Below are 72089 nucleotides of genomic sequence, written 5' to 3'. Positions count from 1 at the left end.
CTGGGGCCATAGAGGGGGTAGCTGGGCTGAGGCGCGCTGACGCTGAGGCTCGCCTGCTGAAATCTGTGCGATTTCATGCCCATGCAGGCGAGCGCGATCAGGAGGCGGGGGGAGACTGAGATAGGCAGGGCAGTGACGTCTATGGGCCAATCGCCCGCGACGCACCGACATCAACGTCACGGCGCTGACGTCACGGCGCCGTGACGTTGACGCTGCTCCGCGCTGATTGGATGTTTTCAGCCGACAGCGTTCTGAAAAACAGTTTGGCTGTCAGCTGAAAAATCCAGCGCCTCAGCACGCCTGCGGACGCTCGCGTGAGCCCCCTCTAAAGACATCCTCATGGAGGATGCAGGGGCTCAGCGCGGAGCGTCCGCACGGCTCAGAACGGACGTGCCTTCTATGGACTCAGCCTAATACTTAATGTATGTAATACCTGTATTAGTTTCTCATTGGTTTGAAAAAGGCTTAGGCTGCGCTTTCAGTGCCGGCGACAGCGACGCAACGTCGCGGCAAAACAAATGCATTGACGCCGTCACGTCGCTGTCTCCGTCGCCGGGACTATAAGCGCGGCCTTACTGTGTGTGGCAGCATTAGGTGTAAATGAGGCGCTGCATTTTCTCGAAATACAAAGAAGCCAGAAGCAGAGTCTTCAGAGTTCTGTGGCCACCATGGGAACCCTACTTAGGCTTCCAGGACTCTACTCAAAGCAGCATTTCAGGATACAGGTCTGATACCTGTACAGTACGTACCAATGATTGTCAATGGCACCTTTTAGGGCTATCCCAAATGTCCTAAATGTAGCAGGACTTTCCTGACTTTTGACTGAATGTCTCATAACCAAAGCTGGCCAGGACAGCGAAATAACCTGGATTTGGGGTCAGCTTGTCTTTCTCAGACCTGCCCACCCTGACTGATTTGAAGTCAGACTCACTTATTGTTAGTATCAGCATATCATAGACTTCAGATGACTCTCATTGATAAAATTCAGTACTTTACAATTAAAATGCAATTTTAGCCCAAAATCTCACAGATTTGTTTTTTTTTAAAGTTGACACTAATGCAAAATGGCCCCCGTGTCTTAATCCATCAGTCGTCTCATAAGGGAATATTTCGTTACATGTGATAGTTAATATCACTAGTCAATCTATACTTAATTTGTATTATTTACTTCACATTTTCTGTGTTTACACTGTAATTCAGCTATTGATAATTTGCCTTTTTTTAAGATTTTGGTCGGGGAGAAGGGGGCAATGGCTATTTTTAGTTAAAAAGTTGAATTTGAAGTATATTTTTTATTGTTCTTATTTAAAACTATATACTATGTTTTGTAAAGACACAGGACACATTATTTTAATTGTAAGATTCAGTGAACAAACTCAATATATATATATATATATATATATATATATATATATATATATCCCCCGTTCCCTATGCCTATGGGAAACCGCAGGCGATAACTCGTGCTGCTGGTACCTGTATGCTCACAGGAGGCCTGAGCCTCCGCTTCTGGGAGCCTGGGGTGAGCTCTCTCTCTCTCTCTCGGTGCAGCGCCTTCACCTATGAGGATCCCAGCGTAAGCGGAATTAACTCCTCATTGGAAACAATACGACCATAACAATACAACCAATGTGTATATAACACACTTTACTAACACAGTAATAACGCAATAATACAATTACACACACTTCATAATAATAATAAAGACATCACACAGTGATGGTTCCCCCAACGTACTGAAGGTGCCCTGGGCACCTGAAACCCTGATGTCTGCAGAACAATTCCCACCCCAAAGTGTGCGAAGGTAGCGCTACCCTCCCTGCTGTGTAGTGGTGCACGGTGGTTACCTTCCTGGCTACGACCAGGGAATTAGAGGAATCCTCTGTTAGCAGAGCCGCATCCATGGTCCCACGAAGCGGGGTCTGCAAAATTGCCCTCACGCCTTATAGTTGGTGGTCACGTGCGGTCTCGTCCGAAGGCCGCAGCTTGGGCATCCGTCCGACGGCTCGATGATGCGGGTTGTGGGTCTATAAGGGGGAAGAGTCCCTGCCTAGGGCCTTCCCTACAATACTGGGATTAAACAGTGACCGAGCCTAACTGGGGCCTTGGGGCAAAGTTCTGGCCTAGTCCAGGGGCTTACCAGCTCCCTGGACGCATCCATCCTCTTTGCTGCCTCTCTGATGACTAACTGTCACCTCAGAATTCCGCAGAGCAGTTCTCTCTTCAAAAACAGTCGCTTGCGCCCTTTGCCGCACAGCCTTCTGGGACTTGTAGTCTTTTTACCCTCTCCTGAGATGGCCGATGCTCTGGGCGCAACTGCGCATGCGCGCCAAACCAAAATGGCCACGCCGCTCCTGCTCGATCGCGCGAAGCAATTCCCCGCTCTAGAGGCAGGGTAGGGGGGACCGTAGGGGGGCCTCCGCTACATATATATATATTTATGTCAAAAGGAGTGCTAATGAGCATGGCCAAATGTATACAACAAAAGACAGAAAAGCCCAAATACATCCAATTTGACAAAATATATAGTAATTAGTATATAGTTAAATAGAATATTATTATTAAAGTATTTAACTATATACTTATGTAGCCCCTCCCCGACCCTAAGTGAGATTAGGTTTGCTACCCCATATTTGCTGTGGTGTGGTGCGTACCTGTGAGGTAACAGGAGGGCTGAGCACTTCCGCGGTTATGTATGTATGTCTTTATTTATATAGCGCCATTAGTGTACATAGCGTTTCACAGTAGTAATACACGTGACAATCATATAAATAACAAATAATACAAATAACAGATCATGGGAATAAGTGCTTCAGACATAAAAGTAACATTTCGGAAGAGGAGTCCCTGCTCCGGGGAGTTTACAATCTAATTGGTAGGTAGGGAGAACGTACAGAGACAGTAGGAGGGCGTTCTGGTAAGTGCGTCTGCAGGGGGCCAAGCTTTATGTATCATGTATACTATTAGCCACGGTGTTACTCATATGCTTCTTTAAGCAAATGTGTCTTAAGGTGGGTCTTAAAGGTGGATAGAGAGGGTGCTAGTCGGCTAGGCGGGTTCCACTCTTCGTCAGGCTTCCTGACGAAGCCACGCACCGATTGGCGAAACGCATAGAGTGGAACCCGCCTACAGGAAGAGAGTAGCAGGGACGAAGATTGCAGACCCACAACTGGAAGGGACGTATCGCGACCAAACCGGAAGTGACATATCGGAGTCCACCGGAGGGGACAGGACGGCACGCGTCAGAGGGAGCTCCAGGGACATACCAGACCGACGTCCAACATAAGAACCGGAGCGGACGACACCCGAACACCCTAGAGGGAGCTGAGAAGTTGGAGCGTCCAGCGTAGCAGCGTCCCACGCAGTGCATTCACACCGGAGGTGGTGGGTGAGCCAAAAGTCCACAGCCAACTCTCTTTCATCACATTATTGTGATTCATGCTTGATTTGATTCTTTTTATTGTAAGTGTTCATTTTTAAATTCCATAAAAGTTATGTTTTTATAAGATTGGTCTGCACTATGGATACTCTTTCTCCCACATATTAACTGCTGTCCTGCTGAGATTGGGGGTCCACACCATATCAAGAATCAAGAGGTCCTTCCTGCAAAGACCACTGTGATACATTGCCCGTATTTTATCTACATCTTGTGAGTAGGCTACACATACGAGCCAAGACACTTCACTTTATTGACCCATATAGTACCATACGGTCTACACTTAGAATATATTTTGTTTTATCTCCCTTCCATGCTCCCCCGGGATTTCAAACGAATCTGCACGAATTGAGGGACCAGTGGAACCAGTCCCTACCAGCTGGGTTTGAGCAGGGGGGTTTTGATTCATTTATTCACGTCATTTATCACGTGTGCACTATAGTATGTTTTTTGTATCATTAGATTTTGATTTATTCACTATTCACTGTTAGTGATCACTAGTAGAGTTAGCGCCTTTTCTTCACTGTAACACAGCACATAATTTTTTTAATAACATTGTACATACACACACACACACACACACTTATACTTTCAGCTGCGGTAGCGGCGCAAATTCATTCTTTTTCTCATCTTCCCCCTGTCGGCTGGTTCCACTCTCACTGCCACACGCACCATTATAGAATGGCTGACTAGCCTCAGCCAACTAAAAGTGCCGCGCGTGCACGGCGTAGCGAGCGCCCGCACTATACAACCAGCCTAAGGCTGCAAAAGTACACAAGGCCTTTCTGAAGGAATTAACTCATCCACTGCCTGCACCTAACAATACTTACACTGGAAAATATATTTTTCGTCAAATTGGATGTAGCATTGGGCTTTTCTGCCTTTTGTTGTAAGATTCAGTAAACTGCAGGTTCTGAATATTAACCAAGAAGAGCAGCAGACACTGGCAGATGTGGGTACCTCTGCTTCAGCTAGTTCAATTACTACAGGATACAGAAAACCCAAATGTTTAATTGTCACACATACCCTTCAATGAGACATGATAAGCAGCCTTCCTAAGATGTACTGATTTACTTACAGACTCGTATATCCTGCTTGACCGACCTACTAAAGTGTACTTATTATCATGTGACAATATTAGAAGGTCTGAAAGATAAAAACAAGAGAGAAGCGCACACCTCATAGTACAGTATGTTTTCCTTTACTTGGCACAAAAGATAAAAATGCACTTACTACACGTGTGTGCAACAAGAGCAGTAAACAGAAGAACTGTTGTGGTCTCCGTAGTCCAGGGACTATAGGCAGGGATCCTCTCACTCTGTCTGACACGTCCGCCAGGTTGGTCTGAAAGATGTACTGTATGTGGGAGCTTGCTGGTCCAATAAAAGGTAACATAACACCTACTGCCTCTCCCTCCTTTGTTACTACTGTGGGAAAAGTAAACACCATTTACCAGCAAATGTTAGGAAACTAATTGGTGAGGCGGTGCAGCTGCCTTAGGAAAAGATGCAGACCGGGACTCTTCTAAGGCCGAGTCCACGGTCCCTGCTGGCGTGCTGAGGCGCGCTGAGGCGCAGGGAAAGCGGGTGCTTTCCCTGGCCTTGCGGTTGCTTACCGCAAGCGCTCTCAGCAGCCGTCAGGGGGCGGTCCGGGGGCGGGCGCGTCACTGGCCGGGGGCGGGCCAGTGACGTCACGGAGCTGGTTCGCCCTCATTGGGCGAACCGCTCACGTGACCGGCCTGTCTCGCCGGCAAGCGGGGGAATTTTAAATTCCCCTAAGACCTGCGCTTCCGCAAGCGCGCGGAAGCGCAGGTGAGCCCCTACTAAAGCCGCTCTAATTGCGGCTGTAGGGGCTCAGTGCTGAGCGGGAGCGCGCCTCAGCGCGCTTCCGCCAGCAAGCAAGTAACATGGCCGAGGCCTAAGTCAGTAAAAAAAACTTTAATGGCACATCCCAGCGAAAGAATCCACTCTTACGCGTTTCGCGCGAGGACCCGCGCTTTATCAAAGAGTACACATAATAAAAAACACACCGCATTAAAATACCCGTCATGCCCCTGTAGTATGGCCAATAGAAACTTGGTATACACATACCACCTGAGTTCCCGATTACGTCCTCTCTTCACTGACATGAGGGGTGGGGGGGAAAAGAGACACTGCAGGGACCGGGAAACATTTAATTTAACATTCAATGAAACTAATCTGGTAGTAAAGGATAAATAACTATGTTACTAAACAATAAAAAGGAAAAGCAATCTCATAACTATATATAACAAAGTTACTAATATGCAAAATATCCCTTGGCCAGTATGACCAATAAAAACATAAACAAATAACCACCTTAAAAAAGGATCATTGCTGTGTTAGATCCTGAACATTTATAAATAATATAATAGTTTTAATTTTTGATCAGCATTTTGGAAAATGAACAAAATTTGAATAAATCTAGACCCAACATATATAACATAAGGTTACTATAAAATACACACATTTAATTGGAAATTGTTTGTATGTGCTTTGGAGATGCATATCTCTTCTTTAAATGCAAGAAAATGATTGTATGCGCATTTTATATCGGTGACAATAAATACAGAATGTCCATACCATGCAGTCTCCCTTTTCTCTATCTACCAATAACACAACCAGTGGGTGCTGCATTTGCACCCACCCAGAATTGTGCTGTGGGGCGGTGCTGCGCTATGCATCGCGGATACAGAGGCCCCGCGCTCTTCCCCCGCTGCAAAGAACCGGATTGCAGAGGGAGAGAGCGGGGGCCTCTAGAAGAGAGCAGCCCTCCTTCATTGCCGTCGCGGCATCATGTGACGCTGCTTCGTCATGGCGACGCACCATCACGTGGCGCCCTGACGTCATGAAGTCACGACGTTTGCATCCCCCAATATCCATTTCTAGTTACGCCCCTGTTATCAACAACTCGCTTACAGTACGTGAGAGTGTCGTGGTTTGTCAATGAGAGCAGCAATCCTCTACAGAAGCCTACATGAGTTTAAGGCTGCGGCCATACTTAGTGCGACGGTGTGCGGCGCGAACAAAAGTCCGCCATACAAAAGCAAGCATAGAGCACGCGACCACGCGCACAATGGAGCGCAACAAAGTTTTTCATTTTGTCGTGTGACGGCCGGGTCACGTGCGCGGTTCAACGAACCGCTCCCGTGATGTCACAGGCACGTCTCCCCATCGCGTCTCCTCCTCCAGATCCCCAGGCCATGGATCGCCTCTGCAGTAGCACGCGCGCTGCTTTATCTGATGCCTAAAGGAGCAATCCAAGCAGGCAATTCTGTTTTGCGGGGGATTGAAGCAGGGGGTCTCCAGAGCTTTACCAATTATCATCCGCTCTGGAGACCCCCCGCTTCCAAATAACGACCTCCAAAAGAGGTGCCAGTATCTCACCAAAGTTTAAAGCTCCAGCGTCACGCAGGCCAATAGGAAGCTGAACGTGATGATATCACAGCTCCCTATTGGCCCGCAGGGCCCGGAAGCCTTGAAACTCTGCCATTATGCCGTGCACCCCAAAACTGGAACAATCTACCGGAGACTCTCGCAGTCGCCACCAGTCTAAGTTCTTTCAAATCTAAGGCTGTCTCACATTTTAATCTGGTCTGTAACTGTTACATACGCCTAACAATAAAAGATAGTAGAGTGGCGCCAATCTTATTGACAAAGTGCAATAGTTACTTTAAGTCCCGCAGCTGGTGTCCCAGGAGGTTATTCAAACTCCTCCTTATGTGTAGTATTGTAGAAAATAAAGTTGTCCTCCAGCGCGTGGTCTTATTGCTCTTTTTCTTCCGTATATGAAAAAACAACACAAAAACACACCACATACAAGTGGTATAATAGGCGTCGACAATAAATATTCTTATCTATAGAGAAGTAGAGAACGTAACACTTGCCTGTGTGTTTGTTCCCGTGGTGTATACTCCTCTATGTTCTTTCTGTTTTTACCTTAAAAAGTGGAGAGAGGCATAGTATAATACTATTTTATTGGAACAAATTAAAAGATATGGTAAAATACACTTACAAACAACCAACCACATGAATTGTGGTGGTTTCTGTTGCTGCAAATGTCCTTTAATTGTAGCTCTTTATGGAGGTGCTTTGCAGTCACCCGTTTTCCAACTCTTGACAGTCAGTTTGTGTCCACGGTAATGAGGGGCTTCCCCAGACTTGTGCACAGTCTGTTGTGCCTCTCCTCATCCGTTTCTGCGCACCGCGCATGCGCTGACCTGTCTGCTGGCTGTCAATGCTGATTGGGTGATCCGCAGTCTCCAAAAGTATGGTGGCTCCAAGAGATCAGAAAGGTATCCACATCAAACGCGTTTCGCCCGGTTTGGCTTCCTCAGTGATGTCATAGTGGGTGTTACATACACCTATAATATATATTATCTCTAACTGTGAACGCAATGTCTTGTATATAATGTATAACTCTGTTCACTTATGTAACTATATATTTGTAAACGTATTATTTGTCATTATAACTCTGTGCCCAGGACATACTTGAAAACGAGCGGTAACTCAATGTATTACTTCCCGGTAAAACATGTTATAAATAAATAAATAAATTACGTGAACCCTGCCAGCCGAGCTGAGCGGCTTTTACTATGGAGGTAAGTATCTCGGGAAGCAGGGGGGCCCCGGAGCCAAAATTAATGGGGTTTAGCACCGGAGACCCCCGGCTTCAAACCTATGTTTAATATATTTGTAAAAATTTATCTGCCCGCTTGGATTGCCGCTTTTACTCCTATAACGTTGGTATCTCGCCCCGTGAGCATACGCCCCTCTGACACTCAAAGGGTTAATCTCACAAATCCTTTACATATGTGCGCCACAGACAACATCCAAACTCTGCCTGCTGCGGAGACGCATGGGACGTCACTGTGCCGAGCTGCTTTAGGCCTGGGACATAGTAAGTTTAAGCTCGCTGAGGCGGGCTGAGCCGCGCTGAGCAGATGCAAAAAGCCCCTGCATCTGTCATCAGCGCGGCTATAGTTTCCCCCTCCGCATGCGCGCTGATGCGTGCAGAGGCTGAGAAACTTGGAACAGACAGGGAAGTTTGAAATTTGCCGCTCGGGGAAGCGGAGGAGCGGTCACGTTGGATGGGAGCGGGGGACTAGCCCCGCCTCCCGCTCCTGACACGCCTCCGCCCCGCGAGCGCGCTCACTGCCTCGCCTGCAAGGACAGAAAAAAGCCCCATTTTCAGCAGGCGAGGCAGAGCAGGAGCGCGGCTCAGCGAGCTTACAATTACTATGTCCTAGGCCTTATGTGACGTCCGCCCTTGTGACACATCTGAATCATTAGGGGAGGTGGTTACTGGGGATTTAAGGAATTATGCAACACCTACTATAATAAGGGAAGTCAAATCCTCATTCTATGGAGTCTATACACCAACGCACAGAAAAACATTTTCCAGCTACAAATATGGGCGTCTCCCTCACCAAGTGTTTGCTAGCATTTCATTACCCAGAATCCTTGGCTGCAGTGGAAGCAGAGTAGGCAAGGCTGCGTCCATAGTGCGAGCGATGGTGCGTGTGACTGCGCACGCAGCGTGAACAAAATATAACAGCTCTATCCGGCCGGCCATAGTGCGCACGACCGCGCACGCCAGGAAGCGCGACGACACGGCAGATTTTTGAAAAGACAAATTATTTTGTGTTTTTCGCACAACGGCCGCGTCACCTGAGCGGTTCAGCCAATGAGATCGAACCAGCCTCATGACGTCATGGCTATGACCCTGCCATACCTCCGTCACGTCTCTCTATCGCGAGCGATCAGAGTCCACAGATCGCTCCGTGAAGCGGGCGTCTTCATTATTTCCGAGGCCTAAGAGATCATGGGGAAAGGCAGTGTTGTAGACATCTCTTAAAAGTGAGAACGTGCTCACAGGTGGGAGTTTAATTTGCTGCACACTGTATGGAGGAGTGTTTTAGTCACTTTTTTTTACCATAACTTATTTTATAATGTGTTCGTATAAATATAAACTCAACTACAGCATCAGCATTTTTACATACATCGCATAAATGAGTCAGGATTCCACTAAGCCCCCATTCATTTGAAGGGTTCCACTATCACCAAACACGCTGACATTTGTGCATTTAATTATGTTTTTATTCTGTCTCTATTGAATCTAATCTTAAAGCAGCAAAACATGTGAAATCTTATGTTTTTGTTTATGTTTTTTTTTTAAATAAAGCATTTTAGTGCGTTTTAAAGCGTCCTTTGATTTCTATAGCAGGTTTTAACCCACTAACCGTGAGCACCGGCGGTTGATATTTTCTTTATCTACAGATGAGACGTGTGCCAGATATCTGCTTTATATGACTTTAACCTCAACTCCCGAGCAGTGCAAGATCTTTGCAACACTTCCCTTTTTGTTATCATTTGTTGCCAATATTCCCAGCAGTTTGAGCTGCAAACTGTAACGATAGTTAATGTTACCTTGGTAACATAAGAATACATGTTAGCTACTGAGTTACACTAGCTGAAGGATTGATTGAAACTGGAAGGCGGCCATTATGTTAGGCACACAATCAGGATTTTGACAGATTTACAACAGGAGCACCAAAACGAATGCCAGCTTAGGTAAGAAGGTAGAATTATAGATTGTCACAGGTTTTACATATAAGAAGAAATAAACAGGGGTAAAGTAGCATTGCTAATCGAATAACACACATATTAAATATTGTGTGTATTATATGATTAACAATGATGTATTATTTTTCTCTTATAACATAATAACAGTTTTACACAATGATAGCAACTGCTACTTGTGGTAACCAACTGCTCCCCGCCCCACAGTGCCCTGGTGACACTGGTTACATGGTGACACCGGTGACAATGGTTACATGGTGACACTGGTTACATGGTGGCACTGGTTACATAGATACATGGTGACACTGGTTACATGGTGACACTGGTTACATGGTGGCACTGGTTACATAGATACATGGTGACACTGGTTACATGGTGGCACTGGTTACATAGATACATGGTGACACTGGTTACATAGATACATGGCGACACTGGTTACATGGTGGCACTGGTTACATAGATACATGGTGACACTGGTTACATGGTAACACTGGTTACATGGTGACACTGGTTACATGGTGACACTGGTTACATAGATACATGGTGACACTGGTTACATGGTGGCACTGGTTACATAGATACATGGTGACACTGGGTACATGGTGACACTGGTTACATGGTGACACTAGTACATGGTGGCACTGGTTACATGGTGACACTGGTTACATAGATACATGGTGACACTGGTTACATGGTGACACTGGTTGGTTTCACTGGTTATATGGTGACACTAGTACATGGTGGCACTGGTTACATGGTGACACTGGTTACATGGTGACACTGGTTACATGGTGGCACTGGTTACATAGATACATGGTGACACTGGTTACATGGTGACACTGGTTGGTTTCACTGGTTATATGGTGACACTAGTACATGGTGGCACTGGTTACATGGTGACACTGGTTACATAGATACATGGTGACACTGGTCACATGGTGACACTGGTTGGTTTCACTGGTTATATGGTGACACTAGTTCATGGTGGCACTGGTTACATGGTGACACTGGTTACATGGTGACACTGGTTACATGGTGGCACTAGTCACATGGTGGCACTGGTTACATGTGACACTAGTCACATGGTGGCACTGGTTACATGGTGGCACTGGTTACATGGTGACACTGGTTACATAGATACATGGTGACACTGGTTACATGGTGACACTGGTTGGTTTCACTGGTTATATGGTGACACTAGTACATGGTGGCACTGGTTACATGGTGGCACTGGTTACATGGTGACACTGGTTACATGGTGACACTGGTTACATGGTGGCACTAGTCACATGGTGGCACTGGTTACATGGTGACACTGGTTACATGTGACACTAGTCACATGGTGGCACTGGTTACATGGTGGCACTGGTTACATGGTGACACTGGTTACATAGTGACACTGGTTACATGGTGACACTGGTTACATAGATACATGGTGGCACTGGTTACATAGATACATGGTGACACTGGTTACATGGTGACACTGGTTACATGGTGACACTGGTTGGTTTCACTGGTTATATGGTGACACTAGTACATGGTGGCACTGGTTACATGGTGGCACTGGTTACATGGTGGCACTGGTTACATAGATACATGGTGACACTGGTTACATGGTGACACTGGTTGGTTTCACTGGTTATATGGTGACACTAGTACATGGTGGCACTGGTTACATAGATACATGGTGACACTGGTTACATGGTGGCACTGGTTGCATAGATACATGGTGACACTGGTTGGTTTCATTGGTTATATGGTGACACTGGTTACATGGTGACACTGGTTACATAGATACATGGTGACACTGGTTACATGGTGGCACTGGTTGCATAGATACATGGTGACACTGGTTGGTTTCATTGGTTATATGGTGACACTAGTACATGGTGGCACTGGTTACATGGTGACACTGGTTACATAGATACATGGTGACACTGGTTACATGGTGGCACTGGTTGCATAGATACATGGTGACACTGGTTGGTTTCATTGGTTATATGGTGACACTAGTACATGGTGGCACTGGTTACATGGTGACACTGGTTACATAGATACATGGTGACACTGGTTACATGGTGGCACTGGTTGCATAGATACATGGTGACACTGGTTGGTTTCATTGGTTATATGGTGACACTAGTACATGGTGGCACTGGTTACATGGTGACACTGGTTACATAGATACATGGTGACACTGGTTGGTTTCATTGGTTATATGGTGACACTAGTACATGGTGGCACTGGTTACATGGTGACACTGGTTACATAGATACATGGTGACACTGGTTACATGGTGGCACTGGTTACATAGATACATGGTGACACTGGTTACATGGTGACACTGGTTATATGGTGACACTGGTTACATGGTGACACTGGTTACATGGTGGCACTGGTTACATAGATACATGGTGGCACTGGTTACATGGTGACACTGGTTACATGGTGACACTGGTTGGTTTCACTGGTTATATGGTGACACTGTCAGTCCCTCTCTCCGTCTCGTCAAATCTCCCAGCTCCATGCGAGTCATGTGATGCTCCAGCCCGGGCTCTGACGTCACGTCCTGCACAGCCCCCGCACAGCCAATGGGAAGCTGTGTTTACGTCGGGGGCCCTGCTGCATATTCATGAGAAGTCACGCGGTGGCGGCGCGCGGGCACGCAGCGTACAGCGCCTGGGAGACAGTGAGGGGCCGGGCTGTTGCGGACCTCCTCCCCTGTACCCGCCGCGGCTCCCCGTGTATGTGCATATATACCGAGCCGCCCACTCCCGCAGCGCGCAGGGGGGATTCCAAGCAGCGCTGCAGCCATTAGAGGGTCAGCCAGCACTGCAGGCCTGCACCCTGCCCTGAGCTCCCTGCACCCTGCCCTGAGCTCCCTGCACCCTGCCCTGAGCTCCCTGCACCCTGCCCTGAGACTCCTGCCCTCTCTTATTTGTTACTCCCCCCTATTATTATTGTGTATATATATATATATATATATATATATATATATATATAGTGTATTGCATTTTTTTTTTTTGCATCGACCAGAACAGACTTCAACAAACAGAAAAAACCTAAAAGGGGCGTTGGGGAGGAGGTATTGTGTTGCAGGGAAGGGAAAAGGTTAACCCCAGGAGTTTACTTTGCAAGGGAGGTGAGAGGAGAGACACCCCCACCCTGAGGACCCTGCCTGGCTGTTTCCCCCCCCACCCTCCTCCTGGCTGCAGGGGACAAGAATGAGAGAGGATGAGCCAGAGAGACACATTGGTGCATCTGTTTGCTGGAGGGTATGTACCTCGCTCCCTAAACACATTCCTTTTCCTCTTTGGGTAGATACTCTGGGGGAGTTGGTGCAAAGGTCACCCTGACCTTTGTCCTTGTGTCTTTATATTCATGGGGCAGAGTAGCAAACATGAAATTAAAATCTGTCATGTCTTTTTGTTTAGTTACCCCACATATCCATTTCTCTGCCTCTATCTCCACCACTCCTTCTTGTCTCCCCCCCTTCCCCCACACACTTTTTTTTTTTTCTTTTTTACATTTCTCTTTTTACACACTTGTTTTGTTACCAGGGTGTATTCACATTATGGAGTTTAGGGTGTAGGATGTGTCACCGGTTTGTCATTTGAAGACACCACACAATCACATTACTATCGCAGCAAAAGTATGTTTGACTCTAATATTTTACATTCTTGCAAAGCACTGTGCGTATGTGCTTGGCACGAAGTTAGAATAAAGCTCTTTTTTGCAGCTGAAAGCTGCTTAGTGAAGCTATGGTGCCAGGGGGACTTTCAGTATACAAAGTGTAATTGGGAGAGCTGCAGTTCTGGTGATAGTTCTGCTTCATGCACTGTAGATTAAGATGAGTTTTTTACAAGTCTTACAAGTCCCAAACCACTGGTCCTTGCAAGGCTGACAGCGTTCTACTTGTATACATCACCTTTTCAATCTCTGCCCTGCTAAGGTTCTTTTGCAGCGACCAGACATTGCTCTGATCACCACAGGTACAGCGGTGCAGAGCATTGTGGGTTCACATAGAAAAATGAGGCCATGTCAGAAATATTTATTAAGCGGTTCTTCTCCATAACACGGCTGTGTTACAGTGCTGGAAAACACCTTATAGCCCATTAACCTGGATAGATCTCAAGGTAGATCTTATTTCTAGCACCGTAAGTTGCCAGGTGCTGGCAACAAATCTGTAGGAGTTTGTTGTAAATCAATTATTCTAACCGCTTAGCTCCATTCTTTGATATCGCACCACTGTAAATGGTCTCTGGTAACCCACCGTAATAACCAATTATCGGTAAATAAAGCGGGGCTGTATCTCGGTGTCTTCAAGCAAACTATGAGCAGACACGATAAAAAGGCAAAGCCTGAAATATGTTTCAGTTTTTATTAACCACGGAAGTAGATGCTAAAGAAATGGCAAGCTCAAAAATAGTAGTTATTGGAGATGGGCAATGACTATTTATTTTTTTAAGGAAAGAACCTCTATGTTGTCGTTAATATTTATATACATGCAACTTTTTCTTTTGCTTTACCCCCACCCCCACCCCCACTACCCACCCGAAACCCCCATTCACACATATTATGGTATACCTGGGTGCAGACATTTGGAAATAACTTTCTGTGAGTAGTGGACATGGGGGGAGGTGAATGCAGGTCAGAGAGAGCTGGGGAGGGGTAATTTAGTGAGGTGGGGTTGGCAAGAGACATGCAGAATTACTAGAAAATATGACACAAATGGATGACCGTCCCTAGAAAGAGAGGGCAAACCGTGCAGTTGACCAATTTAATATGTTTGCTGAGTAAACACGAAACGCAGGCTGCAAAAACTTTTTTATTTGATTTCTAGGATTCTTGTAGTTAATAATTTGTAGCAGTAGATGTTTTATATGGAAGGACATCCCTTACCTGTAACTCCAGGGAGCTCTCTGTGGCCGATATGCACTAAAAGGTGCTGCACTTAAACACGGCCTAACTCCCATTCAAATCAATGGCAGTTCAGACCATGCTGAAGCGTGGCATCCTTTAGTCCGGGGAAACTCCAGCCCTCATGGGCAACCAACAGGTCAGGTTTTCCAGATATCCCTGCGTCAGCACAGGTGACTCAATCAGTGGCTCAGTCTTCGATTGAGCCACCTGTGCATCAGAAGGGATATCTGGAAAACCTGACCTGTTGGTGGCCCTTGAGGGCTGGAGTTGGCCCCGCTTGCTTTAGTGCATGTGGGCCCACCTGTATATTACTTCTCACTTTCACCCAACAAAACGCTGCCTCTCCGTCTAAAAGTAGTTCACAAACATGCCTCTCTAGGGTGTGGCTCGTTAATTATAAATGATGTCTTCTAACACGCTGCAATAACCAAATGTCAGTCCATAAAATAGAGCATTTGGCGGTGGCCAAATGAGTGGACACGATAAAATGCAGTAATAGTCATTCACGCATTGCATCCCGTATCGGATGCTGTGTAATGCAGGTCTAAACACTAAGCATTTACATGCGTGCAGGTGAAACCAGTGCTTCTATAATGTGGACCATTATGAGTGTTTTTTATTTATCTAGAAGAGTACTTTTTCCTATATAAAGTGTGTTGCTTTTTGTTTTGTAAGTCTCCCGGGTGATGCTGACTACTTGCATCTTTTTACCCATGTTTATTGTTTTGAGGACCGGTGTAAGTGTTGGCAGTGGATATTATTTCACTGCAGCGAAGGAATCCATCAAGATGAGACTCTGTGCTGGCCCTTGAAGACAGAATGTTCACTTTTTGAGTCTGTATAGCTCAGGGCTGGCCAACGCCAGTCCTCAAAGGCCACCAACAGGTCAGGTTTTTGACTGAGCTACCTGTGCTGAAGCAGGGATATCAGGAAACCTGACCTGATGATGACCCTTGAGGGCTTGCGTTGGCCAGCCCTGCTATAGCTGGAAGTTATACTGTCACGTTTTGGATTTTCGTGGTATTTATGCACCTTTTTCAGCCTCTTTCAAATTGAAAAGGGTTTGAGACCACTAACATTATACTTGGGGGGGCGGGGGGGGAGGGGAGGTAGAGGATAAAGTAATTTACACCCTCTTCTTTAAAAAAAAAAAAAAAAAAAAAAAAACACACTTGCTCATTCTGTCACATCATATGTGAATAATAATAATAATAATGTCTGATTTATTCTCTCTATTATGTCTAACCTGGCATGAAAGCTGCAGCGGTCCAAGCTAATCGGCTTTTTTTGGCGGGGCGGGCATTATTATAAGTGTGTGAAATATGCTGTGTCGGGGAGATTTAAAATGAAGCTCTCCCCAGAGCCCAGTGCAGTGTAAAGGTTACCATGACAACACCAACAGCTGGAGATTGTTAAAATCGTGTTTTAAAAAAACACATTTATAATGAGCAGGACATATATTCCTTATAGGAGTTAAAAGCATATAGGCTCCTGGGGGCGGAAGTGGGACTCTAACCCCACTGGTGCCAGTAATGCATTGCCCTGCGAAAGAGAAAAATAATATCCATGTAGGAGGACAGTGGAGTGTGAAACTGGGTAATTTGAGTTCATGTTGGCAGCCGCACAGACAACCAGGGGCAGTGTCCTCCCAAGTGTTGTAATAACTGTGAATCTTGCCATGTTTTTGCCAAGTTCTGTTGTAGCTCTGGTCGTTTGCCAACCGGAGTGGAAATGGTGAACAATGGAAACGTGCTGCGCTGTACAGTGGGACGGAGTGTCTCTTTACAGATGCTAAACCTGCACCCGGGTGCCTTGATAGGGCAGCGATGCTGGGTGTGTGGGGCCTGTACACCACTGCGCCCTGCCCGAAAAGTCCTCAAGCAGCACAGCCTGTTGCAGTAATAGTTTCAGCAGCTGTAATCATGAAGGCTTTCTTAATATTGCCCATTGTCTTAGTGTGTGTGTGTGTATCTATATATGTCACAGTAAAGAAAGAGAACTAACGCATGCCCTTATAGACAAGAAAGCAGAAAAATATACCAAACTTGGCTTCAGTAGATTTGGGTGCAGGTTGGACGATCCGTGTCCACCAAAACCAGACCAGGCAATAACATACATGGAAAAAGTACTCCGCGGTTATAAGAAATAGAAAATATTTAGTGCATGCATCAAAGCAAGTACAAAAATGATCAGCGACGTTTCAGATCACACGGGGTCATTTCTCGAGCTAGAGTTGACCGGTGTATAAAACGCTGGTAATTTTGCTCACGAGGCCGGGAGTGCCTGCTACTATTCTCCTGTTCCCACTGCTTTTGAAGTTCATGCAGCCAGGCAGGACATCTATTTCAGTGAAGTGCCACTGTTTCATATATACTTACGCACACTTTTTGTTATACCATGTTGTCTTCCCTCCCCCATTGTACTGCGCTGTGGAATATGTGGGCGCCATCCAAATACAAGATCAATTATGCATATTTTTTCAATTCATACCAGTACAGAAACACGTTGATTAAAGAAGCTGGACTGGCTGGGGGGGGGGGGGGGAGGGTGTTTGAAGAAATGATATTCCAAACAAATATAGTATATATTCATAGCTTTTTAGATATAGTTTGAACCCATATATTTGAGTAATAATATTTTGCTACTTTAGTGCAGGGGTGAGCAATCTTTCCTCCCCTGCCGGCTGTCCCCCCTCCTCGCACCCCCCTCCTTACCTTGTCTTCGGCGTTCTGACGTCACGTGACCCGTGGTGTCATTTCACGCCGTCTCAGCCAACGTTAAGTGAAGTGACACTTTTTTAATGCTCTCTACAATGTATTATTGGCATATTTGCAACTTTCTGAAAACCTGTGTATTCTCAGGTTTTCGCCAGTAAACTAGGACAGGGGTGCTCAACTCCAGTCCAAGCGGCCCTTCCCACCCCAACAGGACAGGTTTTCAGGATATTCCAGCGTCAGCACAGGGGGCTCAGTCAAAGACTGAGCCACCTATGCTGGAGCTGGGACTGATTGAGCCACCTGTGCAGAAGAGCTCTCCTTTAAAACCTGACCTGTTGGGGGGAGGGGGCACCTGTTGGTGGGGTCTCGAGGGCTGGAGTTGAGCACCTGTGATCTATGACATTTGCTAGCATTCTGATTGTGGGTGTCGGGCCTAGTGAAGCAGAACTGGAAATGGTGTGTTTCAGCTCTGTGGGCACTTAAAAAATAAATAAATAAGTTTATCATTTTTTTTTATATATATAAAAGATCATACAAGGGGAGCTGCTTTTTGTGAAGGGACTTTTTTTTTTTACATTTATTTAAAGCATATGACCATGTATAATTCTACATTCTTTACTAAGCTGGCAATTGTTTGGTGCTTCTGTTACGTATCTTCTCAGAATCCTGGTTGTGTGCCTAACAAAATGGCCGTCTTTTAGTTTCATTGAGTCCTTTAGTCAGTTTAACTCGGCAGCTACAATGTATCCTTGTATTGCTAAGGTAACATTTATTTATTGTTACAGTTTGCAGCTCAAACTGCTGGGCACATTGGCAACAAATTATCCCAAACAGGAAAGTGTTGCAAAGACCTGTTTGGGAGGTGGTCTTAAACCTGCTAGAAATCGATGGATAAGTATATTAAACTCATTAAAATTGCACGGAGTTGAATATAAAAAAACAACACGGTCACTTATCAAATACTACAGAACTGGTTTATTTAAAAAAAAAAACATATTTCACATGTTTTGCTGTATTATAAAGTACACACAGGGTTAAGAAATGTAAAGCGAGGAGATGGTAAAGTTGCTACACAGTTAAACATTTTTTGCTGCTATGTAGGACAAAGGTCATAGAAAGCGGTGAAATGAAACTTGAACTGTTGAGTATATATGTAAGATATGGAGGCGTTTCCTGTGAGTGCAGCGTTTTTAAACATCACAACCTGGAACTGGATAATCAGGGCAGACTGTCAACTTTTTAGCTCGGCTATTGTTCTGAAAGTTACCCAAGGTCACACAAGGTCACACAATGTCACACAGCCTAATGGTTTAGTGTTCGGGGCAGAGTTCTATAAGCGGCATACCTTTCTTTCCTTCTTATCGCTGCAAATGTTCCACGGAAGTCACCTTGATAATGAGGCCTGCACGTTCTTCACAGCATAGCTTTCTCTGGCACAGTTTGTTGTATGAGTTGTGTTCAGTCTTCCGCTAGATTTAAAAAAAAAATACTCTGAAACATGTCTGATAAATTCATCCTCTATCCCAGAATGTGTCTGTCTCATTATGCATGCCCAAACTATAAGACCTAGAACAACCAACGTTGGAAGGATTACTCTATGTATCAAAATAAGGCGACTGTCATGGTTTGAATCCTCTCGAACACTCCGAAGGGGCTGCTGCGGGCAACGTTAGGTTTCATGTGTTGTACCTTTCAGGCTATGTATCTGGCATATGATATAATAATGCACATAGCCTGGTGGCAGATAGTGCGAGTTGGATAGCTATTAAGTTTACAGAGCGAAGGAAATCAGTTGGCACATGAGGCGAAAGTAAGAATGCCGGCGGAGGTGTGTGTGTGTGTGTGTGTGTGTGTGTGTGTGTGTAAAGGGAGCTCTCCCTGGAGCCAATTGCTGAGGAGGTTAAGAAAATCATGATCGCTTTTTTTAAAAATTATTTTTAACGTGTTTTTTTATGCTTAAAAGAGCAGGACATGCACTCAGGGCCACCAACAGAAATCGTGGGGCCCGGGACAAACATTTTAAGCAGGGCCCCCGTGTCGGCGGTATTGCCCGACACCCCTCCCCCCCATTTCACACCTCACGAGCCCCTCTCTTCCCCCCTTCCCATGTATTTCTCTCCCTTCCGTCTCACCCCCTCTCACCCTCCCGCCTTGCATGTATTTCTCTCCCCTGCTTCTCCCTCTTTTCCTCGCTCACCCCCTCTCTCCTCTCCCTCTGTCAATTACCCCACGCGTCCTCATTCCCTTCCCCCCACAAGATATATATACCAAAAAACTTCCCACCCACAAATACATTTTAAAAAATCCCCACCCCCCAAATATATACAACACCCCCAAATGCATACAAAAAAACCACCTACCCAATACATATATTTTTTTAAAAATACATATAACTATATATACCCAAATACACAGTGGTCGACAAATCACCAAAAAATCTACTCGCCACCTAGTACCAAACGTGTGCTGCTTTGGCCAATAGGAGCTCGCCACGATGTTAAATCCACTCGCCCCGGGCGAGCAAATGTATAGGTTTGTCGAACACTGCAAATGCATACAAAAAAAGCTACCCAATACATATTAAAAAAAAAAAAAAGGACAGACACCCCAACCCCCATTATATATATCTGTATCAGACTTACCTTGGGGATGATCGGTCAGGCCTCTGGGGGGGGGGGGGGGGGTCGGTGTGCCGGTGGTGCTGCGGGGTAGAGGGGGGTGTGATGGCTGCGGGGCACCCCGATGGGGTGGGGGGGAAGGCCCGGTGTAGCGGGGGGTGGGGGCGGGATGTCCTTGTGCTGCGGGGGAGTGGCAGGAGTTGCGGGACGGCCCAGTACTGCGGCGGTTGGGGGGGGGGGGTTCCTGTGGGGAGAGCGGGGGGGGCCCTGTGCTGGGGCGGTCTTACGGAGGGGAGGCGGGGGGCATCCTGTCCTGCGGGGAGGGTGGGAGGGCCCGGTCCTGCGAGGGGGGGTTGTGGCGCCCGGCGGCTGATCACAGCAGTTGCTGGCGGCCCCGCTTCAGGCATCTATGCCACCACAATGCTGCTCCCGCGCGCGCCTGGCCTCCCTCTCGCGCCGGAAGCTTAACCCACGGCTTCCGGCGCTGCCAACAGGGAGACCAGTGCCGGGTGCAGTTTTTCTGACCCACGGGCCCGGGACGCCAGTGCCCTTTGTCCCCCCCTGATGGCTGCCCTACATGCACTAACCGTATAAGCGAAACATATATAGGCTTCTGGAGGGGATTGCTGCTTTAAAGTTAAAACTTGTACCTTTTTTTGAGTAGGAAAACCTCACAGGTTGTAAATAGCCTAGCTAATTTGTGCGTCTGTCGGTACGGGACAGCACATTCCTGTTATGGCCGAAGTTTCACTTCTTCTTTTTCATGCTTGTCATCCTAAAATAACCAGCACTGACTTGCGAAAACTGTAAGGTTTTGCCTCCTCGGATTAATGAGAACGGGTTATGAACGACCATTTGTAATGGGAATGCTGCTTCCCACGCAACAGTCTATCTAAATATAACACGGGTATTATGGCTGTTTCCTTAGTGTAATGCAGGGGTGCTCCACTCTAGTCCTCACCCCCCCCCCCCAACAGGTCAGGGTTTCAGGATATCCTTGCTTCAGCACAAGTGTCTTCGACTGAGCCTCTGTATGTATGTCTTTATTTATATAGCGTTATTAATGTACATAGCGCTGATTAAGCCACCTGTGCTGAAGCTGAAATTCTGAGAACCTGACCTGTTAGAGGGGGTAGGGCTGGCTTGACTACTGGAGTTGGGCTCCCCTAGTGTAATGGTTGAGGTTTAATGTTTATTTATTTTTTTGAGCTGCAAATGCCCCTGTCTCCTGCACGCAATCTTCCTTCTTTTTATTTATTTAAAAAAAAAAAAAAAACCTTCCGATAGCTCGCAACAAAGGGGTTTTAGTTTGGACTTAAATTTGAAGATAAGATATACATACTGTACATGAGATGTGTAACTGTGCTGTAGTATAAACAATTTTCCTAAAGTCCGCTGGGATGGGTAAAAAACAAGATGGATAAATCGCTGAGCGTTAACCCTATAGCCACGTTCAAAAAAAGTGTGTGTGTATATGTTCATAAATTGTGTGTATAAACACACACCCTTCCTTCCTTGCTTCCTTCCTCCCTTCCTCCCTTGCTTCCTCCCTTGCTTCCTCCCTTGCTTCCTTCCTTCCTTCCTTCCTTCCTGTATATGTATATAACCGCACATACACTTTGATCTCATGACTGAACAAGTGTACTTCCTGTTTTGAAACGGGAACACCGTGCAGCTGTTTTGTGATCAGTATAAAGATGGGATTTCGTGACATTGTCCCCTCCCTGCCTTTACACGCAGGTCATGTAAGGTCCTCATCTGGAGACGTGTTGCGAAAGCCCCTCCTGGCTTCCTACACCATTCTGTCAGAACCAAGTCTGGTCCAACCCTCGTGATTAGATATTTTGGGGATTTGCTAAAGGAACACACACACACACACCGGTTCTCCTGGGACTTGAAGTCCCCCGCATCACGCAGGGCAATAGGAAGTTGCAACTGCTTACTATCGACCCGCGTAACACTGAATGGTCTAGGACGTTTGGTCGTGGCCATTTTGATGCCACCAAATGGGCGCCGTGACTCAAGCCGCTGCCCGAACCTGCTGCCGCTAAGCCTAAAACCCCCTAAATTAACCTCCCCCACACTGCTAAAACCCCTTAAATTAACCCCCTTCCATGAACAGTAATGACATTTATCTTGGTAACTGCCTGTGACTGGGATTCCAGCCACGGATCGGCTGCGGCGTGATGAGTCGTGGCGAGGTGCCGGTGACCATTTGGTCGCAACATAATGGGCGCAGCGAAATGTCCCACTCGGGCATGAAACGCCGATTTGTTTCACCTAGAGCAGATGGTACCAGAATTACCTTTTTACAGGTAGGTATCTCAGGAGCTGAACCCCATTCCTTTCCGCTCCGGGAACCCCCTGATTTGCGAGTTTCTTGCCTCCCGTTGGGGTCACATGGGTCAATAGGAAGCTGCACCGGCTGACATCACGGCTTCCTATTGGCTGGCAGGACACGGAGCTGGGAAAGGAGCAGAATACGGGATCCCAGTTACTACGGAGGGAAGTATCTCCAGAAGCAGGGGGGTCTCTGGAGCTGCAACTAAAGGGGTTCAGTTCCAGCGACCCCCTGCTTCAATCCTATGTTAAAAATAAAAATGTCAAACATTTAATCAGAGTTGTTTATGAATGCAGCAAGTTTTTCCATTTCTAGAACATGTCTAAGCATTTGGCTATTTTGGTTTGTTAGAACATAGAGAAGTTTTTGATTTTAATAATCAGACAAGGGAGTCGTCAAGCTCTTGTTCTGGTATTGTGTGCGTGTGTGCGTGTGCGCGTGTGTCAGTCAGCAGGAACACTGCAAGGAAAACTTTTTGGCCACAAATATGTCAGTGTTTTTTTTACATTCTGTATTCTGTTTCTATTTGGCGTTCTGGGCTGCGTGTCCCACGTATTAAACATTTCTGTACCGCGGCTTAGGAATTATTACATGTCTTGGCTCTTGCTGCAATTGGGTAGGTGGGATTGCACTGTTAACGCACGGAAGGTAACGTTGGTGCGTTTCCGCAGTGGGTTTGTTTACGGACCGGTCACATGCTGCTACTGCTATTTTGACCGCTTTGAAATGGGACACGGTGACACAGCCAAGCTATTGTATTCGCAAGCCCTGGCATGGGAAGGAGTTCAGTTGTATAATAATACTAGTTGCATCTCGTGTAACCCCTTCACTGCTGGTGTCTCTGCAATGCACATCCAAATAATATATTCTATGTATTACAATAATATAAACATGAGACAAAGATATTAATACTGGTCTTGCTAATTAACCCTTTCGCTGCCAGAGCTACAGGCACATTTGTCTAAGCCAGGGGTGGCCAACTCTAGTCCTCAAGGGCCACCAGCAGGTCAGGTTTCAAGGCTATATCTGCTTCAGCACAGGTGGCTGTTGACCAATGATTGTGCCACCTGTTCTGAAGCAGGGATATCCTCAACTGGCCTATTGGTGGCCCTTGAGCACTTTGTCTACGTTCTGGTCTGTTGCCATAAGTTGAGAATTTTTTATTTGTAGTGCCTTTGAAACTTAATTTTGCATGTGTGATATTTGTAAAGCTCGAATGCATTTCGATCTTGGCCAATAATCTGATGTAGCCCTGTTCCTTCCCAGGGATAATCTTCTTTTCATTTTTATTCCTAAATTTGAAAGACTTCTCGGTCATTTTATTTGTGTGTGTGGTTCCTGTGGCTGTTCTTGGCAGATTATTCCATCCTTGGGAGCACCATTTATAGGGGCATGGTATCTTGGGAATGGAAATTGCACAAGGACCCCAAAAATAGGGTTGACGAGCGTGGGGAAAGCGGTTTTAAAGTTTACCAAAGTAAGGCAGGGCAGGCTATTGCTTGGATCCAGGCCTGTCCCGTCTCCCATTGGTAGCCACGAAGTATGGTTGCCAGCTGTGTTGCTGAGGGCTTCTCTATCATACACAGGCTGTGGACGTGCAAAGCAAGTTATCAGCTGCACATTGCATAGCCAGTAACCAATCGCGGTCGAAAAAGCAGTCTGTGAGTACGGTTACTGGCTCTGCACTTCTTTACTCCATGCTGTGCTGAAAAGCTGTGTATTGCGGCAGGTATGAGCTTATAGGGGTTCCATGTTAAAATGGATAAGAAGTAAAGAGTGACTCACTGAGTGCTCATTTACACATCATTACCCAGAATCCCTGGCTGCAGCGGAAGCACACTGTGCTAAGCGATAATGGGGAAAGGCAGGGCTGCTGACCTGTCTGCGATGTGACTGTGCTCACACGTGGTATATTTGCTGTACTATTACATGTTTGTCCTTTTACACCCATTTTCCAATGCATGTCTCTGTGTATTGTTCTAACTGATTTCCTCGCCTGTCTAATTTGAGTTATCATTTTGTCACGGGCTGTTGCAGAGCCTCTGGAAGCCCCATTGCTCATTGCATTTAGTGGCTCTGTAAGCATGAGCTGTTTTTTGCTTTCCAAGGCCACACCTCACGAACGCCTCCCTCTTTCCTTTACAGCAGCAATCTGTGCTGATTTGCATTTGTTGTTGCATCTTATTGTTGTGAGATCTCTTCTTGCAACTCGGTTTGTTTTTATAATCTGATTCTCTATACAGCAGATGTAGGCGTTTGACTATTAAGTGTCGGAGGTTTAAAATGGAGCTCTCCCCAGAGCCGTCTAACAGATACCATGGTAACCTCACGCTATTGCACATAAGGCCGCGTCCATGGATAGTGCTTGCGGGCGGAGGCGCGCTTCCGCTCGGCACTGAGCCCTTACAGCCGCAATGAGAGAGCGGCTTTAGTAGGGGCTCAGTCTTAGGGAAATTTTCCCGCTTGCCGGAGCGCAGGGCCGGTCACGTGAGCGGTTTGCTCAATGAGGGCGAACCAGCTCTGTGACGTCTTGGCCCACCCGGGGACACGCCCCCGGACGTGTCGCGCTGTGTAAGGCCAGGGAAAGCGTGTGCTTTCCCTGAGCCTCAGCACGCCTTCGCTCGCCTGCAACAACCATGGCCGAGGCCTAAGATGTCCAGGAATAGGTCAGCTTTGCAATTTGTGACCCGCTGCCTCTGCACTGGCACCCTACCAGCTACAGGGGGTAGCGGCAATAAAGGAGTCACTGTGGCGCGCGTGCGTGCGTGTGCGTGTCAAAAGGTGACACTGTGAGTGCTCATTTGCATGTCATTACCCAGAATCCCTGGCTGCAGTAGAAGCACTGTGCAAATTGGGAGAGGCGGGGCTGCAGACGTGAGTGTGCTCATAAGTAATATTTGTGTTTACTTTACGCATCCTGACACTTAAGATTCCCATCTGTTGTTGTTGTTGTTGGAGGCGTTGCTGTGTGCGTAGACCTGTACATAGTAAGCTGGTAGTGCCTCTTATCTCTGCCCCGAACATTGGGCAGTATATGTGTCCAAATGGACTGTGGGCGAGAGATAAGTGTGAATGTTTTTCTGAATAAACCTCAACATAATAGCAACTTTGTGCTGCTCATGTTCCAGGGGAAGGTCCTGTGCTTCTCGGAAATGAATGTACTGCACTGTGTGACGGTGCTTGGCCTCTCTAAGCACTTTCCAAGGGGTTCAGTTCATACTTAAGAGATATTTTCCCCACCTGCCTTCCTCATTTAGCCCAGTAGGACCCATTCCCTTAGAACAGGGGTGTGCGAGATTTTCTGGGGGGGGGGGTCGCTGCGGTTACAGAGGACCCGTGCTTCCCCAAAGGCAATTAAATGCAGGGGAACTGTGCGAGGCCTTTGTAAATTCCCTTGGCTTCGGGCGACGCGTTGTCATGGCAACCCGGCGCGGGGTGACGGCGCGTTGCCATGGCCCCCTTTGACGCCGGAGAGCAGGCAGGGAGGCGCAGACTGAGAAGTTTGCTCAGCTCTGCCGTAGAACGCATGATGTGGGGATAATTGAAGTTGTTCTGCCATAGTAAAATGGTATAGTGCCCCTGACGGAGCTTGGATCGCTGATCCTTGAACACACAAAAATAGTTATCGCTCGGTACCAAAAACAAACCATCTAAGTATAAGGCTCCTGGTGCGTAGGGAGGCGATAAAGCAAAAACACAAATGGCGAACAGAATCACCCAGGTCCCTATTGGCACACACTCAGTTTGTAGGTTATATACCTTAGCAGGGTTATATTGGTAATTACCAACCACCTTCTATATATGGAATGATTTGTAGTGAGGCTAAGATTATTACAATATAGCTACTAAGCCGATTGATTTCACTACTAACTTTCCACCTGACACCTCCCCTCAGGGGATCATTTGTATTCCTTTTTTAACTCACCTGTACATACTTACACTTGTTTCGGCGTGACTATCTGTCAGCATTAAAGTTTTGTTATTTTCTGTTTTTATACAGACTGTCTGTCTGTTACTGTTGATATACCCTCATTGGGGTAGTGGGAATTTTGGTTGTAATTAATGGATATGTATCCTTGTTAACTATACTTGTGCATCGCTGATCCTTGGCCAGATTAATTAAGGTGCTCATTTAATTAAATCTTGAGTCACTGTTGAACTCTGGGTCTCGCTCATTAGCCTGGGCAGCGATGGCTTGTCCCTCTCCTTCCTCTGTGCCCTCTCCTGCGGCTGCCAGCATCTGCCACACAAAGGAGGGTCTGTCTGGTAATGAGTCCGTGTTTCTCTGTTTACAAAGCCGCTGTAAACACACTTCTGGGCAATGTAATGATCTTAAGAGAGTCACCCTGGGCACCGTGCATGTTCGGAGCGTTGGTGCCCCCACGCCGGTCTTTGTGGGGCACACGCTGGGCCTTCGTCCCTGCCAAGCGCACAGGGCACCCTGCCAAGCCTGCTTGTTTGTAGCGCACAGAGGAGAAAAGGCAATTCTCTAACTAATCGGTCATTCTAAGTGACAAAGCAGTGGTGCTCAACTCCAGTCCTCACGACCACCCAGCAGGTTAGGTTTGAAGGATATCCCAGCTTGTAAAACAGGAGCCGAGAACACCATTGTTTTATAATTACAGCTTGAGATTCTACTGTCTAAAGTACAATAACCTTTTAATTTGTAACCTCAACCCTTGCCAGACACTAATTGAGCCGTGTAGACAGAGAGAGCACAAACTAAACCTATGAGGCAATAGATCGCTGTATTTTTCTTTAAAAAGAACCTGTGTGAGGCTGGAAAGTATCAGCATCCATGTGCAAATGTACCCACAAGCGGTATTCCTAATTCTCAGGTCTGCAACCCTGTCTTTCCCCGTTATCTCTTACCAGCATCCATACACAAAGCACTGTTGCATTTCCTGTAGAGATCCGCACTGGCCCTCGTGTTATTGCCTCTAACAATTTTTGGGGCTTGGCTGTAAAGGGGCAATACATTGTGTTTTTTTTTTTTTCCCTTCACTTTTAATACAGGGTTGAATCTCAGGGTATCTCCGGAGGTGAACCCCATTCATTTCTCCGGGGACCCCCTACTTCCAGAGATCCTGGCCTCCAAAGGGGGAGCCGGTATCGCTGCAGTTTAACGTCCCTGGTCACATGGGCATAGGAAGCCCAATCTGATGACGTCACTGCTTCCTATTGGCCAGCAGGGCCATGGAGCTTCAGCCAGAATGTGAACTGGAGTGGCTACCGGCATACCATACGGGAGGTCGGCATCTCTGGGAGCCGCTTTCCCTGGATCTGAAATGAATGGAGTTCAGCTCCAGAGAACCCCGGATTCAATCCAAAAGAAAGATTGGATTGACTCTTTAAATACAAAGCAAACCCACCTGTAGATTAACTAAAAACTACTTTACCAATAATGTGATAACGGTTCTAACATAATGTGTTGGAACCTTTTGCTAATACTGTAGTAACAAATAATGGGGTGGTCATTGGCAGAAATGATACTAAAAAGAATATGGGGTATTTTATAGGTGTTTGTCACGATCAGGATTGATCGGCCTACCAGGGATCGTACAATCACTAGACCGAACGCAAGTGTTTAATAAACCAAAGTGTATTCAGCCGGAGCTAACTGCGAAACGCACAGTACAGAAATACTGATCAACAGGGGAACTCCTAGCTGGCTAGATGGAGGGCGCTGCCAAAGCGAGCTAACACTCGATGTTCTGGGATCCGTACGGGAAATTGGATTGCTGGAGTGCTGTGGACACTGACACACAGTGACATGCCTAAACATGGACACGTCCATGTCCAGCATAGGCCACCAGATACAGGCTCAGGAAACATCGTTCTGATCTGGAACAAAGAGCCGGTTAAACCCCCGGCCGTCCCCAAACACTGGGCAAAGCAATATCTCTGTTTTCACAAAGTAAAATGCCATTAATAATGCAGTACATACATGGGGTAAAGCAGTACTGCTGCTTTCACAGATGTACATGGGAATAAAAGGGCACAACCCAGGTGCCCAACATTAACCCCATGGTTACCCTGAGAAGAATAGGCAACCGGACTGAGCTTCCTAGGAATTATTTTGTCACAGGCGTCTGTTTTATTTATTTTATTTTGTTTAATTGGGTATTGGTCTCACTTTTTCTCCTATGTCCCCTCTATTTTACTGCGTGAGGAACCTCCCTCTCCACCACACGGGATTAAACCTAGAAGAAACACTGCAAGAACATTTGTTCTCACTGTTTCTACCAGAACCTGAAGTAAAACAGTTTCCCGACATTTATTCGGGTGGGAATGGCCAAAGTGTGGTTTGGGTGGAACCTGAACTGCCCACCAGCATTTCCCCATCTCTAATGTTTAAAGATGATGTCCTTTCTAGGTTTAAAAACAAATAGCGGAGACTTTTTTAAAGGGATATTTATAATTTGTTGACTTTCATTTATGACCTTGGGAGAGGACCTCAGACAACTCCATTTTGTGTAATGTGACTATTCATCAAAAAAACTTGCCTGGGTAAATTCCCCCCCCCCCCCCGTCCCCAACACCTAAGGTCCAACATGAGCTGCAGCAACATCCGTTGGTGGTACTAACTGATTAATTCCCTTAGCAAGGCGCTCATTTCCTCTGTGTCGGTTTGTCCTTATTTGTGTGTAACTGTTTATATAATTATCAAATCTCTGTACCATCTTTGAACCGCGCTATGGAATATGTTGGCACTTTACAAGTAAACAACAATAATAATAATAATAAACATGCTCCATGTCGGCAATGGAAAGCTGCAAGTTTCTCCCGGTGACGTGTTCACTGGACAGAGGCCTGACCCCATGGCCATTTTAAGTCCAGTTGGTACTTATAATGCTCTGTCGGACAATGGTGTGTAACTAACTTAAGCAAATTAGCCTCTTGCAATGCCACTTTATCTAATACTTCACTGCCATCAAGGAATCATCTCCCGGGGTGCCGTCTACTAGCACTTTCCCAGTGATCTGATTTGGCCATCTCCAGAGACATGAACGATAACGTAAATAATAAACTGCACCCCAGTAAATTGAGGCATGGGGAGATAAATGCTTTGCCCCTTATAAAATCTGTGTGCATTTAGTGCTATACAATATATCTAGTTAAGTGCTGGCCAACTCCAGTCCTCAAGGGCCAACAACAGGTCAGGTTTGCAGGATATTCCTGCTTCAGCACAGGTGCAGTCTTTGACTTAGCCACCTGTGCTGAAGCAGATGTCCTCTAACCTGACCTGTTGGTGGCTCTTGAGGACTTGTGTTGGCTACTCCTCATCGAGTGGCTGTTGTTCATTTTAGACTTGGTAGAGGTTGTGAAACGCTTTGGAGTGAAAACAATGGCCGTCCTGTCTGATCCAAACTGGTGAGAAGAGAAGTTCAGTGTGTTTCATTTCTCTCCCCCACCCCTCCTCCTGGTTCATCCAATCCCTTTTGGGAGGTGGACACTGTGACGTTATACAAATATGTATGTAAAAGCATAATTATTACTACACGTATTCTCCAAAAAAAACATGTAACATGATTTTTAACGTGTCCAGTCATGGGGCAGAATGTGCAACTCAATGTAAAAAATTACAATATGTCTGTAGATCCGTTGTAGGTAAGAACATTATTCCCAAGTGAATCCTGTGAAGTACAAGTATTGTTCATACATGTGGATGGCTTTATGGTGTCTAACCCATTTCATGTTTTTGTGTGTGTCTGCCACTCCAATACAAACAATACGGTTTGGTTCATATTGCATAAGTAGATACAAAACTGTTAACCCCACTGAGAAAACAAGAAACAGTACTCAATATAGGATCCTAAGAAAACCTGTATTAGGAATACGTCGCACACTTGGTGTTTGTATGTGTGTATATATAGTATAATTTGTTTAAAATTGTTTTTTTTTTTAACCAATTTAAAACTTGGGAAGATACAGCACAATCCTATCGTATAACGAATCCGAAAAGGCAGACGGGACGAGTCTGTGTACTCTCAGAAGTGCGTAGGATTTGCAATGAATCTAAATGTAATTTCAGCCTGTCCATGTAGGGTGGCTCCCTCCAGTAAAACCTGTAAGCATTCAGCGGGTGTGACAATCTCCAGTCATCAAGGGCAACCAACAGGCCAGGTATTCGGGATATCCCTTCAGCACAGGTGGCTGTCATTCTGATTGAGCCACCTATGCTGATGCAGGGATAACCTTAACCTGACCTGTTGGTGGCCCTTGAGGACTGGAGTTGGCCACTCCTGGCATAGATCATTTCAGGAATCGCCCCAAGTTACACTGCGATATGCACCTCCATTTCAAGTGACCTAGGAACGCAAAGTGATTTACCCCTGATACGACACAGATCAGACCACTGCATTATGTAATCATAGAGGGATGCTGGGACACACTGGGGGGCATTTTCCTCCTGACTTTTGCCTAGTAAGATATGTGGGCTGCCAAAAATGGCTGTCAGTCACCTCCCCAAATGTAACGAAAGAGGAACCAAGGCCAATACAGTATGAAATAATGGAGGAGGGTCGTGTGTGGTTGTGCTGGATGAGTGGTAGGCAGCTCCAGTCCTCCAGTAATGGGCCCAGATTGTTCTCGTGTGTGTGTGTGTGTGTGTGTGTGTGTGTGTGTGTGTGTGTGTGTGTGTGTGTGTGTGTGTGTGTGTGTGTGTGTGTGTGTTCTAGTCCATTAGTACAACAAAATAACCAATATGGACTACACAATGGTAATATTTCCCTGAGAAGCAAAGTAACAATGGAAAAAGGAAATACATTTACATACATTTCTTCTTCATTATGTTGAGTAAAAAAAAGTTTTTATTTTTTGTATCTAAAATCTTTTATTTTAAATATGATGCACTGCAGCCTCTAGCGCAGGGGCAGCCAACTCTGTCCTTAAGGGCCACCAACAGGTCAGGTTTTAAGGATATCCCTGCTTCAGAATAGGAGGCTCAATCAGTGGCTATCATTGACTGAGCCACCTGTGCTGAAGCAGTGAGATGGAAAACCTGACCTGTTGGTGGCCCTTGAGGGCTAGAGTTGATCGCTCCGGTACTAGATTATGGTGGCCTTTCATGATCCATTGGCCTGCCAGTGCCAATCCTATATTAGGATTTCAATATCATCGCATACTTGTTGCATTTGAACACTGTCACCTTTTCTTGTTTTCGTGCTGTATCTCCATCTCTTTCGCTCTGACACTCGCTCATGTACCATTTCCCCCCCTCCCCATACGGCATTGACAAGGTTAAAGCCCATGAGGACCTCTTTTTCAGAACAGTTTGCATGATGTCTCCATTCTCCAAAAAATTGCTATAATTAGACCTGTCACCATAATGGGAATTATGCAGCAGCACCGTGACAGTACCTGCTCATTTCTGTGTGAATAATTCAGGAGGCAGCTGTACCAAACAAACCGCCACATCTGGTTCATTTATGACCTGAAAAGGGGGTTTGGCTTGTCCTTGCATTTCAAGTAGCGGTGTTCCCGCACCCGAGAGCCATTCATGACTCTTTTATTTTAACCCAGATTTGAAGCCGGTGGGGGTGGGGGGGGGGGGGCCTGGAGCTGAAAAACATATATTTCAGCTCCGGGGATCCCTGCTTCCCGAGATACAGGTCTCCAAAGGGGGTGCCAGTATCTTGGCGAAGTTTAAAGCTTGCATATCACACTGGCCAATGGGAAGCTGAACCTAGTGACGTCACGGCTTCCTATTGGTCCGCAAGGCGCTTCGCCGTTACATGAACCCTGCTAGCCAAGTGATTACCTGCGCCCCCTTCAGAGGTAAGTATCTGCAGAAGCAGGGGTCCCCTGAGCTGACATGAATGGGATTTGGATCCGGAGACCCCCTGCTTCAATCCAATGTTAAAAAATAAAAATAAAACAAATTGCTGGTTTGGATTGCCTCTAAGGCACGTTTTGTAGTGCCGGGCGCGTGCTACGCCGTGCGCGCGCAGGCAGATTTTTAGTTGGCTAACGTTAGTCAGCCTTTCTATAGATGTGCCGCGCACGGCAGGGAGAGGGGAGCCGACAGACAGCGGCGAAGATGAAGAAATTCATCTTTTCACGCCGCTGCGTGCGTGCGTGCGTGTGAATGCGTACACACACAAAAAAGTTTAATAACTTTTTTTTAATTTAAAAAAATATTACTTACACTCTCACAACATATACACGCATATACACTTACCTGCAGCTCCCGGCTCTATATACACGCAAAGCATGCGGCACGCGCGTTCGCATAGGAAAGCGCGGCCGCACGCTGTATAGAACGGCCCCGACACCTTGATACGTTGACAGGTATGTGTAAATATATGAATGAAACGTCTCCTGCTTCTCCCATCCCTCGCTCTGTCAGAGCATCATTTCATTCCGTTTCATTCTGAGCAGTAAGAAGAGGTCCTGCCCCCCTCAGACTGGACACTAATTAGGAAGTTGACATCAAGCACCCATCCTCACCATAAGAAACATTTGGATCCTCTTATCTTTCAACAGATGTCACTATATTACCAGGCCTGGCACTCTGTAGTTACATTAGCTGCTTGGGTTTAGTTGGAAAATTACTCACTGTAAATATGCCAAGTTACAGGTTCAGGGTAACATTGTATAAACTTTTTTTTGGGGGGGGGGGGTAATAAAGCAGGTTTATCAGCACTATAGGTTAATGCTCTCTCTGAACTGGATTACTATTGGTGTAATAATCATGCACCGTGGATCTTTACATATGTGCATCTCCTTGCTACTCCCTGGCTTTGACAAAGTGCTTTTGAGCACGAAACGCGTCAGAGGTTCTCCTCGATGTTCCTGTCGTTTTTTCTATGCTGCAGTGGCTCCAATAAAATATTGGTTTTAGTGACCGGCAGCTATCGGCTTTTTTGGGGCACGCCTTTACATGCAGGGCACGGCCGCCTCTTCCTGTGCGGGAGCTTCTCTCTGCTCCCAGGCTTGGCAACAAAGCCTATTGCATGTCATTGCTGTACTAATTGGCTATAAATAGCCTCTTTCAGGCTTCCTATTTCTGTAATCCGATCTAATCAAATAGTCCTGTGTAAAACTACTGCGTGCATACATTAAAAATAAGGTTTTCAGAAAGCCGCTCCATTTCCCCCCCCATCCCCCTGTATTTACAGTAGTAAATATTTCTAACGTTGATCATTTTGTAGTTACGATGAATCTACAAAATCAAAGTTTTTGCCACTGACTGGGATTACAGTAGTACAGTATTTGTGGTGTAGAAGTTAAATGCTCTTGTGGACGAGTGGAAATGTTGCTCCATTGATTTTTATAGTTGCTCAGTTTTCTCAGAAAGTTTTTCATCGGAGAATAGAATCGAACTGTTTTATTGTAGGAACGCATGTCATCAGCAGGGCTTGGTCATTGATGTGTACGCAATCGGTGTTCTTTGCTGGGCCATTAAACACATTGGCCATGTTGGTTTTCTAGGCGACCGATCTAATTTCTGCCTTATTGCACTTTCTGTACCGTTTACAAGTTCGAGTTCTCATCAGCCATTCAGCCGTGTAGCTTTTACGCCAAAGATCATGGCGTGTTCCATTGTGCGTAGCCCTATGTAGCAGTCCTCATTTAATTAAGTGTTTCTAAAACTAATAAGTAAGGGGTATATATGGTTTTCCAAGCACTTAGTCTGAATTATTATATTTGTTTGGTTTTGAAAAGCCAGTAAAGATTGTTAACTAACATTGGGTTGGATTATTATTCTACTTTATAATGTTGGAACATTGCTGGTTACTTCTTGATGCAAAGAAACAACACTTGCAATCTTATGTCCATGTGCTGCTGCTGTAATTGAGATATTTGCTTTAACATTGGAGCTTGGGGCATATTAATTACCAAACACTGTTCCAATCCAGTACATTTTCTTTTTGTAACATAACACTTGCCACTTTTTTTTTTTTTTTTTTAAATTGGTGACCTTTTTGCACAAGTCCCAAATATTACAATGGGACAAAGATAAAAACCTTTTTGATTCTAATCTCATGAACAAAACAATCTTAAGAGTAATTGTTGTGATAATTAAAGGTATCTCATTATTCAAAGCGTTAAAGTGGGATTATTCTCTATCCGAGGCGACCTCAAGGTTTTCAGAACTAATGTATTGATACCATGGCTCAATAACTGAACATCTTTATCTAGATATTGTTGGATGGATATCTTCGGATATGCAAATGCTGGTCAGGGTGATTTGACCAATTTGAGAGACACCTCTGATTTGCTGTTCTGGTTGCTTTGCAGATGTGGGGGCACTGTTGGCGCCATCTTGACCTGTCCGCTGGAAGTTGTAAAGACCAGACTGCAGTCCTCTTCAGTGACGCTCTACATCTCTGAAGTTCATCTGAACACTATGAATGGTGCTAGCGTTAACCGGGTGGCAAGAGTCTCTCCAGGACCTCTTCATTGTCTCAAGTAAGAACATCTGTAGTCGGTACATGGAGAGGTGGCCACACACTGGCACTTTAGTGTGAGTTTGGTTGGTAATCTGGTGAGAAGTAACTGGCCCACAAATAAGTTAATTCTATGACTCCATGAGTCATAGACACTGCTGTATATTAAGTTAGTCATGTTCCAACAGTGTTCTCTGTGGGCATAGATGTTTGCTCATTGTTTTTGCATTACATTCTTTTGAGATCTTTGCTTTACAGAACTTGCTCAAAATAAATAATAGCGCAGTGTTCCATTTCGTTCGCTCACTGTATGGTTCATTTTCATCTCCCCGTTTGCCTATTGACACTGAAAGTCACTTTGCCAGCACAGGCTTCAGAATGGATATCATGCTCTATCTGCTGTAATTTATGTCCCTGAAACGAGGAGATGATCTGGCCCTGTTGACCGATCGTTTTTTTTTTTTTTGTTTTAAATTTAGGTTTCAAATGAGAACACTTGAAAGCCTGACGTGTTTGTGTGTGTGTGTGTGTGTCATTAATATTTGCAGTCATACTAACGAAGGTGGAAGAACTTAATTACTGCTCACCGACTGGGTACCCAGGGGCTTTTTATTTTTGCAGTAAACGTGTTTGATACCCCAAATGTCACCTCGTTTAGTTTCCACCCCAACTTTCAACTATATTTTTCACGATGCTGAAGACCCAAGGTTTTTGCTGATTGCCAATGATAATTGGTTTACCTGTAAGAAATTATATAGAAAAACTTATCTGTATGAAATAAGAATAACCATTTAAAAAAAAATATAGGAAATTCAGCGCTCGTGCTGCAGATATACAGTTTGCTGGAAGCATTAATCCCCTTGCAGCATGTGTGTAGAGCGTCTCCCCAATAGGCTCCCAGAACAAGGTGACCCCCGAGATGGGGGGCACCTTGAGATGAAAAGAAGTTGTTCAGCTACTATTTTAGCTTAAATCTGGGTATATGCATCACGGTTTTTTTTGTTTTTTTTTACCATTCATGTCTTTTTTTTTTTTTTACTTAATCGTTATGTTTGTAGATTTAGCCTAATTAGATACATTTTACCCTTAATGTGGTTTTTGTCCATTGTTACTTAAACCTGGATCTATAGCACTTGTGTACTGAGGTGGGGTTGGATCCCCTCAGTTATTTTTTGTTTGATTAATAAATAATTTTACTTTATTTTAATCCTGGTGCGCACTGTGTGCATTTTTCTTCTTTTAAAAAAAAAAAAATATATATATTTTTATTATTATTATTATTTTTTTTTTAAAATTATTTTTTCCCCCCCTCCTCCCCTAAAGAATCAATCATCCCCATTGTTTGCGTTTTCTATTGGCTGCTGGAGTGAGACAGACTTTGGAGGGCGTAGTGTTCTCTCTGACGACTGCATGTCCATGAGTGGGGTTTTTTGTTTGTTTGTTTTGTTTTTTAAGAAAAAAGGCATTTCTGGGGAAGTGGAGGATTCTGAGGGCTGGGAGCAGGGAAGCTCTATCTGCACAACAGGATTGCTGCTTTAAGTAAATGAGATGTCCAATGAATCTCTCTGTACTTTCCTGGCATTCCTCGGGAACCAAGCATGTTACAGCAGTGTTATAACTGAGAAGTGCCATTTTACAGCTGGGCCCGCCCCTCCAGTCCCCAAGTGTAAACGCCAATTCGTATGGGCCTGTGACTGGGTTTTGTAGTATGGCGGTGGCCTTTACTAGGACAAAACCTGGACTGCCTGCTCCCCCTCCGGCTGGGCCTGAAGCACAGGGTTTTTTGGTGGTCTGCGTTGTTGCTGCTGAAGCTCTTCACACTGCCGGTCATTTAGAATATGAGCACTAATATACACTATAGTTCAATCATCTGTGAATGTGTTTGGCATACAGTTTTACTAAAATGTTTGTTCTTCAGCTTGATTAGACCTCATTAGAGAGGCTTACCTAGGGAGGGGGAGGCAGGGTTGGGGTGTCGCCTAAGGGCTAAAATGTAGTGTTGTTTTATTTTTTTGTCCCTGAAAAAATAAAATAATAATTTCCTTACAACTTAATTATGAGCGTTTCTCTTTTTGCATCCTAATGCAAGTAAGTTTTAAAGGACCAGTCCCTCCCGTTTGTTTTTCTTTAACGCAAATTCTCCCCAAATATGTGGAAAAATAAGACAGACGCGCAATAGTGCAATAACGTATAAATCAACGCTAAGAGGTGTCTCACTCACAATTGAGAAGTTAAAATATAAGCGTTGTGGTTATTCAGCGTCACCAACTCAGAGGATTTCTTCCAATGCGTACTAGTGGATATTCCTCCGGAACGGGATAAGGAGGTGAGGTCATTTCCACACACGAACAGAATAGAGGGGACACGGATAGTTTACATTTGTTTTATAAACAGAAAATCAAAAGTAACACACTTGCATAAGTGCAGGTCTGTGGACCACCGTGGGTCAGAGTGGGTAGGATCTTGTCACGTGCTCCTGGAATTAGCAGCTGTGGTGGCCGTCCACAGAGAACGCTACTCAGGTGCAGGCAGAGACCTGGCAGATCTCGGTGCAGGATCCTCAGAATAGTCTTCCACACGGATCAGGGAGCCCCAAAGGGTCTGCACACTCGTATGATTGTGTGCCTCTTCTTTTAAGTACTCTTCCGGTTTCGCCGATATTCTGACGTCAGAATGCTTGATGCCAATGGTGTCCTGACGCTCCCGACGTCCCGCGTCACACCCGGTAACCGGGTGTAAACAAGTTAGTGCCCTGCACAGCATTGAGAGCCTGGGCAGACGCAGGAAAGCACCGACAGTCTGTGTGAGGATTGGATTATCACGCACGATAGATACTATAGATATACAGACTGTGCCAGATAGGAAGTGTGAACTAATTCTGAATAGAATACTAACAGTATATTAACACATCACTCAACCATAATTTTATAAACAAATGATTACATATTAAAGTATAATTAATTACAATTATCCTTCCCAAAAACCGGGGATTTGATCTAAAATTGTGTTAGAACACAAAAATAAAAATGTCTGTAATAATAACCTGGCTGCCTGAAAAACCAAAAGGTTTTTTCAAATGCAATCGCTGCAAAGTCTGCAAATTTGGGTTAAAAAAAAAAAACAGACATTTTTATTTCCAATACAACAGGCAAAACTTCAAAAATCAACCGCTTTATTACCTGTAAGAGCAATTACGTTGTGTATATCCTTTCCTGCCCGTGCGGATTACACGATCTAGGGCGTACAATTCGCCCCGTGAGTGAGGCTACTTGAGCATATAAGGAACAGCGAGAGTCCTTTTGGATACACCGACTGAGTACATGGCAACCACATGGCCTTACTGTGGGGTTCGACATTAATGCATTTATAGTATGAGTCATTATTGCATTTTATATATGTCCTTATATGTCCTTATCGTGTGTGTGTGTGTGTGTGTGTGTGTTATATACACACATTTTTGGCTACTGTTTTAATATCAGCTAATCTGGTCCTCCCCTTTTTTTTAAATGTCTATTTTTAAACGGTTATTTTAATTGGCTATATATCATTTCTGGTTTTATAGCCGATTTTTATATTTTCCATATTTCTCCTTTCTTTTTCTTTCTCCTCTTTCTCTTTCTCTTTCTTTCTCTTTCTTTCTCTCTCTTTCTCTTTCTTTCATCAGTTGAGTGGGAGATAGATAGACACACAAATACATTACACACACCTCTATCTCAAAAACAACAAGAACGAACCCCCAAAGAAAGAACTCGGACATCTCATAAATAATGCACAAAAGATGTGATTAAAGTAATAAACAAATAATTTTAATCAAATCAAACTAAAATAACACACATATGGAAACAGACTGAAAAACCTCCTGAAAAAATCAATGCAAAAAAGGACCAATAATAACTACATACAGAGAAAAATACTGAGAGAAATGGAACCTAAATAGACAGAACACTGGGGACAATGTACCCAGAATAATTACAACCGGCCGGTCATCTACATGAATGAAACCATGTATCCATGAACCTCAAACACATGTGGTGCTGCTGACAATGAACCTAATCTCACATTGATGAGATCCCCTCAAATAGAACAAATTACAATGTAAAGCATGAGTGCAAATGTTTGCATGGTGGATACAAAAAGACATGTCTAAACTATGTATCCCCTAAAGATCTATAGGTTGCAACCGTACCCAATGCAGATAGTACAAAAATGGCTACAGAATAGCTAAATGCTCTACTCCCGAAATGCTAAACCCCTGTATGGGGAACAGCAGGATGGTAAAGTCCAGAAACTAGTATCACAATGAAGCCTATATGGCCATGTAAGAGCAAATTGTAGGCATTGTATCGCATATTAGACATAAGTTGATATTTTGCCGCCCTCTCCAAACTTGCTTATCCATAGATGTGTTTACCAGTCTGGTCACTGAAGAAATTCTTACTCTGCCACAATCTGCAGGCACTAACAAGTGACCAGACTGCAGTGGAAAGTAGTTGCTGATTTACGGAAACTTCTGTTGAGATTAAGCTGACCGATAAGGGGGGTAATATTTTTATGTGGCCAAAACGTCTTTATGAAAGGGAGGTTTATAAACGGCTCAGAGACCCTCGGCGTGAAACGCGTTGGAGTATCTGTCAGGACTATCTGCATGTGTTTTTTTTTTTTTAATCAATATATATTTTTTTCTAATGGTTCCTTACGTCCAACGTTGCATTTTTCGGCTGTGCACCAGTTTCCTTTTCCGGATTACATGTCTGTTGAATTTCTTGCCTGGGGGCACGCCGTGCTGGATATGCTGCGGGCTTTGGTGATTACAAACTGATTCCTACCTTCCGGTTCACCCGAGTGAAGTTGTCTGCTATGCGGGGGACCATACCGCACCCGTTGGAGCCTGTCTCTGTGTCCGTGTGTAGCCACAACAGTTTTGTGCTTACAGTGTCAAGCCAGTTGTTTAATAGCCATTCAGTTTTTAGAGAATGTGGCTTAAGTAGCAGTATATGTAATAGACTCGCTCACCTCCGATATCAACGGTTGTATTGCGATTCTTCATTTGTACAGACACTAGTGAAGGCAAAGGCACAAAGAGTTTATATATTAGATTCGCAGCCCCTTTCCCAGCTTAGCATTTTACTGTGGTGTTTTGGAGCACCGGACTTTGTGGCTATTTTTTAGTCCATTACTCTTTGCATATTACTTTAATCACATCTTGTTTGCATTATTTGAGATATGTCTGAGTGCTTTCTTTGGGGGCTTGGTTCTTGGTGTTTTTGATCATTTATTCTGCCCTCAAGCACTGCCAGTCCTGGCTTTAATTTGCAGGGATTCTCTGGCTATAGACATTATTTTCAACAGAGTTCTGATTGCTGTGTGTGTATTTTTATATTTTTCTCTTAATTAGTGAGTGTTAGATCAAATCCACTTTTTGGGGAAGGATAACTGTAATTAGTTGAACTTCAATATGTGTATTTAATAATTTGTTTATAAAAGTATATTTGAGTGTTTGTGTTAATATACGATTAGTATCCTATTCAGAATTAGTTCACACTTCCTATCTGGCACAGTCTGTGTATCTATAGTATCGTGCTTGATAATCCAATCCTCACACAGACTGTCGGTGCTTTCCTGCGTCTGCCCAGGCTCTCAATGCTGTGCAGGGCACTTCCTTGTTTACACCCGGTTACCGGGTGTAACGCGGGACATCGGGAGTGTCAGGACACCATTGGCATCACATAAAAACCATATGGGATACCTGGCGCTTAATACAGTAGAAAGTGTCCATACAGTGCAGTCCTTTAAATGTCCAAATGATGTTCCCAAACAAAATGACGATTGCAGTTGGATTCGTTAATCCCCCCTAATAAAGGGTTAAAGAAAAAACACAAATTGCGCAGTATATCTGGACAGGTGCATACAGGACAGTACGACCACAGTGAACTACTTACAAGATAAATTTTGCAACTTTCCGTTGAGAGGATCTGTGCTTTACGCGTGATGACGTCAGAATATCGTCGAAACAGGAAGAGTACTTAAAAAGAAGAGGCACACAATCATACACATTTAACCCTGATGAAGCTCCTATGAGTGAAACGTGAAGGGCCAGTGTGCAGACCCTTTGGGGCTCCCTGATCCGTGTGGAAGACTATTCTGAGTATCCTGCACCGAGATCTGCAAGGTCTCTGCCTGCACCTGAGCAGCGTTCTCTGTGGACGGCCACCACAGCTGCTAATTCCAGGAGCAAGTGACAAGATCCTACCCACTTTCTGACCCACAGTGGTCCACAGGCCTGCACTTATGCAAGTGTTAGTTTAGATTGTTTTATAAACAGAAAATCAAAACTATCCGTGTCCCCTCTATTCTGTTCGTGTATGGGAATGACCTCGCTTCCTGTTCCTGAGGAATAATATCCACTAGTACGCATTGGAAGAAATCCTCTGAGTTGGTGACGCTGAATAACCACAACGCTTATATTTTACTTAATTGTGAGTGAGACACCTCTTATTACCATCTTAGCGTTGATTTATACGTTATTGTGCGTCTGTCTTATTTTTCCAGATATTTGGGGAGTATTTGCGCTTCTGATCCCTTGCTTCAGTGTACCTGTTTTGGGCGCTAGTTTGCGTCCTTAGCTGGAGCTGCGCTACCTCCATATGCAATATATGTATTTCTGTTATCACAAGTGTGTTCACTATTTACATTGTCAAACGATATTTGCGCTTGGTTTTCTTTTCTTCCTCCTCTTGTTTTTCTTTAAGCCCAGCCACCACATGCTGGAACGTAGGGTGTCTCCGTATTTGAACTACGTTAATTTCCGCTCGGGGGACACCCTGGTCCCGGGGAAGGTTCCGCGTTACTCGGCCTTTTATAAATAGACCTTATAGGCCAAGTGATAGCAACCATGCAAACATATTGTTGGTCTCCATTATATACATACGTAACATAGACCATGCGTGTGTAACACATCCACGTTTCAAAAGAAACCTATGTCCAAGTTTCCCCTTTAATTTTAATGGCCTATTCTCATACACGTGTGACAAATACACACGTGTGACAAAGCGTCCACAGTTGGTTCATGGGAAGTGCTTAGAGGCATTATTAGAAGGGCCAGTGCAATAATTGCTGAGCGGATTGACCTATAATTGTAGGATTACATTTGTGTTTACATCCTGATCCTGTTGTTCAGTAAACCATATTACAACTGTCGTTTGTGTGATGGCAACTTTTTCAGGCCGATTTAGTAAGGACAAAGTGTGGCTTTCGCCTGTGCAGTACTGAAGAGGTTCGTTGAAGAGTAGAAAGAGCTGAAGATTAGTTTGAAGCAGAGAAGAGAGAGGAGTTTATTGTGTCACTACTGAAGTGATCAGCAGCTTTAGGCTCATGTCTAATCCCTCCTGGGTTTTGGAAGAGCTGCAGATTCAGAGGCTGACCTACTGTGATTAGGCAGATTCACCATTGCCACTTAAAGGAGCACTCCAAACGGCTATGCTTCTTTTCCCTTTTGCAGGGGTTCTCCGGATCTGAACCGCATCGTTTTTGGCTTCGGGGACCCCCTGCTGCGTGAGAATGCCTACCTCTGTAGGTGATGCCGGTATCTCTGTGCAGTTTAAAGCTCCCGCGTGGGAATATGAAGACACAAGGGATGCTGTTGCGGCTTCCTATTGACCCGCAGGCTCTTTTTTAAAATGCCATATTGTGAACCCAGCCAGGGCTCCTACCAGCAGCACTTGCAGGAGGTATCTCGGGAAGCAGGGGGGTCCCCAGAGCTGAAATCGACGCGGTTCAGCTCTGGAGACCCCCTGCTTCAAACCGATTAGAAAAAAAAATTCCAAATATGTAAAAACATTGTCAAGAATTGGTCAATAGGGCAGCTTTTTAAAAAAAAAAACATTTTATTGTCTGTAATCCTACAGTATTTGCCAAATATAAGGGTTTTCTTATGCAAGCAACCTTCAGAAATCCCTCAACTCTTACTTCATGGGTTCTGCACATATTTGACTGTATGCAAGCAGGTGATTGGCAAAGCTGGAGGCAGTTTAAAAAAAAAATGTATTTAAAATGAGGACATGAGCATTGTACCGTACTTTGTATAAAGTGTGTACACACACACACACACACACACACTATTGCTTTAAGTCAAGAGATCCTATTTGACTGCCGGCCAGATCAGGATAGGGAGGAATTATTTAAAATGTGTTACCAGGGTGTAAATACATTGAGTTAACTCTCGTTTTAAAGTATGTCCTGGGCACAGAGTTATGATAACAATACATGGTTACATTAAATTAACAGAGGTTATAGTCAATTCAGATATTTCAAGTCAAAAGGTTCCAGTGATATGAAGTAAAACGAAGTGTACAGTATAAAAACTCAAACAGATTACGGAAATACACAGTTGCTTGCAGCTAATGCCTGTTAGTACTTGCCCCTCTGTGTATTATAAGCACGGAGTTCGGACAAATGTATCGTCTTATTATCCATAGAGCATGTTTTTGAGCTTTAGTTTTGATTAAATGTTTATCATAATGGGAATAGTTTCTCTTGATAGCTGTCGCTGACTTCTCTGGTTTATGCCCAGATGTCACACAGCAGAATATCTATATATCAGGGCCAGGTGTATGCTCAGTGACCTCCTTGCTTGCATAGCCAGGCCCATCATTTCTGGATGATGGGTATCTCTAACACGCTTTCTGGTACAATATTTGAGAATTTGGGCCACATACATGACTTTAGACACCCATGCAGCCCATTCCCGTCAATGGGTGTACAAAAAGTGGTTCAACTGCTTACCATGCCTACCAAACAAATCTACAGTTAGTTTTTTTTTATTTTATTTTTTTAAATATACTTGGTAACCAGGTAGCTTTGTGCCTAGAGCCTCGTTTAACATCAACGGCCAGTATCTTAACTTTAATATCACTCCCAGTTCCCTTCTGCCCTGTGCTCTGGTCTCATTGCGCCGTCATGTACGATATGGTGAACAGATGCTCAGTGTTTTGGCCTAAATAGACAGTGATGCACAGGCAGAGGCAAATAGTCCATGTGACTTTATATGATGCACAAACTAAGTGGCTCGGTAGTAGGCACCTTCTCAGATTTGTATTGTATCACTGTGAAAATGACATTCTACGGCATTTGAATACAGCTGCAAATGTTACACCAGTAACAGAAGACAAAGAAGAGTGGGGGGTCGTGTTGGTCCTTCCATGTAGTAATAGAGGGAGGAGTACGTGGTATGATACCTTTTTATTGGACCAACAAGCAGTTGGGTCTCTGGATCCTTCATTGGTAATCCTGACCCTGAGAGGTTCAAAAGGCTGTAACATATAAACTACTTGTTGGTTCAATAAAAGGTATTATACCACGTACTCCCTCTCCCTCCTCTGTTACTGCATGTGATAGAAGGCATTGCATGGTTATAAAAGCAAAGTTATTTACATTCTTTAAAGGAGCAGTTTCTTTCTCCTTTTTTGTTTTTTACATGTGTATAGAAAGCAGGGGGTCTCTTGGGATGAACCATGTTCATTTCGGCAGCGGAGAACACCCTTCCTCCCACGGGGAACTGAAACCTCCACGAAGTTACCTGCACCTTCCCCGCTCAGTTTCTCAGGCAGCAGGGGTCCCCAGAGCTGAAATGAACGCAGTTCCTCTCCGGAGACCCCCTGCTTCCTATACACGTAAGAAGAAAAACAGAGCAGAGGGTTCCTTTAAGCTTCAGGAAAAAAACCTTTTCTGATTCTGCAATTTTATTGGCTATTCAATGGAAAGCTTGTTAATGCCTAAAGCTCAGGACCTTCAAGAGGTGTTAAAGGAGCATCCACTCTCATTGCATGGTCAATTAGAAAGTCTTGAAGCTAAGTTCTTCTTTTTTTTAATTTATTTTTTAAGCTACCGTCCCACTGGGATTTTGCAAAACATGGCTGCGCTCATACCTGTATTAACAATGGCTTACTGGCTCTGCACTTCTTTATCCTGGGACGGCTGTGCTGAAAAGCTGTGTAATACGGCAAACATACGCTTGTAGGACTCATGTTCAAATGGATCAGTAGCAAAAGGTGTCTGTGTGCTCATTTGCATGTCATTACCCAGAATCCCTGGCTGCAGTCGAAGCACTGTATGCTAAGAGATGGTAGGGGTGCAGACTTGTCTGAGACATGTGAATTTTTTATTTGAACAATGTTTTTCTAATTTGATATACGTTAAATATCTCTGAGAATTGGCACAACAAATACCACTGACCATACAGTTCAGACCACTTTCTAATGGCTAATTAGAAGCTCATTACCTAGCTGATTGGAAATGTCAGGACTTATTAATAGCAAATGTAACTAATAAAGGGACAAATTGAAGCAGGTGACTGATTTGAGAGGTTTTTGTTTTCTATGAATGGGCCGTCTTATGCAGAAAGTAAACCAACCTCTTCTCTCAAATTAACTTTGTTCCATTTGCCACTGGAAAATGTCTGATTGTGAGTACTTTGTATCCGCAAATCACTCTGCCTGCATTTGTTCTAATGTAGAGTACATAAAGTATTATTATTATAGGTAATTTGAGTTGATTTGGCCCTCTGCATGTTGGCTAGCACGCGGATAAATCAAACACAAGTTTCACCTGGGACTCATGTCAACATTTCCTGAGCAAATAAATACATTGATTCCTACTTTGGCCCAACACAAAGCAAATGTAACCTCTGCATTTTATCTGGCTAGAAATGTTAAATATTGGTTCATTTTGATATATATATATATTTTTTTTAAACAAGGCTGTTACTTGAGGCCTGTCAGGCATCTCTTGTTACAGGTGGGATGCAGTGAAATAGAAGTGCAGCATTTTCTCTCTATTAATGTTTGTTTCGTTGTCCTGTGTTTAACAGCTTGGATTTAGATTTTCTTACCCAACTGAAAAGAATGCAGCAGAATATGATCATTTCTTTCTAATGCTCCAACATTAGTCCTTAGGCTGCGTCCACGGTTGCAGCAGCCGTACGGAGGCGCGCTGAGGCAGAGGGAAAGCTGGTGCTTTCCCTGGCCTTGGTTAGCGCGCCGTCGGGGGACGGGCTAGTGACGTCACGGAGCTGGTTCGCCCTCATTGGGCGAACCGCTCACGTGACCGGCCCTGCGCTCCCTTGAGCGCTTAAATTTAAAATTCTCATAAGACCCACGCTTCCGCGCGCTTGCGGAAGCGTGCGCGAGCTTCTGCTAAAGCTGCTCTCATTGCGGCTGCAGGGGCTCACTGGTAAGCGTCAGCACGGGTCAGCGCCTAAGCGCTGACCATGCCCGAGGCCTTAGTCGTGTGCAATGGGATGGGAACACCGTAACGATTACATTGTAACACTTATAAACACTGGCACAATAGGTATGCCGCCGGCACTGCTCCGTGAAGCATACAATCTCATCTATCAAAGATTCTGGGATCAGGGCTGAATGCTAAGAGTTTCATCCTTAATCTGTAAAAATGTGGGTGATATTTAGCCCTGAAGGGTGGTATTAAGATCATACAAATTCAGCCTCCTAGAGATTATATTTAAGGCAAGAAATGGAACAGCTGTGTTTTTTCCACAAAATGAATTGTAGGCCCCTTATTCCCACACTATTAATCTGTGTAGAAAGAAACACACTAAAAGGCTCAAAGGTCTTTTATGTACGTTTCAGGAAGTGGGTCAGAGGTCTTTTATGTACGTTTCAGGAAGTGGGTCAAAGGTCTTTTTGTGTGTGGCACGGTTACTCTGGTGTGAGAACAAAGGTGACTGCCTATAGGTTCTTTGGTCAGTCACATTGTAGTGGGAGTTACAGATTCAGTGGGTCATAGGACCCTTTTGTACTGCGCTCACCCTACAGGGGAAAGTACAAACTGATTGGAAGACACCATATTTACTAGACTACGGAACCTTCCGTTTTTTATGATGCTTTATAACATTTGATGACGTTCTTATTTTGTTTGTGTATTTTACAGGATGATCTTGCAGAAGGAAGGTCCCCGTTCCCTGTTCAGAGGTCTGGGCCCCAACTTAGTGGGTGTGGCTCCTTCCAGGTATTGTATAGTCCCTTCTGACCTACTGTACATCCCAATTTGTCACAGTTGAATGAACAAATCCCTAAAACTCTCCTTAGTTTATGGGACCTATTGATAACATTTAGATTATTAGTGAGTTTGCAAAATCAAAGAACATGTGGTGTGTATTGAGACGTGATAAAAAACTGCACAGGTAAGACCTACAGTAGAACGATCAGAGGCGACGCTAGGTTATTATTGTCACGAGAGACCAGGTATTTACACCTTTTTACTAGGATCATACATTGAGCAAAACAGGTAAATGAAATAATTTGAAAATGTATTCACAGGAAAAGGCAGGCACACAATGTTACACAAACTATATAAGAAAAGACGCACTTACTGGGGTCTTGGATTGAAAACTAGACTTTCCTAGGTGCAGGGGCATCTAAATGCAAAGCTTACCTGACAGCGACCTAGCCTGAAATGTCCTGGAACTGATATCGGCCTGCAATTCCAGACGCCACCGCTCTTCTTCTCCCCTCTCTCCAGGGGACTGGAAGTTACTTGCTGGACAGGGTGCTTAGAATCTACAAATCTGATTGGGTCAGGGGTTTATAACACTTCTGAGTTTCATTCACAAAACCCTGCAGCCAATCCAGGCGTGGGATTTTTCTAACCAGCCAATCAGAGCGATGCTGGTATTGTGAAGCCGGGCAAGTGGGGGTGCTGAATGTGCCAAGGGCATGTGCAAGGTTGCCACCTCAGTCAGTTGCTCTTCAGAAGCCACACGCTGGGTTGGGCTCCTCCAAGTCTGGGGCAAATGGAAATTCTGAGACCTTCCATTCATCTCAGTACGTGGGTACTTGAGCTCTTCCCTCCTGCCCAAATGGTCTTGACACCTCAGACATCCTCTGTGGCTTTCATCTCCGGTGTCCTGTCAGACGTACTGGCACCAAGTTGGTAACCCCAGTGGCCTGTCAGAACAATGGTTCTGAAAGTCCCAGCTCAGTTACTGTGCACAAAGTATATGTGTACCTTAACATACTCTGTTAATAAAATATACACTTTTAAAAACCTACGTCTTTCTGGTGTGGGAAATAGAATAAAAAGCTGCACTTTATTTTTCACTAGCCATATTCCCTACACACTATTGCATAGACTTAGTATGGATTCTAAAAATCCCCTCACAACCTTATATGTATGGTTGAAACACCTCAGAACCCCTATACCGGTTCGGGGTTACCTGGGATTTTACTGGGTATCCCCATTAACCTAGGGACCCCTTGACTGTTTCAGGGACACCTCACATACCTATCCCCCTTTTTATTTTTCTGTGCTGAAGCAGGGAACCAACCCATGAACTCCTATGCAGTTTCTAGGTGACCGGGGGCATTAACTGGGCATCCCCCTTAACCCAGGGACCCCTCATAGTTACCGGAACACTTTGCATCCCTATGCCCATTTACCTTTCTGGCCTCTGCTGAAGCAGGGAACACTAGCGATGAGTCGCGCAAGCGTTTTCAAGGGGAGATATTGCCGGGACAATGTGCCTATATATATATATATCCGGGATTCAAGCATGATTCTCTGGTACATTTATGTGGTATCCAGCAACTCTGGACCCCGACTACCTAAACACATTCTGGCAACACTTTCTCCGCAAAACCCCCCTTGAAACTCATAGCCTAGCAATCCCTGCTCCCTGGAAACGCAAAAACACATACAATCTTTGTTGCACAATTATAGTTTATGCATTTAACACTGGGCTCAAAAGCTGACCCTTCTTGAACCCTTATTACAGATTAGGGGTAACCAAACGCGCTTAAACCTTTATTTGAGAGCCTGGTTACCCCCCTACCGTCACAATTATATATTATTTCTATGGAGTAAAAATACAGATGCAGCCAGACTTCAGGCCTGGGGCATGCTACGATAGCGCAAACGTGGCATACTCCGACACTGGTGGACTAATGCTGCGGAAGGTCAGATCTGGAAGCATAAATGCGCCCCCCCCACCCCCCATAGCGCTGCCGCAGCAGGCATGGTCTCCGGAGCCGCTGCATTTTGCTTTTTCAGCCATAGCTTCCCTCGGTCAGAGAGCTCTGCTCTCTGAGGTCTCGTCCCACACTGCATTGAGTAGCATTATGCAAGGCAAGATCTCAGAAAGCAGAGCTGTAAGTAACGGCCCTGCCTCCGAGGGAGCGTCAGTGCCCGTTCTGTCTGTTGCCTGCATATGGAGCCTCGTGTGTACATATACGCATTACCTTAGAATAAACACTCCCTGGGCAGTACTGACTACACGAAGGTCATGCTTACCAAAATAATTATACATATTTTTAACATGTATATTTTTAGAAGTTAGATGTAAACATTTTATAGCCAACTACTTTTAGTCAGACTGGGGATTGGGTAATACATTCATCCATTGACTCCAAAGACTACAGAATGTTACTTGGGTATTTAGATTGTTCCAAGCCTTTTGGGCCATATTAACTAAGTGATGCTATGCCATAAGACACTTTACATGAAGCTCTAATAACTGGTATCGGAGCTCGATTAACATTAACTGCCATTGACTTGAATGGCACTTTACAGCGATCAAGCTCTGATATCCATTTTTAGTTTGCTGAATTCCCCCCTTCGCCTTTAATCATGGAGCCATTGTAAAGCCTCTCAGGGTGGCCAAAAGCTTTCTTCAGATGCTCTTATTTACTCTCTTTTTTTTGCAGGGCCATATATTTTGCAGCTTACTCCAGTTGCAAGGAAAGACTGAACCACGTGTTTGCCGCAGATTCCACCCAGGTACACATGATCTCCGCGGGCGCAGCAGGTAAATCGCTACCATTGTTTTTGTTTGTTCCTGTGCCCTGGAAATTGGTGCATGCCAAATGGGCACTGGGCCGGCTTGCTTGGTTTCTTGAGCTTTCGTTTGACCTTTTTCTGGTTCATTATGGCAAGCCAACAATTTTTAGTCTTTTTTCTACTGAGCCAAATTCATTGATCAATTTTCAGATTTCTCATTCTGTGATTTTAAAGTCGCCAATATCTCCTTCCTGATTTCTGGATTGGCTACTCTGTTGGGGCTGCTGACCCCGCGGCAGCGACAAGGTTCCAATGCAACAAAACAGATGCGACACTTCACTTCTGCAGTTTTGTGTAGGTTTGCCTAGCTATTGTGTAAAGAAATGCACAATTCTTGGACATATGGAAGATATTATAAATAGTGTATGTCTGTTTAATAAAAGATAAAAAAAATTCTTTAACCATTTATGAACGAACTCATCCAGAAATAATCAAACCTATTTTGGGTACAGCTAAAAATGTTCTATTCTAATGACTCATCATAAAGGCCAGTCAGCTGTAGCAAGGAGGAAAGGTCACTGTACACTTCTTGTCCCTGTTTATAGAGGTTGTGCTTTAAATTTTGCTTTGTAGGTTATTTTTTTCTCTCTTTCATTTGTTCTTATAAATCAAGTGGATTTGTTTGTTCAGAAGTAGTTTGACTTTCAGGGAACATGTTTTTGCTGATCTGCTTTAAAAGACAAAATGCATTAACTATTACACATTAGTTTATAACCCTTCCTGTTAATGTACGTAATAGTTTTGCTGCCCCTTTGTGATTGATTTACTGCGCCCCCCCAGTGAGGCCTCATGGGTGGCCCTACCTCGGTTATAGCTGCCGAGGCTTTACAGAGCATTCAGTTTCCGGGTAATATGAACATGTCCCAGACATCCTCTCTCTACAACCAGGAATCGGACGTACCGCACACGTGTAGAAAGCAGAGAAACAGGATAACCTACGTCCTCTCCACCAAAGTTACTTTTGGGTTATTATGCTAATAAGGAGGTGCATCTATATCAGCAGTGTACATTCCAATTTATTATACCTAACATTATACCCAGGGGCTGCAAGTTCCCTTTTACTTTAGCCAGAAGACAAAATGCTATATTTCTATAATTTTGCGCCAAAAAAATGAGTGGGCTAAAATAGAGAGCCAATGTCTTCCTTTGGTCAAGCATTACTATTAAAAGCAAAAACTCCCTCCCTTTTGTGTTTAGAGGATGGGAGCGCATAGGTTCCCCAGAGATGGGAGGCACCATCTTCAGTTTGGGGATCTCCCAGTTCCCGAGGATACTTACTAGTGAAGTTTCCGGGTTTAAACCTCTCTCCAGGAGAAAATAAAAATGACTGCCATATCGTGTGCCAATAGGAAGCCGCAATATCGTGGCGGTTAAATCCCCTTTAAAAAGCAGGAAGTGGTGACGGTAACGTTACCGTTAAGAATCTCTGGAGCTGGGGAGGTCCCTGAGCACAAAATACTGTGATTTTGGGAGGAGCCTCCTCGTTCCCATCCACAGCCCAAGTGGGGACCCAATGAGGTGCAAATATGGCCTTTAATGTAGCACAGTTGTATCTGGATTTTACCACAATCTAATTAGAAGATATTTGAATACAAAATAAATGGCAATAAAGGACATGTTTAGGCTTCAGCCTTCGTATGGTCCTTGGCTAGACATTGGCCTTCATGTAATTCAAAGGTGTGCGATAAATAACGGAAATGATTACATACAGTAATATAGACAGCCCAATATGTCTACTAATTCTCAAGATCTACACTAGCACTCCCACAAATCTCGACCGTGGCCGATTATTCAGAATAAAATTGATTACGTACATAATTCCCTTTAAAAAAACATTTCATCCAATTTTATCATCGTATCGACACTAAGGTTGTGAGAAGAATCATGAAATGGGAGCTCTGACTTTTAAAACCAAAAAGATCTGTACTAATTTAATTTGTTTACGCACATTATTTTGAAATACTGCTTTAAATTATTTGTAACCAAATGGTGTTATATGCGTCAATGCTTGGAAAACAAGAGAAGAGAATATTATTGTATCTTGACACATAGTTGCCAACCCGTGGACATTTCTCACGAGGACCAGTGTAAAAACTACAGATTACGCAGAAATTTCTGTAATACAAGAAGACAAATGGTGTGCCTTGGAATTCATCATTACAAGATGATGCATTAGAGGTTGCTATGTCAGTGCTGTACTGTAACATAAGCTAGATATAGTGTCACTGATTTGGTCCTAGTTAAGTTGTTCTGCTTTCACACACACAAAATATGGTTCAAATTTGGACAGATTTTGTCCATCATATTTTCCTGTCTAAACCAACCTTTTAGCTGTAACAGGGCACAGACCATCAAACACATTGTTATGCCAATTACGCCTGCTTAACACAGTTGCATTTTCAGTGCAAAACACAGGCAGGCTAAAAGAATAAATCTGAAGCCAATTATGTGACATTATTTCTGGGTAAGTATGTACTTAACTGTTTTGACATGCTGTATATTGTGTTGGCGACACCCCCTTCCCCGCCCCCCACACCCATTCTTAAATTGTAACATTGTTGAAAAATGTGTTGCAAACCTTCCGTTTTGTGTATTCCTAATAGTACTTTGATACTCCCCTCAGAAGACGGGAGAGCAAAAGGAAATTACTACACATGGTATTGGCCAACAATGTGTGTACAGAATAATATTTCCTATTGCTTTCTCCATAAACAATACATAAGACATCATAATAAGCCTTAGTATTAATAAGTTCATATTTTCCCCCTGATTTGACCACACCTTCCCCCCCGCCCCCCCATAGATATATTTCGTTACGGATATTGTATCTGCGGCCCCTCTTTAACCTTTCAGTGTTCACCATCTGTGTCATTTGTCAATATTTTACATTTCTTTTCTAAGTTTGCCATTATTTTTTTTAATTTGTGGAATCCTCTCCGTGGGTTTCATTGGTACGCAATGTCGTGGACCCGATGCTTGTTGTTGCGATACAGAAAAGCCTGTGTCTATTTTAGGCGTTTACTGTACATGTCAACTGTGACAAGCGCGAGATTGTCACCTCATGCTCGCCTCCTGCAGGTCACTCCCTGCTGTGGACTAAGTTAAACCTCGTGAGTACTGACCCAGCTTCTCTCTGCAGCCGATAGCATAAGAATCACATATTGGGATTGTAATTTGCCTTATTAGGTGGACAAACGACAAAGCGCTTGATTTGACGTTTTACTGTCACATGTTTTATGAGAGCCCTACATTCTGCACTTTCAGCAACTTATGTCAAAATCTTGTTTCATGGTCTTAATTTGAGTGTGTTCTTCTTGTGCATTTCTGCTGTGTGAATGAGCTCGTGATAAACCTGCAACATCTGTCTATGGCTTCTTTTCTGAGTGATGTGAGGCGCCTTCTCCTGGTCAGGGGAGCTGTGAACGTTCATGTGATGCGACTTCACAGCATATTGAATATGGGGTTACAGGGTAGTGTAATATGTGCGATTTGTATATATTGCACCTTCTTAAACACACACCCCATTAGATTATAATACAAACCTATGTATTTGCCCATGCAAAAATAATGTGTCAAAATCAAGATTTCAAAAGTATTCACAACAAGAATCGTGTGGGATCTTGGCAGTTTTTATAGTTCTAGAATAATTTTTACATTTATACAGTATTGAAGGGATGTTCTACCTACGTACATGATATATGTTGTACATATACATACAGATGTAGTAAGGGTTATGGTTGATATTTCGCGTTGTCCCTGCCATTGAATCTTAAGATCCTGGAATATTTACGTATACCCGACGAACAGGGTCCTTCCTGGCTGGAAGAGTCGAAGGCCCGAGATGAAGCAGATGGACTTTTACTCAGCCAGGGCATTATTGGGCAGTAAGGCCTTATTCTGAGTGGTTTATTACTATTATAGACTAAATGTAGGTTTTTAAAAAAATATATATTTCGTTTAAAAAAAAATTACACTTCTGGTCATTGATTTTATATCCGCATATTATATACACTTCTGCTTTTAGTGTACTTGTTTATTAAAATTACTTTGTAATTTCACAGTCTTCTCTGCCTCATATCACACACACACACACACACACACACACACACACACACACACACACACACACACACACACACACACACACACACACACACACACACACACACACACACACACACACACACACCTCTCTCCTCTCTCTCTCCTCTCTCTCTCCTCTCTCTCTCCTCTCTCTCTCCTCTCTCTCTCCTCTCTCTCTCCTCTCTCTCTCCTCTCTCTCTCCTCTCTCTCTCCTCTCTCTCTCCTCTCTCTCCCGCTCCCTCTGTAAACATACACTCACATTTCTCCTCACTGCCAGTGAGGGAGAGGAGTCTGTGCCTTGCTGCTGCCTCCTGTTTAATCACTTCCCCTATCTGAGAGCTGTTCTCACTCGGCCAAGGTTTCCAGTTAAATGAGCTTTGAGACAAAGTACCAAAATGCCACGTTATTATTGAATGGATAATGCCTGCCATTTGACCAATAAGAAAGCAGGGATTTCAGTAATGCCCAAAACAGTTTAGCCTACAATTTGTATTATAACGCAATATTCTGCATTATCCGTTGGTAGATTAAAACTGTCTAAATCTGTAGCTACTGTATACACACGTGCGTGGATGGTTCATAACTTCAAGGCATGTTCAGTGATCCTTTTAATCAGACTGCCAATCTGGGTGCAAATTGAGATAGTGTTTGTGTGCCCTGGACCCTTGCCCAATGGAAACTGGTTTATCTTGGACAAGCACTACAGAACAAACACATTGGGAAACCACCAATGGTGAATGGGCTCAAACATCATAGTAAAAGTAAATAAATAATCTGGAGCGTCAGGAATGTGATCATTCAGTGACCTCATTTGGATTTGACTAAAATGATTCCCCTAGAAGTTGAGACTCCTGAGATTTAATTTGAAAAAAATTGCCAGTGGCACAGATGATGAATTAAATGAAGGAGCCCCCGACGTTCTCTGTTCCCTCCTGGGCGCCATCCCATGTAGGCCCGTATTAAGAATGCTGTTAAATAGTGTTGCCCTTGCTCAGTACGATTTCCGCTCCAATCAAATTAATGCAGCTGAAATGTTTCTGAGCAAAGAGAAAAGGGCTCCACAGCATACTGCATAGAAGGCTTTAGCCAAATACACTGTGTAGAAACGTTGAAATGGCCGTGCTGTGTGTTGTGACCACTAATTCTATTACTACTATATACATCTTGGATATGTGGTGGTGAAGACTGAGGGTAACGATTCATTTTTACTTACCACGAACGTACACTAGCAGTGTTGCTTGCTGGTCTACCTTAGTCAGTGGGGCCGCCACTTGTTATGATATTGGCAACCAACTACAGAACCAAGTTTTCGTCCTTTCCCAAATTCTGTGGCACCATTATATTTTTGGTATTAGATCGATTTGGATTTTAATTAATCCTTGGTTCTAAGGTAGGCCAAGTTAGGCTGTAGTATTGGTTTCTCCTCTTCCTGCTGAAAGAACCTGCAGTGTTCATGCCCCGGATTAAAAAGACTTGTTAAGTTGCCTTTGTTGATTTGTAATGTGTTTATTAGCAATGGCAACATCATGAAAGGACATCGTTTGAGACCCATTGCTGTGCTTTGGATACCAAAAACTAGTTTGTGAGTTATGATCACCTTCCGCACAAGGTAAAAATTAAACATTATCTTGGATTTTGTCATTTTTTCCAAACGCCATATTTGGCAGCTAATCTGTTTTTAGAAGAGCAATGCCACCTAGCCCACCCCAAGCATGCAGCTCCACAAAAGTAACTCTGTGATTCAAGCTTCGACTTGCCAATAGCGAAATCTGTTTTCATCACATACAGCTTCTCAGGGAGAGAACATGGTGTCCCGTAACTTGCAACAATGAGGAGTATAAAAACCGCTAGGATCCCACTAGTTTCTAATTCGATTGTAAACCCTTTTCTGGCCCCAATGGCCGTACAAGGGTTGTGGCAAATGATTTTTTTTTATTTAAAGTCGCCTGGTTTGCGAGTGTCTTGGATGGATGTCTGAACAAGCTTTTCACCATGTTAGGGGGAGTTCACATCATGATCTATGCCTGTCACCGTTACTTCTACCAGCCGTGTATCTCCGCACTACAGTACAGCCGCCCACTTATTCATGTCAAACACCACTGAGAAAAATATCCTCCTGCATACCATTCTATTACGCATATCACTTTTCGTGTGTGTGCTGGAGCAGGGATATCCTGAACCTGACCTGTTTAAGGGGGGATTTTCTTGGTGACTGGAGTTGAGAACCCCTGATATATACTATATAAAATAGATCTAAGTGCCTCTGCTGTATATCTATAAGCAATTTTTTTTTACTGATTCACTTTGCTAGCTTTTGTTAAACTTTTCAGTTCCTGCACTATGAGCCCCATAGAAACTAAACGTGTTCCCCAGTTGCAATTTTACCGTTATATTCATACTTGTACAAGAGTACAACCAAAGTGCCTGCCATTTTATTGTTTTTGAAATTTGCAGCTTTAAAGGGAGTAAGTTAATTTACTGATAAATACTGTATTTTCGACAGTGACATTGCAGTTTTAAGTGGAATCATTCTTGTATCTTTTTACTTTGCTATAAAAGCATAGATAACCATATATGGTATCTGATGGAACATTATGTAAAATATAATATATAACAAACGTATAAGTATATATTCATTTTGTATCATTTTGGGCTGTTTTTTGTGTTTCTAGCAATGTGTCTAAGAGTACATGCTATTCTAATAATTACCATCTAGTTGAAGACTTCACTGCATCTAGTTGAATGCCATTTAAACTGTTCACAGATGCCAAAGTTCATTTTGTCACATTGTAGGTCTTTCATTTTCAGCTAATATAAATTGGTGTTTTCCCCATCTAATTTACTTGTTGTAGTGAAATAAAAGGACCATTAGGCTTGTGAGGTTAACCCAGGGGTGGTCAACTCCAGTCTTCGACTGAGCCACCTGTGCTGAAGCAGGGATATCCTGAACACCTGACCTTGTTGTGGCCCTTGAGGACTGGAGTTGGCCACTCCAGGGTGTTGAAGCAGCATTTCATGTGTGGAGTCCTGAGTGTGCGATACTATAAAATCACTGTTATGACTACAAATTGCCAACTATTCCAAAATGTGTGCACTTATAGAAAGTTGGGATGGTGAGCGGTAACCAGGGAAGACACGTGTTGGTTGGAGGTCTTTATCTTTCTTTTTTACATTGATCTTCAACTCAAACGGACAAAGCTTTAGAGAACCTTATTCCAATCACGAGACTTTCCCAATGCTTACGCACTATCCAATTTGGCCCTTGGCTCTGTCCAGTTATAATCTCTTTAAGACGTCGGGGCTCAGGGGTAGGATTTCAATTCCCAGTGTTTTTATGAATGCAGCCTGTTTTGTACCTTAATCATGAATGGCTGATTTAACTACCACTGTAGGCCCCCAAGCTGCTCTTTACCCTGAAACTGTGCAGAATGACGTAGAATGAATCCACCCTTGTGTGTCCCAGACCTGCTTTTACTGTGTGTCCTCTTTGTGTACCGCTGCCTCTTCTGCCATCACGGACATCAAATCTGATATTGCCTCGTCTGTTTAGGTTTCACTGCAATAACAGCCACCAATCCCATTTGGTTAGTCAAGACTCGCTTACAACTGGATGCACGGTAAGAAACGGTCAAAACGGCTTTTGTGAAACCAAGGTGGTTGAGGTGTGTGAGAAATGGGCTGGGTTTAGATTTTCAGCTCTCTTCTCCCCCCTCCCCCCCCCCCCCCCGCCTCCCCCTTAACTATTTAACTGTTTATTTAGAATATTTATAAAATAATGGGGTAGGGAAAGGTACAAAAATGAAGGAAAGGAGATGGGTATGTGGGAAAGGGGACCTGGTACATTTAATGTATTTATCAATTTCATTCATATTTTACGTACAGCTTTGGTAGCAAGAGTGATTTAAGTGCCGGGTCATAATATAGTGCATTACTCTACAATAATTACAGTACAACATAATACAGTTACGAGCCATTTTGAGATATGAGTACGTTTGTTGCAGAGAAATTGGTATAGCCACCTTGGCCCAATGACATTTAAATGTATGCTGTAGCATATTGTGAGGTTTTCCATAAAGCCAAATCCCACTAAATTTATCCACGAGTTCCATGAGATTAAGCTATTTTACTTGTTGTAGTCCTAGGAGGAAGTGCCCCTGTTCCAGTAGTTTGCGAGCGCGCATCCAGTGGCTGATAATACGCGCAAGGTCAAAGTTTAGGCATATCCTGCGACATAATGTCATGAATGGCATTTCTGCCTTTTTAAAGGTGATGTCATTGTATATTCGATGTTTCAGACAATGGCACACAGATCTAAAACTGAAATCTCATGACTTTGATTTTTGTATTCAGGCATCTGAAGGATACTTTTGAGTATAATAAGTTTGCAAACTTCCATCAAATGAGTCTTAACCTTCTGTTCTTCGCGTTTCTAGAAACCGAGGCGAAAAGAGAATGAGCGCTTTCGAATGTATCCGGAAGGTGTACAGATCTGATGGCCTGAAAGGCTTCTACCGGGGAATGTCCGCCTCCTACGCTGGCATCTCCGAAACTGTTATCCACTTTGTCATTTACGAAAGTATTAAACGCAAACTACTGGAACACAAGACTGCGTCCACCATGGACGAAGAGGAGGAGTCTGTGAGAGAGGCTTCAGATTTTGTTGGACTCATGCTGGCCGCAGCAACTTCCAAAACATGTGCCACCTCTATAGCCTACCCACATGGTAAGTACCTAATGAAGTACAGTATCAACAAACATATATTTTGAATGTCAGAAAAGAACCACTTGGCCCAAAGGGTCAGTCCAGTTTCCGATCTCTTGAAAAACCTCTGACCCTATTTGGCTTTCATATTTAGCATAGCCCTATATCTACACACAACCCCAGCAAGCACTTTAGTGTGGCCAAATGTATACAACAAGACAGAAAAGCCCAATGCTACATCCAATGTGACACAATATATAGTTAAATACTTCAATAATAATATCTCCCACACACCTTCCTGAATTCCCTTGATGTATTAACCAGTACCGCCTCTTGGGAGGCTAAGCCACAAAATCACCCCTCTCTGAAGAATGGCTTCCTCGCCATTCCCGGAGCCTTCTACCCTCTAACTTTAGCGCCTCACCTCTTGTTCTGGCACTTTTCACTTAAATATGCAGCCAGTATTAGTTGTGTGCCCCATTCTCTTACACAAGCAGCAGATTACTTTGTTCAAACATTGCCTCTCGGTGGCCATATGAAGAGGCAACATGCAGAATGACTACTGCTTTAGGGCAGCCGTTCTGAACCTTTTTCAGTCGACATACTGCTCGGTCTCAGTGATACTTCACGTACCCCCTTTCAATGGGGACTTCATTTTATTTTGTCAACCTACGTGTAATCAGCATTTTAAAAACGACCGGCATGAACGTAAAGCCATACTACACATACTAATCCTTGGTAATAATACTTCTTTGACATAAGTCGATGGGTGAAGCAACAATTCAACCCGTCAAAAATAGTACAAAGTAAAAAAATGAAGGTACATCTTAGGTTTGTAATAGTGTCATTCATGGTGGGTATTTGCGAAAATGAAAGCCAAAAGCCTGTGATTGACCTTGAGAAAGCTCTGAGCGAAGTGGCTGTCTGGCTAGGATCCAGGGGGAGCATGGAAGTAAAATAGAACAAAACAAAATCTAAGTGTAGACTGTTTGATAATGAATAGATTAATATAATAGTGTATCTTGGCTCGTATGTGTAGCCTACTCACAGGATGTAGACAAAAACGGGCAGTGTGACACAATGGTCTCAGCGGAATGGACCTGTAGATTCTTGATGTGGTGTAGACCCCCAATCTCAGCAGGACAGCATATGATATGTGGGAGAAAAAGTATCACATGCTGTCCGGCTGAGATTGGGGGTCTACACCACATCAAGAATCTACAGGTCCATTCCGCTGAGACCATTGTGTCACACTGCCTGTTTTTGTCTACATCCTGTGAGTAGGCTACACATACGAGCCAAGATACACTATTATATAAATCTATTCATTATCAAACAGTCTACACTTAGATTTTGTTTTGTTCTATTTTACTTCCATGCTCCCCCTGGATCACACACGAATCTGCACGAATTGAGGGACCAGCGGAACCAGTCCCTAACCAGCTGGGTTTGAGCAGGGGGTTTATGTACACATTTATTCACGTTATTTATCACTATTATATATACGTTATATAACACTAGTAGAGCTAGCACCTTTATTTCACTTCAACACAGCACGTTTCTTGGCTAGGAGATTAGTGCAGTGTTTCATGTATTCAGACGCGTGGTGCAGAGAGCGGCCGTGCGAGACTCCGCACCCGTTCACTGCAGTGAGAGGTAACGGGGGAAATACCAGATATCTGGCTTCCAAGCACATGCGTGTTTTATTACCCCGGCAATTTCAAATTGTAAAGACTTTTTGTTTGTTAGGCTATTTCGATCTGTGTTCGACAATGTCTGAAATATCTCATATACCCTCTGATGAGGCTTCACCTACACTCTGGGGGTACAGCTACCTGGGCTAGGGCCGGCTTGATGGCGTTACTGCTTGATGTGCCCCACACTCTTCCCCCCCACACCAATTAAACTCATTCTTCGAGGGAGAAGGTGAGGCCTCTAACTTGCTTACCTTCGGCGGCAGCATCTCCAAATGGTGTCGCGTTGCCATGACAATGGTATGTCACGGCGCCATGCACAGTCACGTTGCTATAACGTGATGCCCTGGGGTAAGGCAAGAGCAGAGGCCATGCACGTGTCCCTGCATTAAGTCCCACAAACATCCCAGCCGGCCCTGCCCCCCGGGTCAGAACCGCTGCTTCAGGGGGTTGTGCTCGGAAGTGCATCAGTGCCATTTAGCAACTAACCCACTGAAACTCCCATTCAAGTCTCTTTAGACCGACTCCTAGTGAGGGCTACAACAAAAAAAACCATGTATGGTGTAAAGGTTCTTAGAATGCAAACGGGATGAGAACAGATTATTGTCCGCTGCATGCAGGTGTAGTCGGCTTTATTTTACCTACAGAATATCGGCATTTACATAGGATTAAATGGCCGTGATAACGCAGAATATCACAGCATACCCCGCCATAAGGCGCCAGCGGGAGCAATGGCCCTGGCTACATCTCTAACGGCAGGATGCAAGGATTTTATTGTTTCATTTTCTTCTTTAATGTACATTATTGTAGATGTATATTTTAATGTAGAAAAGGGTTAAAAGTGCTAGCATTTGTCCACCGCACAGTGGCTTTAAGGACTTTTAACCAGGAATAACATTTTGATCTTTGTTTTACACAGAGGTTGTACGAACTCGGCTACGTGAAGAGGGGACCAAATACAGGTCCTTTTTCCAGACACTGTCATTGATCATGAAGGAAGAAGGCTACGGGTCCCTATATCGCGGCCTCACAACGCACCTGGTCAGACAGATCCCCAACACGGCGATAATGATGTCCACTTACGAGGTGGTCGTTTACTTGCTGAATGGCTAGCAGCCCTGAGATTTCTTGTCTGCGATGAAGGTGGGAGACCAAAAAGATTGAAAGTGGACCAGGAAACGCCAACACAAAAGTGATGGCGAAGCAAGCGAAGACATACAGACGCCATTGCGAAACTGCAGTGGTAGCTACCGATCTGGAAGTCAGGCAGAAGAAACCCTGAGCATTTGTGCCACCTTTTAATTGTGTATGGTCTTTGGCCACAAGTGAGATGTAATAGCGAGGATGCCCGAGTGGGGAATGCTTGTAAACACCAGTCATTTCAGAATTGCTTTTTTCTCTAAAATGGTGGAGCCTTGTTGGGTTAGCGGGCACACGGATAACATCCTGCGTTGGTTATAGCCCCATCCGCATACACACATGCGCTTCCCTACCATGACCAAGCTTTACACACTGATAAAAATGTCGTAGAGGCTTGATGGAAGAATAAGGAGCAGATTGGGGATTTCACATTATATGATGTATCAAAGACAGTGTAACATGAAATGGCATTATTTTATTCAAAGTTGGAAACATCTGTTTGCTGTCTCGCATCCTTAAAGCACTTGCATTAGTAACACGTTGTGTATTGAGCTTCTTAACAATTAGCCGTATGTTTAAGAGGCCACCATGGCAATGATCTTTAAAACAAGAATGGTCCACATGACAATGCCTTAACTTGATTTGTCTCATCAGTGTGATAATTTAATAATACAATTAAAAAAGCGTTGTGCATGGAAAGCCATGTTTTTTGGAGAGTTCTGGTGAATGCCAAAGCACAAAATATACTGTAAATTCGATCTATTTTCGAACAGACCTGAATCTTTTTGATGCTCGGGAGGTCAGTGATACATTTATAGTACAAACGCATGGCAGATCCTCCAACTGCTGAATGTTTTTAATCTTTTGTACAATTGTTGACTTTATACAAATAACTTTTTTTTTTTTTTTGGCCGTTTTGTTTATTTTTTATGAATCTTTAGTTCCACCATAAACGTACCTTGGTGATGAGACTGAGATCATTTGGAGTTACATTTAAGGTGAAATCCCTAATTTTAGCATGGAGGTGAGATGGAGGGGGGGGGGGTGTTTAGCTGAGCGAAGTTTAACTAGATTTCCGTGTATCTAATGTTCGCTACAGTAAAACATAGAGAAAATGGCAATGAAGAGCCCTTCTGTGTAGAAGCATTCCTCTTCCGGACTGTGGCTGTATCCTTGTGAACTAAGCAACTGTGTGTGGGGCAGAGTGCAGGTCCAAGAGCGCCCCCCCCCCCCCCCCACACTTAAGCTGTATCCTACCTAATGATATATATTTTAGGCCTGCAACTTAAGCAATGTAACTTATACTTTAAAGGTGCAGTTTCAATTAGTAACATATTCCGGACGTGAAATAAAGCATGGTGCCATGTGATGACGCCACAGCACTTTCTGAGCATTGCTCCATAATCACGGATGCGTTCATTAGTTTTTCTATTTTGAAACGCTGTTACAAATGGTAGAATATATCGCACGGCTTTTGGTCCTGTAGCTTGCAAGAGGCTCAAATCTAATGATACAAAGCAATAGCCATTTGAGTGTTGACAGAAATGTTATTTTACAACCTTCTGCTAAAATGAAAATCTGTTAAATTTCACAAAACAAACACAAATGAATGACTAATGATGGACGGCACCTTTTTTAAGTACAAAGTTCATTCTGTTTCGCCACGGTTGATTATCTTCAGACATCTGAGACCATTTTTCTCAAGTTGAAAAATGCCCAGTTCCCTTAGGCCAGGGGTGGCCAGCGCTCGACCTTAACGAGCTACCAACAGGCCAGGATTTAAGGATATCCCTGCTTCAGCACACAGTGGCTGTCATTGACTGAACCACCGGTGCTGAAGCAGGGATATCCTTAAAACTTGATCTGTTGGTGACCCTTGAGGTCTGGAGTGTGCCCACCCCTGCCTTAGACTGTAACCACAAACAGTAGCACTTTGCAGAACATTTTCATATGCTCGGATCTTGACTTGTGGTACCGGATCCCTAGCGATCTTTACCTTGTCGTGTGGCACTGGAACTCTTTGTCTTATGGATGTTGACGTTCACTAGGATACTGAATCCCTCGGCCCACATGTCCCAGCTTGATGCTTTGCTGTGCATTAAACTGCGTGCGCAATTGCTTTATTTGAAGACTGAATCCTTATGCACTTTGTGGCCTCTGATGGCTTGCTACTCATTTCTTGTGTCTGTTGACACCTTTGCTGCTGGCCCATCTACAGCAAGTGGGCTAAGGGTGTAAGTTTGTGTCTCCCATAGTCCCTTTGATGGAAAAAAAGGAAGCCCATTTCTATCTACTTCATTGTTGCTATTTAATTTCTTTATATTTTCTGCGCATATGACTCATTGGTGCGTGGGAAGTCTGTAAAGTGTCGATAACGTTTGAGCGGTAATCCTTCGTGCACAGATTGGCAAGTTTGATCTGCAGCCGTCTCAGTGGATTTTCTCTGCAAAACCACAAGATGTGGAATTATCCAACTTCCATGTATGTAGAAATACACAACGGTTGTTGTGGACACAAACAGAGCTTTCCTTTTTATCCCAACACCTTCTATCCAAATAATAAGGTCCCAAGAAGACATGGGTACTACACCAGTCCACTTGAAAATGCTGCCATTACGTTTAATGCAACTAAATAAAGAAAAGCTGTTGTTGACATACCATGTGTTTTTATGAAAGCGTATTACTGTTCTGTACCTCATGTTGAAATCTTGGGTATGGCATTGCACTTAAGTTTTATTTTGTCATTGACTTTGTGTAGTTATGACGGAATTATGAGTTGCTACACTGTATTAAATGTACGGCTTGCAAATCTTTTGGAATCTCTTTGGCACTTTGGCTGTAAGATCGATCAAAGAGTGCAACCTAACATGCCCTGGTGACACACGAACATGACTGACTGAACTGACTGGTCTGCTTTTCTCACTTCGTTGCCTCCCTTTTAGAGTTGTACATTTTGCAGCTGCAGGGATCTACATCACACTGCTCCGATCCAGGATACTGTGTGGTGCAGCAATCCTGATTATTGCTTATCATTTCTACCATTGCTCCCTCCCAACACTTGCTCAAATTACACATTTGTGGAGTATTTCTAGCAAAAGTACTTTTGTACACTCGTAACACTTTGGGCGTATTTCCATACAGTCCAAAGCGGCTGCTCGGGAAATCTTCTGCCAACAATAACCACTGGCGTCCATTGAGATTTTGGGCATCGAGGAGACGAAAGGTTGCTTTGGACAAGATAGCATAAACAGCTTAATCTTCTAGCACAGTTTACTAACATCACTGGGGAGCAAATGAAGCTTTATGAAGTGGTACATGCATTAATGCAATTCCGTCCTAAAATATTACATTTGTATTGCTGGAGGGAGTCTATACAAGGAGTGGAGGAGAGCAGCAAGGGCACAGCAATACACAATCGCTATATGCTGAAGGATCTTGAATTTACATGCTGCTCTGTTTTCTTGCAATAAAATATAGCAGGGTCTATGGGGTAAATTCATTCAGATGCAATTCCGCATGGCATCTACCATTCACGTAAACAGGTGGTTTGGGGCGGTAATGCCGAATCTGTACGATCGCACCTGGATTCATTACCCCAAGGTCTTCATCACATGGACAGGAAGGTCTCGTTCACGTGCGTGTTCTGCACGTGAAGAATGTGACATTGTTTTTGAGCCATTACATGAAGTGTTTGGTTTTTTCAGGATTCCTTCCCCAATGTTAATAAAGGATTTCCTTGTAGGGGATATGCATTACTCTTATTATTTCATTCTAGGATCCACAATTGGGATAACGTATGATTCCCCTTAACTGTGTTAGTTGACTTTCATTAACCCAAGGCATTGTCACACCCTGTAACAAGCAAATGGTTTAATTACATGTTGGGAGAACAACAATGCATCCTGCACATAGTGGGGTTTCTGTAACTCCCAAATAAAGGTTCAGTTTCATGTAGAAAGGCAAAAGAATTGACCCATTTACAGTATCCGTTTAATTGGCTTCCTTAGACAGATTCCATTATAGGTTTCCTTTTCTTCTGAATGTACAGATATCTGGTATAGATGTTCATCTGTTTGATAATGGATGGCATCATAATCTCATAATTAACTTGTTTATTTGATGATGCCCAGCTGGTTTATCGCTTTTAGATAAAGATTGTAAAAAGAAAATTCAACTTTTTTTTTTTTAACTATGGAAATGTTAAATATATTTGTCAGATGTAACCTATTTAACATGTTACTGCCCTTTATACAAAGGTGAGCTATGAGGATTTGGCCCTTTTAACTACATAACACAATCTGGAAGAGCACAAATCCATAAATGTAACAATTAGTAGCAAACGGGTGGACTTTGTCTGTCTAAATGAACCTTCCCATAAAAATTAGATCTGCAATGTTGCCTTAAATAGATGAGAAATATATAAATTGAAATGACAAAAATATTGCAAAGCATTTAGGGCTGGAGTTGAAATGTGTGGTGTTAATGCTGCAGCATCAATTTAGTCCACCAGGTGGAAATAGTGTACATGATTAGAGCATATAACTTTGTTTTGATGGTATATGGACAACCGTTCAATTAGAAATAGCTGTTCGGTAGATTTCTTTTTAATACCTTTCTCTGACAAACTGAAGGAGACAAAGAAACCCAATCTGTAGCACACTCCCACCCTCCTGGAGGATTAGTGGTAACATTAAAATAATTTTATTTGTAAACATGGATTAAAATATAGGGCATTAAAATAAACAACAAATGAGGTACTGGGGATCCAAATGGGAGTGACTCCATGATGACTATCATATTGGGGGGGGGGGGAGGGGGGGGCAAAATAAATGAACACCATGAATGGAAGTGCCTGAGACTACCAAAAGTCGGAACGAATCCAATAGAGTCTAATGAGCACTGTCCCCAATGTAGGGAGCCAAATAGGTAACCCTTTAGCCAGTATAAAAGCAGGGGGGTTAATAGCAGTATCAAAATAGGTGTGAGCAGAGATCTAATGAACAGATCAATGCCCACCCAAACTGCATGTGTTTATTTGATTGTTTGATTCTATTCATACACTATCCAGTATTGCTACAGATCCGGAGTCACCATTGGGTCACTCTCCTATTTGGATCCCCAGTGCCTCATTTGTTGTTTCTTTTCATGCCCTATATTTTAATCCACGTTTATAAATAAAATCATTGTAATGTTACCACTAATCATCCAGGAGGGTGTCAGAGAGCTACACTTTGGGTTTCTTTGTCGCCTTCAGTTTGTCAATTACCCTTTACCCAATTAGCACTACCGTTCCCACTATCAATATTTAGCTGCTGCGGGGGTTCCTTATCTAGTTTACCTAATACCTTTCTGTGTAAGCTTTTAGAGGCCCCAATTAGCTGTTAAAACAGGTTGTAGGTGGAATTTCATAACCACATGGAGAAAACGTGTAAAAAATGAAACTGAACCAGCACAGAATCCAAATTAACCTGATTTACCAATGACACAGATGCATATATGTTGCTTAATTTCCCTCATCCTCCATCGTCATCTGCACAATGGAAAACTCTGAAGGATTGAAACTGTCAAGACATGGGTTTTGTTATGAAAAATGTAGCATGACATGGGTAAAACTGCATGAGATGGATTTGAACATGGGAACATTGCAGTGAGGATTGCAAAAACTAGAAAATGATTTAAACTATGGAAAGAAAAATGCAAAAACTTAACATAGCCGCGTGCGCTGCATTTTGGTGAAGTAGGCAAATACTGGAATTGGCAAAATCCACTCCTCTGTGTAAATGGGCAGCCTAGCTGTGGACCAAAGTGAACTAATAGCAATGTGTTTTAAACCTTTTTGATGCCTTTACAGAACAAACAAAAAAAGTTTCATCATTTTGGTAGTTTGGAGAAGGAGTGGGGTTTCCTTTATTTTATTTTCTCCGCACCAACGATAATGTAATCAGATTAATTTACAATTTTTCCTTGCTTGGAAGACTACTTTAGTAAAAGCACAGCATGCAGTAACACTAGAAACAGTCAGAAGATCAGGGAATTAAAGCAATCTTTAAGCCTCCAAGGAAACTTAATAAAAATATAATTCCAAAAACAAATCACACACATCTAAAAAAAAAAAACATTGTAACTCCCTGTCACTGACATTAGTTCCTAAATTCTGTTAGACATTAGCCCTGTCATTCTGTTCCTAAATGGGCACTATACCTTCCCATACACATGTTTTTGTTGGCCTGGTCTAAAAGCCGTGTAATAACAGAGCATGTTAACCCCTTGAGTTCTCTTGACATACAGCGTAAATCCTAAGTGCCACCATGGAGACCCTTGCGACGGGCACCGCCAGCCTTTTGATCATTTTTACTAGGGGCTGCATGTTATCGTGACCTACAGTGAAGGCGCGGACCCTTCCCCCCACCCCTTCAGGTTCAGCTGCCGAAACCTGGGAGAGATCACGGGAACATCAATGCCGGACAGTCCGTGGCCATCGGTGGCAGGACCCTCTGGTACTGAAGGGGTTAAACGAGCACGTTGACTGTGCAGTCTCCTGCATTGTTCCATACCGTAGCTTTAAAGGAGAATAAAGTTCTCTCTGTGTAGGACTGGCAACAATCTCTGTACTCTGGCCATTTATATGGACCCCTTTACTGCTTGTACTTTACCACATTCGTTTGCCTGTCTTATAATGTTCCTGTTGCAAATTGAAATATAGTTGTAAGATCCACTAGTTGTATTGAAGTAGATTTTATCTGCTATCCTTCTGTTGGACCCTCGCAGTATAAGTTCTCTTAGGTACCAGCACTGTGAATGGCAAATTCTCTCATGAAGGCCTAGCTTGCTATTGCAGCCTGGATGCAGTTACTGTATCCAGGGGCGGGCCTAGCAACAACCTGAGTGTCATCCTGGGGAGGATACTGGTTGGGTCATATGTAGTAATGTGATGCCTATCAGTATCAGACCTGCCCTGATATGGGGCACGGTTACAGGCCCCATCCCCTGGGTATATACAGTACAGACACTACCAGAAGTCAGGCAGTCTGTCTCCCCTCTCGCTGGGTAGTGTGTGTGTGTGTGTGTATCCTTTGCACCATCAAGGATAAATAGCTGGATGGGGCCTTATACAAAAGAGAAGGCTTTGACTTCTGGCTGTATGACAATAAATATCAGTTGAGCCATCTATTTGTGTAGCTAATTCTCTGGGCCATTAAGAATTGTCAGCAAGGACCATCCTGGTCATCTCAGGATCCTCGCTGGCTGGAGGCGCTGTAAACAGAGATGAACCACCCTGAAAACCTGTCCTGATATCTCCCCACAACATTGTGGAGCACTCAGAGCCTCCTGTTTCCGCCAAATAGGTACGCACTGCACCAGCAACACCAGGTAGCCGTATGATCTCACTTAGGGTGGGGGAACAGGTGCGCCCCCCCACACACACACACACCCCCCGTGTTGGGGACCTCCATTAGAGTTCTTCATAGATGAAATTATCGTTTTCATGACGGAACTTTTGAAATCTCATATGTTACTGTTTCCAATGGTACAGTGAATCTTCTGCTAAAATATATCGCAACCCAGATCCACTTTGAACTTCAATAACAAGCAAATGTAGGATTTTACATTTTCCTTCACAGCTCGTTTTACTTTGGGGTTTTTTTTTAATTACAGCTTGGATCAGTTATGTGGTTGGACCGACTCCCAGTTCAATAAAGGACAAAGGTACCTTACAAATGATTACTATAGTGCAGGGATTCTCAACTCCAGTCCTCAAAGCCACTTGTGCTGAAGCTGGGATATCCTTAAAACCTGACCTATTGGGAGGGTCTTGAGGAATGGAGTTGAGCACCGCTGCTGTAGTGTAATCACAGATCACTGCCCCATTCACAGGCATCTCTACATGTCGAAGTGTTTTGCTACTGGGACTTGAACTTAAACTTTGTAGCATGGATTACGATCAGTACATTACCTTTTATATTAAACATATTGGCAATTGGACCAATAGCGTTCCCAGGAGTAGAACTTATAATGCTATCCTTTTAGGAAACCTAACCTTTACCAGACATCACTTGAATCAATGACCACCAGGTTAAAATAAACGACTGAGCATTTTTATCCTTCGTGTCAACACCTCCAAAAGGTATGCTAGAGCTGTGACAATATAGTAACAAATGGGGACCCCCATTTGGGTGTCTTCTTGCCCACCCATGGTAGTCTGCGGGGTGTGTGTGTGTGTGTGTACATAATCTTAGTGCAAGCTACATGCATTTAAGCTGTATTTATATTGTCCGGTTGTAAGCAACACCACTTTTATTCTGCTGGAGGAGCCTCCACGACATATCGGGTGCAGTGTGTCGTGATTCCCCTGCACCTAATATTCTGATGGCTTTCAATTTTGGAATACAAAATAAAATTGTCCTGCTTATGCAAGTCCTTTTTTTGACGTGTGGTTATTTGAAATATTTACAAGACTTACTGAAGTACTGTACAAGCAACACTTTGGTACTATAAAGTAATAATTCTCTATGCCCTTTATAATTCCTAAATGCAGGGCCTTTAGACACTCAAGGGGTTAGTGCCCCAGCTGGAGGAGGTGAAGGCCTGGGGCTACGTGTAGATTCAGATGTTCAACGCCACCAGCCGGGGCAATGAGATGGAAATGCCCTGTACTAAGGGGATTATTACTATTATAGGCTACATTCAAATTGTTTATATTTTAATTTGAACATTTATTTTCATGTTAGCAGATGTCATTGGTTCCCATTTGTGGATATTGATGTGCTGTTAATTACCAGAGTTTAGACCAGTCTGCTTGGTTTCTGATATAAATGTACAAGTCATGGGAAATGCAGAGTAAGACATTTACATTCCAAACATCTGATGAACTGAAAACCCTTGTTCAAGGACCTTACAGCCTTAATAGCGGTGAGAGTCCTGTTCAGAGCATTCTGGTCACTAGTATGCAGTAGACATTGGTAAGTGTATTGGTATAGAATAGATCAGTGTTTCCCAACCCTGCTCCAGCACATGTGGGTCAATCAGCGGCTCAGTCATTTTGATTGAGGCCCCTGTGCTGGAGCAGGGATATCCTTAAGACCTGACCTGTTGGGGTTCCCCAAGGACTGGAGTTGGGAAACACTGGTATAGATGCTAGTGATTGTTGGACTACTATCATGCCTTGTTAAAATGGTGAATTGTAATGGATAAGTGAAGGTTTCGAGAGCAGCACGTTGGCAATCATCAAGGAGACTTTTCAAATATCTTTAAGGGTTGGGTAGTGAGAATGGTTTCAGATATGAGACAACGGTCTACATAAATTGGGGATTTGCCAGTTTGAGAGTTATGGAGAATAAACACCTCTTGAGACATTAAAATGACTGATATATGTGCAGTGCACTGGAAAAAAAAACCTGTTGGGCAGATAGGCCTTATTAAAAGAAAGTTAAAACTGTCCAGGAGACACTGAGCATAGGGACACATACTGTAGGCAGGATTGCCACCATTGAAGTCTAACCCGGAGACTTTTTACAATACATATTTTTATATATTTATTTCTCTTCCCTCGGCGCCATCCTCCCCTGCAAGGTGCTGTCAGAATGGCTCTGTGACGTCAAATGGTGTGCGTTGCCATGAAAACGGGATGCTACGTGACGCCCAGTTGTCATAGCAACGTGGCACCATTTGACATCACGCAGCCATGTTGACGGGATTTGCAGGGGGAGATTTCAGGCGATGCAGCCGCCCCGGAGACTACTCGGCTCAATCCGTTGCCCGGAGATAAAGTCTCCTGGTCCAACCCAGAGTGGTGGTAACCCTGACTGTAAGTCACACCAACTCTGAGAGCCGTAAAACTGAAAACTGTCATTTTCTTCTCTAGATTGGTCATTATAGAAAGGTGGGATAAATCCCAAAAAGCGGCGCTCCAGCGAATGAGATACAGCAATGTTGTTGTATGTAGATATTCAAGGTATGGAGATAACTATTGCAATAATTGTAGTATTGGACCCAGTGCATTAGCAGTAGTATATAGTCAATAGTTGTCTTATAGTGAGGGACTGTTTAATGCCTATTGGCACCTCACAAGACAAAAAAACCTCTTACCTGCTGCACTGTAGTGGTCTACAAGTCCCTCTTAAATCCATGTATAGGGAATACAATACTCACTGGTTGTTCACTCCATGGTGCGTGCGTCACGCAGAGTAGATACAGGAGAGCTTAAAATCCAAAGATTTGTAGCGGAGCACAGCTAAGGAATGGGGCCAGCACCAGCAGTAGAGAGGTTAAAAATATATTTATTTAAAGCATGGTTTTAGCACTCTTTGACAAAGGGCTGCATAGCCTGAAACGCGTCAGAGTTTGTTTTGTCTCCCCTCTGTGTTAAAACCATGCTTTAAATAAATATATTTTTAACCTCTCTACTGCTGGTGCTGGCCCCATTCCTTAGCTGTGCTCCGCTACAAATCTTTGGATTTTAAGCTCTCCTAGATTGGTCATTAGACTGTGATCGGCCTTGCTGTGAGTACAGATTCATGTAAACAAATTGGTAACAATCAAGTCACCAAAAAGCATTTTTAGTTTTCCTAGGAGCCGCTGTTGCTGATGCATACTGA

General features: G+C 43.9%; 1 protein-coding gene across 6 annotated transcripts; it reads left to right on the top strand.

The window, feature by feature from the left end:
* The first annotated feature begins 12669 nt into the window (after nucleotides 1-12669).
* SLC25A36 (solute carrier family 25 member 36) lies at nucleotides 12670-64149 on the top strand. Of its 6 annotated transcripts, XM_075569701.1 has the most exons (9): nucleotides 12682-12779; nucleotides 13072-13310; nucleotides 34881-35051; nucleotides 46973-47050; nucleotides 49744-49844; nucleotides 50027-50170; nucleotides 57510-57576; nucleotides 58393-58682; nucleotides 61275-64149. In XM_075569701.1, exons 2-9 carry the CDS (start codon nucleotides 13270-13272, stop codon nucleotides 61466-61468), a joined length of 1086 nt encoding a protein of 361 aa, XP_075425816.1. In that variant the 5' UTR covers nucleotides 12682-12779; nucleotides 13072-13269; the 3' UTR covers nucleotides 61469-64149. The 6 variants fall into 6 exon arrangements, with proteins under 6 accessions (XP_075425817.1, XP_075425820.1, XP_075425819.1 ...); XM_075569702.1 differs by having other exon boundaries at nucleotides 12670-13310; nucleotides 34881-35106; XM_075569700.1 differs by having other exon boundaries at nucleotides 12672-13310.
* Nucleotides 64150-72089: the final 7940 nt, after the last annotated feature.

The sequence above is a fragment of the Ascaphus truei genome, chromosome 14 (genome assembly GCF_040206685.1).
Source record: "Ascaphus truei isolate aAscTru1 chromosome 14, aAscTru1.hap1, whole genome shotgun sequence".
Classification (NCBI taxonomy): domain Eukaryota; kingdom Metazoa; phylum Chordata; class Amphibia; order Anura; family Ascaphidae; genus Ascaphus; species Ascaphus truei.
This window is presented reverse-complemented; position numbering and strand designations above follow the sequence as displayed.

What these genes read in the sequence shown, in the direction of transcription:
- SLC25A36 (XM_075569700.1), top strand. Translation starts at nt 13,270, where the DNA reads ATGAGCCAGAGAGACACATTGGTGCATCTGTTTGCTGGAGG. An exon ending in GGACCTCTTCATTGTCTCAA is followed by an intron (nt 35,052 to 46,972) that starts GTAAGAACATCT and finishes TGTATTTTACAG; the next exon opens with GATGATCTTGCAGAAGGAAG. An exon ending in CTCTATAGCCTACCCACATG is followed by an intron (nt 58,683 to 61,274) that starts GTAAGTACCTAA and finishes TGTTTTACACAG; the next exon opens with AGGTTGTACGAACTCGGCTA.